We start from the raw sequence: 72,089 nt of genomic DNA, 5'->3' as shown, positions 1-72,089 counted from the left end.
TCCAGTTAACCAGACATCATTACATATCCTTAAATTTTATTTTTTACAGCTAGTGATGGAGCTCCCTCCATCATCCTGGGATAACCTTGGGAAAACTCCCCTGGTAAGACACCAATAAAATCTCACCAATACAAGAAGTGTGTTTGACCTGTGCACATCCTGCCACCACCAAGGACCCACTCTGGAAAGGACTGGACACATTCTGGACAGAATGTTTCTGCACACAAGGCCAGGGAGGAAGGAAAACATCAGACAAGCCACTAAGGATGCTCATGAACAGAGCAGCAATTCATGGCAAGTTTATCTACTGTCTCATAAAAACTTGGTACAGAGAAACCTGAATTTGTAAGTCTCCTGGAGGCTTTGCAAGCTCCCCAAGGAGTTGCAGGAAGTAGAAGAGCAGCACAGCAAGCTGCAAGGCACCTATGCACTGGGCACTGGTGGCTGCAGGGAGTGCTGCAAATCCCAACAGGCTGGCATACTGCAGAGCAGCACAGTGGGACCTTGGACAAGAGGGAACAAAGCCAAGGAGTCCAACAGCATCAGCAAAGAACATTTTCCTCCCTGCATTAGATCAGACTCAGAGGGAGAGGCTAGTGACACCAATAAGGACAGAACACGAGCAAGAGTCACTGCAACATGCAGAGGAAAACAAATCTGTCATGGAGATGAGACAGCAATAACAGCAAGCTCTCACTGTGCCTGGCAGGCACGGGCAGCTTCTGCACGTGCTCACGCACACACCCGCAGGCTCAGATGGCAGCCTCAGCTGAACAGACACCACCAGGGGCTCAGAACAAGCCACAGCATCAGAGCAGAACTTTTCACTCATCTGACACAGCAAACAAATATATCCAATAACCATCATGTCCTCTGGGGTGTGCAGCAGAACAAAAAAAAAAAAAAAAAAAAGAAAGAGGTTTAGAGAAGGAGATTGATAGAATGAGTCCAATCTTATTTTCCACAAGATGTGACACAGCAAGCTTCACTTGCTCTGATGCCTGTCAGAGGGTCTTTGTCACCAAGAGACAGTCTGTCCGTCTGCTAGGTGAAAGTGGGATTGACTTTAGTGGCTGCTTCTCTTAAGAGTCCTAAATGTAATCCTGCGTCTCCAGGCCACGCAGACACATTCCATCTTGTTCGACAAGGATAACATTTCATTGCCTCACTTCTTTCCCTCTCATCTTGTCCATCCTGCCTCTGGCTGTGGGATGCCACAGGAATAAAAGAGTGCTTGGTGTGTGCTGTGCAAGCCCTATGCTTGGCAGCAACTTTTTTCAATCCACCTGGTTACACCCCAGTCAGTCAGGGTACCATTACCATTTATATTGGTCTGTATGTGGCCAACCTTACCAGACTGAGAAACTTATTGGAAATTAAAAAAAAAAAAATTTTAAAAATTCTAATAAAACAGCTGAGAGCCCCAAAACTTAAGGTAACTCAATAATATCCTTCATCATAAAACATTAAAGGAAAGTGCCCCGAATTGTTGAGTGCACACTATTCAGCACTTCCCAGGCAGTTTGGTACTTAACTTTGGAAGTGCTGCATAGCCAGAAGCTGTGTACAGCTCTTCCCACAGCAGCAGGGCACAGGGATGCAAAAGAGGAGAATATTTACAGGGCAGGGAAATCTGGTGGGAGGGGTAAAACAGCATAAAAGCCTCCTGGCTCTAGGGTACTCACTGAATCTGCCACTGGGGGACTACATCTAAGCACCTTGGTGTTCCTTCAGCAGCTTGCACAAAATGGACTTGAAACCATGATCCAGTTCCCAGCACTGCCTTCCCAAAAAGCCATCCCTTGGAGCCCAGAGAACACTGCATCTGGAGTGCCCTCACCAGCTGTAACACCAGCACCAGACAAGAGACACAGCACAAGGAGGACTGAATGATGCTGTGGGCCAGCCAACACTGCCCCTAAGTCACAAACCTCTTGGAAATGCTTCGTGCTTCACTGCTTGGGTCCAAGGCAGACCCAAATGTATTTAAAGAGTCTGGAGAAAGAGAGATGAGAAAAACATATCTATCATTTCAAGAGCTGGTAGTACTCCTTTTGTGGGGAAATCTAGCAAGCAAACACAGTTTTTCTTATTGATTTCAAATGAAAGACAACAAAAAGTAGATTCAGGCTTTTCTTCTGGACATAAAAATGTTTTCAACCTGTACTCTGTACATTATTGTGAAGGCTCTTTCAGAAGCCATTTTGCTTTTTCCAAGTACTTCACTTCCACAAATAGCAGACCAACATAGCTTGTAGTTATTAGATATTAGCCTTAAATCCTCCCACTCCTCTCAACAACACCAATTCCAATTAGATTTTTGTATTTCTTTCATCTCTTTGTAGAGATGAAATGGTCTCTAACAACTTGGCATGGTGCCAAGATGAATATTTGCAACTGTAATACACCACATCCTAAATCCCACTCCTGCCTGAAGTTGTGGTGTTTTGCAGTGGAGGCAGGGAGGTGCTATAAAATGAAGTAAAACCTGGTTTGATTTTTCTTGTGGGTACAATTTTACAAAATAAAAGTGGGTCAGAATCAAAGGAGATTATTATTTAATATTATTGATCATATTTTAAATTTAATCAAATAAATTTTACTATTTATATTATTAGATAATAATTACTACTATTTAATTATTAGAGAGCACATTAATCTTCGGGTATGGAGAGAGCCTGATCTGTGACAGAAATGGTGTGAGAGAACTCCTGCTCCAGTGTGCTGAGAATGAGAATGGAGTCACATTTCTCTCTCACACGTCTGCATGGAACACCAAGGATCCATGGGAAACATTTGCTTTTTCTGGACACTATCAGCCTGAACAAAAGGAGAGATAAAGTGTTTCATAACCAATATTTTGGCCTCAACATTCCTTTTCTCAGCCGACAGCATTTCATAAAATCAGAAACAGTAAAAACAGATTTCTGGTCCCTTACAGCCTGCCAGGAAGCCAAAGGACATCAGAAGCTTATCAGGTTTCCAGCATCTCCAGCTCTCTTCAGTCATGCGTTCATCTTCCTTTCCTCACGACTTCTTTCAACACCGATAATCTGCAAAAGGCTTGCAGAAACAGGAAGGAGGGAGGGAGCAAAAGGTGTCCCCACATCTTTCACCATCAGCAGTTTTTCTGTTCTGGCAGTATGGAAACATAGCTAACAGCAAAGCATACATCACTCTCGATGAGCAGCCCTCATCAGGGACACCAGACACACACAGAGGGGACACTGGTGCAATTCAGGGCTGGGAAGCCACACACACTTGGGATGTCTGACAAGATTCTGCACTGGTGGTTCTACAAGGATGCTTGCAATGATTAATTCATGCTTTACTGCTGTATCACTACATCTGCAGCAAGTTAACCTCTCTGCCTCAGTTTGAACTTCTGCAAATTGCAGATTATAATTACAGGCTAGGGATTAAGTAATATTTTAAAGGGACCTAAGGCTTGAAAAGGCACAAAACTGTCACCAGGTATTGGGGGGGGAACATTTTCTATGATGCTCCTGAAAGTGTAATTCAATACTGTATGAAAAGAATGCACCCAGATTTGTCTATGAGCCATGCTGAAATAAAAGGAAAGAAGAAAATAGAAGTCTTTAAAGATAAATAGCAATTGTGAAAAAAAGTATATAGCTTGCTCCAAGCCCTATGCTATGGATTTATGAAACTAACAACAATAATATTATTGTAACTCCTGACCACCCTCAGATATGGCTTCACAAACAGTTTCCACCTGGGAGGTTATGTGTGAATTTGGGAGAAACATTTTGAAGATTGTGAACACATTTTCTACTCCACAGTAACTACCCACATGTATGCTTTTAGTGTCCAGTAAATACAAGACAGCTTATAACACATTCATGGTTCAGCTCATGTAACTTCAACTAGGTCTGAATCTCAGAACACTGTTATTAAAAACACATGTATCTGAGGTAATGACCACAGCAGGTCCTCTATGACACCAGCAAACAAAACCTGAAATGAAATTCAATACAGCATAAAGTAAGGCAATGCAAGAGGATGTGAAAATGGCCTTCCTGCAGATCTATGCACTGAACAGGCATTTAAATCTTATCATACCCGATCATATTGCACTATTTGGGCACATTTCTAGGTAGTATAAGGAAACATTATGCCTAGTACTGCTAATTCCCCACATGCAGCAGATGGTTTCACCACAGTGAAAATGTGTGTTTCAAAATCAGCCCCTGTGTAGGGAAGGTAATGATGGAAACCGTGGCAGCACATTCCAAAGATACAGAGCTCAGTTAAAAAATTTTTTAAAAAAGCCAAATGCTACATAGGCAGTAAATATGGCAATGATTTACTGAAACTTCTGCAACAAGTAGGAGAGCTAGAAGTGGGATGCTGATGCTTTCTTTACCTTTATCATGTAGAAGAGAGCAGCTGCACAGAGCACAGCTAAGACATGAGGTTCCAAACAACAAAGTTATTTTACATGCCTGGGGTATCAGAAAAGAAGAACTACCAGTTCCAGTGCTAAAGGAAAGCTCAGAAAGCACGACAAGCAGCAATGCCACATCCATAGCCTAGAGAAGGCAACAAATTCCTTTCTGAACACCTCACACAGCCCAGGCATATCAAGTTCTGGCTCCACTGGGACCAGTGCAGGAACACCTGGTGTTAGAGGAGACAAACCTGGAATTTGTAAGAAATTTCTCTATAGGGAAAGAATGTCAGCTATTTCTGTTAGGTATTAAAGAGGGCAAAAAAAATGTACTCAAGGCAAGTTAAACCATTTCTGTCACAAAGTCCCTGCAAGAACAAGAATGCTTTATTGGATGGAGACTTGCATTGAGGCTCACAAACATGCTTGTGAGTTTGTCCCACCCTCCCTTGAATGCAGCCCTTCCTTGGGACCTGACAGCAGCCAGCAGAGGCAGCTGCCTTTTACAGATCATGACCTGAAAAGCAAAGAAAGATGTTTTTGTGTCCCTTTATCCTATAAACCTTTAGGTAGACAAATGGGTTTGGCAAACTTTTCACCAGCTCCTGTGAATTTGTTCTTTGAGAGCAGCGTGAATGAGGAGAAGCAGATCCAGTATTTTATGTTTGATATCCAATGTTCAAAAGGAATTAAATGAGCCTGAGGTTTGGGCCAGGGGGGAGGAGGGAGGAGTTGGGGCATGGCTTTTCCCCCAGATACCTTCAAAGAGATTGTCAAAAGACTGAATTGTGTATTCCACCCCTGACTGCTGGCCCAGAGGAAGCCCTCTCATGCAGAATTATCCCTGCACCACCCTGGCAGGGAGCAGGTGTCCATGGAGGCTGGGTCTGGTTTCCAAAGCATGGCTGGGCTGAAGGAGGAGCCAGGACTGCCACATCAAGTCAGAGGCAGGTTCCAGGCGCCCCGCACTGCCCATGAGCTCTGTGTGCAGCACTCAGTGTCAGCTGTCCTACAAACAGAGCAGCAGTTCTAACAGGGGCTTTATTACAGAGAAGATTCACCTGAATCAACTCCAAAAGGAGCACATCCCATGTCAGCCCCTTCAGCTTTGCACACCCCAGTGCTGCAGTCTCTTTCTTCCTCAGATCAGAACCCATAATGAAAGCATGTCAAAGCTTCTCAGGGAAAAAGTTTTTCATTAAAAATTCCACATTCCCTAAGAAAATTCCAACAAATTGCCACTTTCTGACATTTGTTTTGTTGAAAAACTTCTGACCAGTTCTGTGAATATAACATTACATGTGCTGCACAAAAATAAACACTTCCAGAAAGCTAGATAATATAAATTTGGAAACCCGTTAATTAGAGCTAAACATATGAAACATATGTCAGTTACTGATATATATTAAAAATACAGTTAAATATAGCAGCTTGTTTTCCATCACTACAGCTATGTAACAGCTCACCAAAAATGAGAAGTGTGAGGGCAACATCTTGAGACAGGACATAGTGTTCATTTTGGTCACCTTACTGGTGTCCTGTGTTTATGTATTGAAGATAAAACATCACTGCTTTTCAGTGACCTTCAGCATGTGAAATGCAAGTACCAATACTGCCTTCTTTATCATGGGCAGCAAATTCCAAATCAGAGGGATTTTCTCAGAGCTACCAGTACTCAACCATGAGAAAGCCTGACACCCCTATGATAGCAACTTATGTCAGAATGTGATTACACATACAGCATCTATTACCTTGGAACACCTGTTTACTGTCCAGAGTCCAGTACTGGTACTTCACCAGAAGTTATAGACACTTTCCTTCGAAGTTAAGAGAGAACAGCATCAGTTTTAAGGGAAGGATGCAACACATCATGAACAGAAATGGGCCAATAACCTCTTCCTCTAAGTGGTGTTCTTTGCTGGGCAGTACCAAACTCCTCATGCAGCTAGAGGAAAGATGACAAACTGTCTGTGCTCTACTCTGGAGCCATTTCCCAAAAGCAGCCTGGCCACTGCACCAGTAGCTGTGCCACAGGCAGGGAGCAGGTCTCTGGGGTCAGCCACCACAAGACCCTGCAAGCACAGGTCTGGCTACCACATCACAAACTCCCCAGCCAGGCAAAGACATTTTAGCACTGGTGATCAAATGTGTGAGATCTGCTCATGAGAGCATGGCTGCCAGCAGGAACCAAACCCAGAACCCTGAGTTACAGCCATACAAGTTGCTACTTCCAGCCACAAAGCAAAAACTCACAAGCAATGACAAAAATCTACCAAAAAAAACACACCCACATAACAAAACAAAAAAATAAAGGGAAAAAAAAAACCCACAAAAAAAAAAGCCCCACTAACTCCAAAACCCTACACAGCTCCCAGATATGTCTCTCATCTAGTTTCCAACACAACAAAAACAACTACACTGAAAAATTACAGCAGAATAAAGACCCTTAAGCCACAGACATTCTGGTCACATTTGCTCACTAACCTGAGAATCTCATTGGTATCCTGCACGATGGAGTTTGCCCTTTCCCCATCAAAGCTTAGCTAAAAAGCAGACACAATCAATAATCCTTCCAAAACAGATTTCTACACATGCCAAGAGTTTATTAAATCATTTGTATACTACACTTGGATTTTCTCCTCCCTGTGCCCAGAGGCTAAGTCCTCATTACACCAAGAGGAATTAAGGAAAGCTGAAAGTGTTCATAACATGAGGTGGGCTGGTTCTGTCACAGGAATGACTTTCCTGAATTTATGTTTTACAAATCTAGAACATTTACATATATAAGAAAAGCAAATGCTATAAAGTGATCTTGACACTCCTAACCAGTAACTAATGAATTTCTTTGATAATACTAAAGAGAAAAGTTAAAAATAGTAATAGAAAACTATTTGTTCCTATAGAAAGAATTAATACTGCAGAAGAAAACATCTTTGAAGTTTCATCACATTTCTTCCTCGCTGAATCTTCGTGGCTTCAGCAGCTGCTACATGAAATGCAGCTGTCAGTACAGTGAATAAACATGTAAGCAGTACTGTAATGCAGCTGCCCCTGGTAACAGCATTAGTATAAAGCCTTCAGTGGTCACCTCAGACCAAACCAGAAATGCACTCTGACTTTATAAAGATGTGCTCTCATGTCACTGACCATGCTAGCCCATAGGCTATAAAGCTCATGTACTAGAGCTTATCACTAATTTTTCCTCCTTCTTCAGAACTCAGAAAAGGGAGAATCCTTGTTCACTGCTTATTCTGGCTTCCTCCCTGTAAGATATTTCTAATAAAAAACATGTTCAGTTCCTTTTCCCCTCTGGCCCACTCTTCCAGTACTAGAGTTGCTCTCATCTCTCCCCACAGCCAGCACTACCCTCAACCCCTCTTTCCCCCTTCTTGTGTTTTAACAAAACCCTCACACACTGCAAGCAAAACACAGACCCTGAAACAATGCCTGTGGGAAAAGGGACAAGGTAAGATCAACTCCCTCATCTATGCTGGTCTGCAGATTTCATCAGAATACTGATTTCAGGGAGAAAAATATCCTGTTCATTTTACTAGGAAGCTCCAAGAGCAACAGACCTACACAGATGGACAACAGTGTAATAAACAGAAAGTTGGCACGGTGAAAGGAACACCTGTTGCTGACAAACTATTTTTATTACAGTTTTAAGTCTGAATAGCTTGTACTTCTTTAATTTTTTTTATTCTCTCATAGGTCTCAGTTACATATGATCACAAGTCTTCAAGCCAACTGATTTCCTTAGTTGACAAGCTCTTTTCATAGACATGAAAAATAATTCTTTTATAAGGTCAGTCTTGGAGAGCCTGCCCAAATAGAGATGAAAACATTAACAAGGGCCTGCTTTGAATTCTAGAGAAAAATAATATTTGAAAAGAAGGAAAAAAAACTGACAAGCAAGGGCCAAGTGGGAAGTCAAGCTATCTACCCACTCAGCACTTCTGCAAACAAATCTATTTAGTCATCTGCAAGCTTGGCCATAAGCTCCCTGCAGGAATTACAGCTCATGCATTCACAAGCCCCAAACATTTTTGTTCGAAGTGTAATCACATGACAGAAAAATATCACCCACCACTACCTCAAGTTCTCTCATAACATCACGTTTTTGAAAAGGTGAAGGAACCACACAGCACTGACAAAGTGACAGAAATCATTTAAAATGTTCAATTCATCACTTATTCAGGATATTCTCACAAAGAAGGGGGAAAAAACCAAGGGCATTTATGAAGGAAGGTGTGCAAGTGTGCTGAAGCTTAAGCATTAAAGTGACAAGCACAACTGAAATATCAAATACTAAATTCGAATGAATCATTAGGATTTCCTCCTTCCCCTACTGCAAGAGTGTTGACAAAAAGATCTAGAATAAAAAGATAGCTGTGTTTTCTGAAAGGAACCATTTCATCTTGTTGGGGGTTTTTTGTTTCATTTTTGTGATATCGATGGTTACTGCCTCTCCCTCTCAACATCATGTCAGGTCTAGGTAAGAGTGCCACAAGTACATCTAGCACATCTTCTAAAGTACTTGATTTGTTTGTAACTTCATACCACTTCAGTTTCAGCCCTGCCCTTGCCTTACTTTGTAGCCTAGAAAGACTATGAGAAACCTAAAGAGGCACAGTCATCTACCTCAAAAGGATGTAGGGAAATAGCTGTTTTGTCTTAAAAAGCATCTTTTTCCTCTGCAATTGCCTTTCAATTTCACATATCCTTGGGGAGCCTTGCTCCTTTTTCTAAAGGAAAATAGCTCAAACTAGGCAAGTCAGCAAATAGTTTATTCACCACAGCTATTACCTAACAAGTTGGTCAAAACTTCCTCAGCCTGCAGGAGCCAGCTCTATCAGGGATGGTCCAACACCACTCAGTAATGCTCAGGCAGCCTTATGAGAGAATAAAGAAAAATACATGCAAATCCCACAGGTGAGGTGGGGAAGCAGTACTGAGGGAATAAAGGCAGGGAATCCCTGCTGAATGTAATTGTCCTCCTCAGCTGACAGATAATGCAGAGGGAAACTTCTTGCTGCATGTCACCTCAGGGCTTTGCAGTGGTCCAGGAGGTGCCAAGGCCAGCAAGGCTTTCCTGAGATATGCACTTACTGCCTGCCCACCAGTTATTTGGAGTGCAGGATCTCCAAAACATTTGCTTAAACAATTATGGGGGCTGTGTGACTACATACAATAAAACCGAATTCTTGACATATTGTTTAGAGACTTAAGGAGAAAAAACAATATACTAAACCCAAATGGAAAAATAAAAAAGAAAACCTAACACAAAAGATGGAAATAGAAAAAAAAAAAAAAAAAAGCCATTTTCTACATAGGCACACACTGGAAATGGCTGAATTACATTCAAACTTTTTTTGGAGAGAACAAAAGGAGTCCAGCTCAAGTCAGACAGCTTGTTGAAAAAATCATACTCAAGAGGTACAATCAGACAGCACTATAAGAAATAAGAGTCATGATATTAGCTCTAAGTTTGCCCTTAACACCTATGTAATGCCAGATGCATGTTTTCTATCCCTGTACAATATAGCTGCAATGGTAGACAACCACATCATAGAGGGATCTTGAGATGTGCCTCTGACCCACAGCTCTACAAGCATCCCCTCCTCTAGCTTTCAAGACCACAGCACTGCATTAAGGACAGAGAAAAGCCAGCATGTACCAGCCCACCAGCACTGAGCATCCTCCAGGAGAGCCTGACCTAGGTGAAAAATGCTGCATTTCCACCACATTTTCCTTCTTGCTCAGCTATTTCTTCCTCCCCAGTCTCCACTCCATTGGTTAGAGAGCAACAACCTTTGTCTTCTCCAAAACGGGTCTTAAATCAGAAAAAGCAAAGGGAAACCAAATCTTTATCACCTTATCCTACATGGTAAGCAGTGCACAGAAGCAGCCAGCCAGCTCTGTGTTAGCAGGCTGATGGAGGGAGATTTAAAGCTGCCAGTACCAAGGAAAAGCCACTCTCTTCGATCCATTTTTAGGCAAGCAGCCCAATTATCCAGAGCAGCTGAGCTAGCAGCTCCCACATTGGCAGTATTGTACTCAGTCCTTGTGCTTTGGTGTCCAGTTTTGTGCTGCAGTGTTTGAATGTTGTCCTGTAGAGCTGCTTCTTTGGCCTTTGACACTGCTCCTATCACCAGGTTTCAAGAAGTTCCAGACATGTATATTAACAGCACTGGCAGCTTTTCTAGAGCAAAACAAATATCATCTTTGATTGTGCTTGGCAACATCTAACTTTATTAAGTGTACATCCAAATTGCTGGGCATAAAGGCAGAGAGCCACCCTGGGCCCTAACTCTCCCTTCCCCCCACAGATAAGGGGGAAAAAAAAAAAGGAAAAAAGAAAATCAGAAGGCTTTGTGATTACTCTGTGGCACACTGAGCCTGTAAAACTAAACCCATTTTATTTCATCATATTCAAATCCCCACAGTTCCAGTGAAATTTAATTATACCTTCACTTTGCATAATTAAACAGCCATTTCATGGCTTTCTAAAGCATATAAAATGACTGATGAGTGCAGTGGTAAAACTTTCAAAAGTACTAAGAGATTTAGGAGACTACAGGTATGTCTAGACAGCAGCTAACTTGCATAAAAGCAGCAGTATTATTTTGTTTGCCCAGTGGGATTAAGCAGCTCTCCACATGTGCCACATTTTAGCAGCTCAACTATTTCTGATATTTTATCTACCCCATTTACAGCTAGTTCAAGTAATTGCATCATGTAGAACAGATAGATGTAAAATCCTGGTTATTTATCAGATGGAAAGGAATATTTTAGCCACAAAGGAACTTTCAGAAGGTTCATAGTTTGGTGAAGCAGCAGCTATGAACACTCAATTGAACCCTTAGCACTGTATCATGCCAGTACATTAATTAAGAAGCAACATTTTTTCCCTCCCTCCTCACTGAAAAAACACATATTATGTGACATTTTTCTCTCATTTTGTATATTCCCTGAAAAGCTTCTTAGATCAAATTCACCATATTTCTTCTTTCCTGGTTTCCTGTGCCACGTGCATCCTTGTGATATCCAAGTCAGCTGTGCATAACTCATTCCTCTTTGAGAAGAGGTGGTAATGAGCTGTGGCATCTCTAACAGCAGAGCACAAAAGCTTTTTCTAACTTTTTTTTGCTTTTGGAACACTGATATTTTGTAAACAGCTAGAATAGGATCTACACATACCAAGAAATATCTGGCTTTTTTCTCTCTCTCATTCCCTTGTCTTTTCAAAGAGACTGCCTTTGCTGGTAGAATGGTTTCTGAAGCTCAAGGACACATCTTAAAGAATCCTTTCTTTTCACAGCAGCACAGGTGATAGGGACTTTCAGCCAACACACCACACACAGAACATAATTAACAACAGTCTGCTTTAGAAAGTATTTGCTTCACATACTAGGTGAAAAGTAATGGTTTTTACCATTCTCAGAAACTCCACAAAAAGCCTTTACTATGCCCAGAATGTTACCACTTTATATGCAAAATTATTCAAATAAAGCAACCAAGGATAACACAAGTTGATTTGCCTATAGCAGACTTTTCTTTTTAATTCAGTCTTGTTTTAACAAGTCAGTAGGCCATAACTTCAGATAGCATTTCTATGCCCAATACATAATCTTGTATCTTGTAAGAAAACCAGAAAAAACATTAATTAGGACTCCTGTCTGAAAAATACATTGTGCTGTACTTCAAGTAGTGAAACAGGTGTTTTAACTTATTTTACACATTTCTATTCAAATACAATCCTAATGTAGAATGGTAAAGAGTAAAAGGGAAAAAACACAGATGGAGTAATATATACATAACGGAATGTGAAAGTATAAATAATGCAAGCATATGGCATACATGGGAAACTGCTGAGATGATCAGGCAAAAGTCAAATGAAAGCAGCATTCCCTGTTCTAATCCTCAGTCATTAGATGGACAATCTTCTTGCATTTTTTACAAAGGTTAGAACAGTCTTTTTTCTTGACAATTACAATGCTCCCTAGATGAAACACTTTTTACTCTAAAGTTTTTTTATTACTCAGTTTCTAAAAATGCACCTTAGCTTGGCCCAATCACTGGAAATTGTGCAGAGCACACAGACCTGATCACAGCAGTTTTGTGATTTAGCATTTCCAGAGATCCACATGTACCTGCTAGCTGTGCATGGAAAAGGTCACCTAAGTTTATAGCGTGCACACGGATAGAATAACAACACAGGAGAGAGCTCTAGTGAGGAAAAACAACCTTGAAAACACACCATATTGCATAAACTAAAAATGTTGCCAGAAGCCAACACAGACAGAAGTAGAAATTGCTGAAAAATAGTTCCCCAGCAAACAGCTGACACACACAAATACAAAACCGAATCTTAAAAAAATAAGCAACCGACTTTTCCTTGGACAATCCAGCTTGAGGAGCTGCTGCCCCATGCACAGCCTGTGACCTTTACAGACCCACGCAGCTGAAGGGCACCTAAAAAGCTCTTTTCACACCTGGAGCCAATTGGACCTTCAGGCAGTGGAATCCTGGATCAGCAGCTGGAGCTCCCAGGAGCCCCACCCCTCTGCCGTTCTGCAAGGGATGGAGGGAAGTTCACAACACCCCAGCTGCCCCACCACAGCCTCAGTGTTTTCATGGAAGGCTCCTTTGACATCAGTTTTAGTTACACTCCCTGGACTGGCTGAGGTACAAGTGATTCTCTCTTCTGTGCAGAGAAAAAACCACCAGGTACACACATTTCTTACACTGTGGCTGGGAAATTTGCCAGCACCAAAATGTCAGAAGTGTTACGTCCATGGCAAGAGAGCAAGTGTCTGAGGAGCACAGCCAAGCACCAGGTCCTGCTCATCCTCCTGCTGTGTGTCATGTCCTCTTCTGTGCCTGGGGAGCTGACTGCCAGCCATTCACTGGGACTTGTGTCCCACTTGCATTTGCTGACTTGCCTGTACCACAGGCAATAGTGTAAACTACAAAAGCATTTGCCCCCCAGCTTCCTTTTGCTCAAGATCGATGGCAGTTAGGAAATGGCATGTGGAAAAAGAAAACAGGGAGGAAATTCAGTTACCTGCTCCAGCAATTTAAGACTAACTCCTGGAAACAAAGCTGTAAGTGTCCCTGCAAGTGTCATCACTGCAAAGCCAGCAATGAACACAAAGGATTTAAAAAACAATCCTCAGTTACAAATGCACATTGATTTTCAATAAACCATTTGAACATTTTTTTTTCCTTGGACTGCAGGTTACTCTGTCACCAATGATTCTTTACAGACAAGACATCCCCAAATAATATTATTTCTATTATTATTTTTGTACATGTTAAGTATTTTTTTAAGCATTTCTACTTCCAACAATGGAGAAAATAATATGAAAGCAAAAAAAAAAAAAAAAGGGGGAAAAAAAGAATGCCATTTGATTTTCCTTTATTTCCTGTTGGAATTGTTTGGAAAGCTGAAAGAACACATAATCTCACCAGATAAAGAGTCATTTGTTTTGAAATAGCAACAGATTATATTGGGTTTCCACCAGCAATGTCCCTAACAGGCTGACCACAGGAAATTAAGAAGAGGCAGCTCTGAGAAAGCTCTTCATCATTCATATTCAAGGTGAGTGGCCAGGTTTTTCTTCCTTGTTCAGCATCTTTCCACTACAAAACATCCATATACTAGAAGGCTGTCATGCAAGAGGCAGAGGTCATGCAAAGAAATTAAAGTAATACAACTGGCTGATATAGGTCAACCCGGTGATTGCAGACCTTCCAGTTCAGGACTGCCTTAATTTGTTCAGCTATCAAGGAGGATAGCCCCTGAAAGAGCAATCACAGTAAAAATGTGCCAGTAGGAACATGGAAAGGATGCAAAGAGCACCACCTGTTTGGTGATGCTGGATGCTTCACACACACATCCTGGCAAATGCAAAAGGAGGAAACCTGAGAACAAAACTCTTGACTATTTTTCATCCACACACAGTACCTATGGGATCTGATTTCACTTTTCAAACAGATGCAACTACAGCTGCTTCACTTGCAAGGTGTCTCCTAACACCGTTGATGAATAGCCCTACATTTATCTCCCAGGGACATGGATCAGAAGGGAGTCTGCTTTGTGCTCCAGATTTCAGGGAAAGTGCCTAAAACCATGAAACACCACAGACAACCAAGGGCTCACCTGGGAGGGATGGTGCTGTTGTTATGATTCCTAAATAGCTTTCAGGCACTGTCTAAAGGAAAAGTGAGCATGCACTTGGAATGGCTAACACTGACAGAGAGGCTTACAGACTGCAGGTAGGTTTTAATTCTGAGTCTCCTTCAGGTGCTCAGGCCCTCAGCTCTTTGCCAGGACACCACAGTGAGGGCTGAGAGCCTGCCTGGCCTGATTTAGGGCCAGGATTCTGGTACAGTCATCAATTCAACATTTTACCCATTACTATCAGTACTTACTATTAAGTATTTAGTGTCAATATATGACAGGGGTAAATGAGATGATCATTGTAGACTTCTCAGCCCTACTTGAAACCAGAGGAAAAAAATGAAGCCTTTGATACAGAATGCAGCTTTTTAAAAAGTGATGAAAGGTGGTGTGATGTAAAACAATGTGGGTTTATGGAGAGGAATAGAACTTTTCAAGCAGTTGTTACCTTTCTTAAGAAAAATACAAGTTTCATTGAAAAGGGCAATATACTTAGCCTTCTGTAGGGTATTTGACTTGCTAGTCCTGATAGAGGAGACCAAATAAGATGGGGTCAACACAGTTAGCACTTAATGTGTTCAAAACAGGCAGTCAGGTTTCATCTCAGTAATTTGAAGTAACTAGTTACAGTTGAGAAGTCATCACAAAGTAGGGGCTTATGGGGAGGACCCCAAGGATCTGCCCCTTGGACATACAGTGCTGATACTTCTCCTCAGGACACGAGAGAAAACAGAGCCTCCCTGCTGAGAAAGGCAGGAGAGCTGAAGATTAGGAAGGTGGTGAGAAACAAAACCACGTCTTTGCTTGAGAGCATTCAAAGAGTCACAGGCATTTCAGGACAGGCAAATGTAGATGTCAAAAACCATAGACAGTCTGAAAACAAAGAGTGAAAGCCAAAGTAAAAAAAAAAAAATTAAACATACTTAAAAAACATTTCTCCAGGCATTGGCTCCCACAGTCACTCCTCCTTGTGGTGCAGCTAGTAATCATGCAGCATGGGGCTGGCTAGTTGTATATTCAGAGTTAGATTTCTGTTTGTAAATTTTGAAGGCTTTAAATAAAAACACCGAAGAAAAGATTCCAGACATTATGTGGTAATCCCAAGGCTCTAGCTAGCCAACACAAGGAGAAGGGAAACAAGAGAAACCTCCCAGGAGATGCAGAGAGGATAAAAGGGAATGTTACTCGTTCCAGAAAGTGCCCCACTGATGACCAGAGACTTCTCCCTGTTCCCCATGCTGTGGAGAAGTGGAAGATGCCATGGGCATCCCTGCATGTTGCCTTGTCATACTTGGCAAGTGAGATCAAGGTAAGAAATGACAGGTCACAGAGTGGACCCAGCAAGGATCCTTCCTCAGGACAGCACCTCAGAATGTGTTAAAGTGTACTGCTGCACTTGAAGTGCAGCTAAGAATGTGTTACCTGCCTCTGACTTCTGTGCTGAAGAGTGATGGCTTCGAGTACGTGCTTAAATCAGTGTCCTAATCCTTCACTTCCTGGCTGAGCAATTAGTGTCAAGTCAGGGAAGGGGAGCATATTTTTATTGTGAGAACATATGCCCAGAGAGAGGAGGACTGAGCCCAAAAATCATCAAATATGGTCCTGAATGTTGCCTGAGGGTAAATTTCAAGTTGTGTCAACTTGGCCCACATTCGAAGGAGTAACTTCAGGCAGACAGGCAGGAGTAACCTGGCAGCCCTGAGAGCCATCCATTACACCCTCCCTGACACAGAAGGAAGCAGGTTAATTTTGATTCAGACAGCCCAGCAAAATCCTACTTGTGCAAAGTGAGCCATTCTTCAAGGCTTGTTTTGAAAGGCTTTTTTTTATAATGGTTAAATAACTATTTGTTTTTGTGCTGTTATCAATCATCGTGGTGAACGGCCAGTGATAACTGAAAAAATTGGATGTGCTCAGAAAGGAAGAATACCTGGGGACCACGCTATAAACATCCTTCAAAAAGAAAGCATCCTCTGTGGAAAGCTGATTTTCATTCTTCCCAAACACATATCCTAGACACACTGGCACTTTGTGAATAAACAGTTTAACTGCTTTAATTAAGGCAATACAGGTAAGCTATCACATCCAGCCAAGCTAATGTGACTTCTGCTGAACACTAATGGTAGAAGTATTATTCTCTGAAACTTGGACGAGGGACAATTTTACAAACTCTTTTTTTTTCTAGTCTGTCCATCATCACTCTTGTGCGAGAACAAGTTTGTGGTCTCCTCTGTACTGAAAGCCATTGAGCTAGAAAATGTAAAGACTAGAAATATCTAGTCATCAATCCCTGTTAAAGCATCACTTCAGGAGATACCCAGTAAAAAATGTCATGGTTTTAAAAGCTGAAGTCTGATATCACCATTCTCCCCTCTCCCTCCTCTCCTTTTCAAGGCATGCAGTAAGTTTCAGCAGTTTCAGAAGGAACTGTGTCTATCACAATAGTTGAAACTCTGGCAAGGGTATGTAATTATGGAGAGGGAAATGGCAGTGCTCTAGGTTTCAGTGCTTGCAGGCAAAGAACAGTGCCTCCTCCATTAAAAATAACCAATGAAAGAATAATACCCTACATATTGCATAGGGAACTTCTAGTTACAGAATCTAAAAATATTTATTAACAGAAGGACAAAAGCAACAAGAGCATTAGGAGAATTTCTCAGCATAGGCAGAAACATCCCTAACAGGCATGAGCAGTGTGTCCTGGAGACTTCCAGCAAAATATTTGTTCCTTTAGTGAGAAACCAACCTGGAGAACCTCATATCCAGCACAGCAAAACTGAGGGGCCAAGACCAAGCTTAGAATATGGGCACTAAATAAAAAGATGACAAATTTTCAAGTGTAATGAAAACAGTTTCTCTGAGGATTTAAGAGTGCCTTCATGGCATGAGCCCCTGCCCTTGGGCTCCCTCAGCATGCAGTCCATGAGGCACAGCCCTCCACAGCTCTGGAGTGTTGGAGTGGACTCCAAAATCCATGCAGATACTCCAAAAAAGCTCTGCCTGCACACAGCATCTCCCTATTTTTGTGCAGATCCCTACTCTCAGGTTAGCTCAGACAAGTTTAAGTGAACTGTAGCTGTACCTTTGAACTTCAGTGTAAGTATAAGAAATTAGCTGAGGTGACATGCACAGCCAAGGCACCCCTTGGTGCTGCTGGTGACACTGCTGGGACACCTGTCCTCTGCAGCACATGCATCCCTAGAGAGATGCCTTTGTCCCCCTTCTTTCTGACCTGAATCTCTCATGTCACACCTCCTGGGGCACAACAAGGAACATGGCCAGATGTTCCAATTTCCTCATATTCACAGCTTTGATTACATTAGACTAGACAGGATTTCTCCACTGCCACTACCCGGGGGTAATGTGAAATGAGTTATGAACATTATCCACTCTGTGGTGTACATATCTGATGCCAAGGAAACCTTAATAGGGTCAAGTGGAATTTCATGCTTGAAGAAGCTCATATGCTTGGACATGACCCAACTTCAGAAAATGAGATGCTTTTATGTCAGTAAAAAGGCTTTGGAGATGTAGTTCCTAGTAGAAAGTGACTGCTGTGTGAGGAAGCCTGGTATAACCCATCCCAAAGGGGAGTCCTGCCTGTGGAGGCAGCTTTTTGTCCTCTACATCACAAACTGTTTGGTACATTAAATGGCTCTTATTCTTTCTGAAAGACTGACTACAGCAGCCTAGCATGTTTGGCTCATTAATTGAAATGGATAACCCGATCTACAAGAGAAAGAAAAATAATATGAAGTTTTGCTTTTGAGCAGGTGGTAACCATGGTTTTGACAGCATCCTCTGAGTAACAGCTGGAGTGAAGCCTCACTCCTGCACACAGCTCTTCCCAAGGTGAGTGCCTGCAGGTGGCCCTAGAGCCTGCTCTGGTGTAACACATCACTGCAGCACCAGGAAGGTTTCCAGATGCCCTGTTTAAACACGTGAGGACTTGATGCCTCTGAAATCTCCACCCTCAGTCAAACCAGGCTGACATTGTCTGAACCCAAGTTCAGAAGTGACAGGGACAGGGGAGAGGGAGAACAGTCAGATAGAAAGAGTGACCACATTTCTTATTTTGTTGAGAAACCAGACTAAAAATCATTAGCTAATTAAGATGATCGTTTTTGCAGTTGAAACACAATATGTTGGTATTGACTGCTATATGCATGATCAATATTAATATTTAACATTACTGTAGCACTTTTTGCATGCAGCATGCACTGATTTAATCACTGACCAAGCAGTGCAGAAGATGAAATTCTGATGTCTGCACAGCTTTTACATAATGACAAGGGAGACTTGCCTGATAAAGGCTGGACTAGAAGGAGTTAACGTGGAGTGCACTGTTATGATGAAGGAATGTGTAATTGTCTAAAAATAAAATATATTTATTTTCTTTAAAGCACAGTAGCTTGTCCAATATGCAGTCCATTACATCTGCGTGCCAAAGATTTGATCCAAGCCCGCTCTACCTTTATTAAGTTTGCTTTGTGTAAATTTGTGGATTTAATAACAGAGGAACTCTGAGAGCAGAGTGTCCAGCAATCCATTTACTGCTGGCAGAGGCCGGTTACCACATGCTTCAAAGGAAAGCACAAGAAACCCTTTGTAGACTGGTAGGGAACAGCCTGTTCAGAGAAAAAGCCCTAATTAGTTCAGAAGATGGCTTGTACCCTGAAGCACAGGAGGCATTCGACAGTAATTAAATATAAAGAAAATTAGCATGTAGTTCATGAACCACAGGAGCAAGACGACACAATGCCTAGTAGCACTGAAGTGAACTGTTGTGGACACCTAGAAATTAATACTTTTGTTATTAATGTGACCTTTTCCTCAGCCCCAATTTAAGTCTGAAAGAAAAGGAGAAGGATGAGAATTCAGGAGCAACTGCAAGAGAAGCTAAGACTTGCCAGTGACAAACGTGGTGTGAGGAAGAGGCAGAAGCAGCAACTTCTGCCCGACCTTGACCCGGCACCCAATGGCACAGGATGCAGGGAGCTTCCCTTGCCCCTCCTCTCACCCAAATCCTGTGGGAGACACTCCAAACAGAGCACCAGATGGTTCCTACTTTGAAGAAAAAGGTGGAAAGGATTCCAAACAGCAGCTGAAGTGGTTCAGGGAAAAAGAAAAAAATACATGAATGCATCACAAAGGAGGCCATCAGCTAGAAAACATGCCAGACAGGCTGGATGGGTGCAGGAAATGGCAAGGAGAGAAGTAGAGAAAAGCAGTTGAAATGTGAATTTCCTACTGTACTCCAGTAAGGTCCTACTAGAAGCCTGAACAAAGAGATATAGAAAGAGCCAGACATGCAGGACATGCAGGCAGGAGCCTGGCAAGCCAATTAAAAAAAACCACAGAAAGGATGAGAGGTAAAATCATCTTGTCAGTATAATATGAGAGGTAAAGTGTGAATGATACAGACCATGAGAATAACAATAGTATCTCAAGTGCAAATAAATACTCCTCCCCACCAACATACAAGGCATTAGAGAGAAGCATCAGTGGATATAAAAAGGATGTGCAGAGTAAATTCAACACTGTGTGAAAGACTGCAGTGCTTTCCAACAGTTTCTACCAGCAGGGCAGGTCAGGTTGCTGGTTTTTCCCAAGCCAGGCTACATTTTACAAGGATGGGATATTTGCCTGGAGGGAGTGAGGAGGCTTGTGTCTTTTCCACTTGCCTCAGCCCAGAAGAATCTTTCCTTTGGGGCTACAATGTCTCATCACAAACATCCCCACGAATGTTTTGCTCTTCTCCCTATCACTCCTGCACCAGAGGACCTCACACTTAATGCTGTGAAACTCATCCCACTTCTGTGTTTCAGTGTGCACTGTGACCTAGTTCTGCTCACGTCACAGTCTAATCCTTGTCTCCATTGAAAGTACCTCCTAGTTTTTAGCAGTTTATCTGCTCAAGAACATAGATTTTTTTTCAGCTTTGCTATTATTTTTCAAACTGTATATCAGTTCTCCTTTGGGAGTCCCTGTGAAATGCATCCTCCTACTCTCAGGTCTCCTGCTTTTCCTTTGCAATTAAACTTTTATGGTTTAGTTCCTTGGCATTGCTTACAGCCTGAGATGTGGTTTCAGACCCTTTTTCCATGTGAGCATTTCTCTGGCATTTGACAGGCGTGGCCCCAGTGTCCCAGAACAAGCCCCATAACCCTTGGGAGCAGCAGTCTCACTGAGTGACCATCCTTCCTGCTGCAGAGAAGAGGCCTGAAATTCTGCAAGAGGAACAGAGGTGAATTTCAAAATCTCAATATTATTCACAGGAACACAATTCCTATGTCATTTCAATTTTCATCATTTATAAACAGAGCAGCAAGACCCAGGAGCAGTGGGGAGGCAGAGTGGGGTGGCTGCCTTGCCAGACCTGGCAGACGGCTGTGCTCATGCTCCTGGTATCTGATACAACAAAGGCACACTCAGCTAATCCCTGCTGGCAGCTACCATTTCAGCTTCTGCTTCCAGTGGCAACACAAGGCAGCTAATATCCTTTAAATGCCTGGGAGATTCATGTGAAAGGAAATATGGGCACCTAACTGGGAAAAAAACACCACAGAGCCATAAATCCCAAGTCAAATTAGGAAAGACCTAGCACAGTATTACTGGCAAAAAAAAAAAAAGTGAATATTTGTATAAATGGTGACAATCTGCATGTTTACAGGCAATCATCTTTAAGCAAGATATCTTTTGTCTTTAATAAACACACGCAGCTTTTTATATATGCCAATACAGACAAACAAAGCAATCAATAATCCTGCTCAAACAGTAGATACCAAGCCTGAAAGTTTTTTTCAGGAGTTTATCAAACGATAAATGTGAAAGCCATAATGCTGTCTTAAAAAGCTATTCATAAATTAGGAATGACACAGACAAGGCATTACAAGTGTACAAAAAAGCAGAACCCACCTTCAGTATAAGGCCACCATAATTATTTGCCTGCTTTTCAGATTCTCTCTTATAGATGCTTATTTGCCTGCACTTGCAGGAGCCCAAGGTCTGGCAGCTGGGAGTCACAGCTTGTCTCAGCTCCTCCTCCCTGCAGGTTTGGATGCAGACCCCACAGTCAGTTCCTACATCTGGGGTAGGTGGCCCAAAGGCAGCCCAGCCTAAGCCTTGACAAGAGCTGCCCTCAGCTGCAGCTCACCTCATCCATCTCCCACCTTGGTACAGGTCTGGGTGTTTTCAATCACAAGCTGGAGTCCCCAGAGTAACAGGATTTTCAAAAAGCCTGTTTTATTTAGAGCCACAGACTGGTGAGAATGGAGTTCTGTCACGTGTAGAGCACGTGCTGACTCTCCTGTGCCTCCTCCTGCAGGTCCCAGGGCCAGCCTGCTGCTCTCCAGCCATGCCCAGGGCAGAGCAGCAGCTCTCCAGCCGGGCTCGGGCTGGGAGGCCGGGCAGGCTGGGGCAGAAGGGTGGCACAGAGCCTGGGGGCTGGCACACCCACCGCTCGCCGGGCAAGGCACAGCCCTGCTCCTGCTTCCCGCTCAACCCAAAACAACTGTTCCTATCAGTTTACATTTCCAAGGCTACCATGGCAAGGAAAAGTGCCAGAAAATTTCTTTTTTTGAAATGAAAGCCTACTTTTCATGTTTAGCTCCTCCAAATGAATGCAGCCTAGACCAGGTTTTGAGAGGCCCAAAGTCTAGCTCTGTGGAAGCGAGAGGAAAAACTCGGGGCCGAAATCTTCTCTAACTACATCTTGAGTGTCTGTGATCACCAATGGAAATGTGCCCTAACACACATCAATCTAATTTTGGAAGCAAAATGTCCAAGTGGATGGCAGATTGCTAGTTGCTTTCTCCTTGCTGTGATTCCCTGCAGACCCCTCCGTCCCTGCACGCCCTGCGGTGCGCGGAGCTCTCGGCTCTCTGGCAGGAGCCAGCCTTCCTGATCCATGCACTGCTGCCCGAGGAGCTCCTGACCACATTTACACTCTTGGGGCTTGCTGCTCTCTCCATCTCCCAAACACAGCTCTGCAAAATGTCCCAAGCCATTGCTGTCTGTTCCTGTCACTGCGCCATTAACCTAATTAGCAATAGGAAACAAGAAATCAAGAAGACAGTGTTTAGTACGCTGAATTTCCAGAATGATTTGCTGCAGCTTTTGTCTGTACACAAGAGGATGTGTTCACAAGAAGAGAAAAGCTGAAAGATTATCTAAATTAATCTCTTGGAATCAGAAATAAGAAACAAATAGAAACACTCAATAGAAAGCTTTACGAACTTCTGCATTAGCCTTGATTTTAATTTTTTGTGAGAAAAGAAGTATTAACAATGTGTTAAACATTCAATATTTAAAATTTCAGCATTATGCAAACCTGTAGTTACATAGCAGAGATATTGAAATATTAACACCTATTTTTTTTTTTTTTTCTCTTTGAGGAGCTGGCCATGACTCTTTTAGCATGTATTTGCCCAGTTTATCAAGTTTAACAACTGTAGTGTGTCTCTGGACTATAGGTCTAATGTAATTAAATCCTATTAACACATCAGGAATAAAATCCTTTAATAGGCACATGAGGCTTTGAGAGGCAGCTCATTCCTGAGCACATTTAATATCCTTAAATTAAGCAAGTGTGAATGGGAGGATGAATCTTATTAAAAACCTAAATCTGATTATATTTGAAAATTATTGGTTTCTTAATGTAATAAATTATCCAATACAGACTAGAACAAATAATATATCCTAGCTTCACATAACTCCACTCTATAACAAGTGACAAACGAAATTAAGAATGACTGTGGGGCAAAAAGGAAGGTCTTTTTATAAAAGTCATTTTGCATAATGAAATACTTAAATCATTTTAACAAACACTGGGGGAGGGGACGGAAGATATATATGCAGATGAGGGCATTAGAACAGGACTCATTTTTTCTCTTCAAAAAGGAAACTCAAAGACAGTCAGGCTGGGTTTTTTCCTCTAAAAATGCCATTCTGACGAATTTGTTGTAAATTTTGAAAAGAAAAGATGAAGCTTATGTTGGTGGGAGCTGATTCCTTTTCCAGAAGGCTAATGCAAATGTAAACCATCTGCCACACATTCTGCTGATAAAGCTGTACTTCCGAACAATGGACCAACAGCACTGGAATACTAAAACATTAAAGCAACATTAGGAAAAAGTTTTGAAAGAGATAATAACTTCCATAAAATAGAGGTGTTTTTACTGCCCCTTCATGCAAAGAGAAATGATTCATGATAGACAGATAGATAGATAGATAGATAGACAGATCTGTATATATACATGTTTTCTTATGTAACATGTATGGGGCATAAATCAGGAATACTGAGGAAGAAGTAAGGGAGTCAGTTAATGAGATCCTCTGCTAAGGTATAAATCACATTAAATCACTTCTATAAACAGAAATACCTCAAAGTTTATAAACAGCTTTGCTACTTGAAATGAAATCTGGAATTGCCATTAGTCCCTGAACACAACCTCTTCCTTTCAACATGGGGGCATTTCAAACCCTGAGCAAGAAACAGCCAAGCAAGTAGTTGGACGATCAGTAGTCTGAGGTCTTTACCCAGAACAGTGCACACCATCCAATCCCTAATAAATCCACTGGAAAGTCTCAGGAGATTTTTCATCTGGTCCCATGCGACACATTTCTGAATGGAAAAACTGGGTATCAGAAAGCTTCACTTTCAAATCAGAGTAACCAAAACGATTTACTGTGGATTCACACAAACAAAAATAATCAACCTAAAGAAAGCACCACAAAAATACCCTTATGGAGATAAAAAAACTACACAATTGGTTAAACAACGTGTCCCAAAATGGTTTCTTAAACTACTTTGGTGATGGTAGGCACCAATATAAGAATTTCTAGTGAAAGAATTTTTGATATTTCTATCATGTAATGCACTAGATTTAAAGTGTTGCCCTGTTTTAGCACAGTAAAATACTCTCAAGTGCATTTCAGGCTTAGCAGAGGGCATCATATATGTATTCACCAGAACAGATCTGGATATAAAGTAATTTGATCTTAAATTGCTAATGATTTAACCAGAAGACTTCAATATCCAGTAGTTCACTTAACTATGTTAATTATTCAGGCATCAAGCTGGGGGTGGAGGCCAAAACTGTATAATCACAAGTTAGAATTTCTTTAAACTGCAACACCAGTAATGCAAGAAAATAGCAGATACTTATGTGCTGAATAGACAAAGAAAAAACAAAGTCTATAAAATAAGGAACTCTCCTCCTCCACCACCTTTGATAGCCAGAACTCATTTCTCTTTAAATCTGAGGCAAAAAAATCCCAAGAGCTCTGGTTGTTTCTTAGATGGATGACAGATTTTGTTCTAATTAATCTAGAGCACTGTGTATAGAAACGACTGCAAAAGCAAACATGTCTATTAACAAAAAGCAGTGATTACTGCTTGGCACTTAGCCAGTAACTCTACATAAGCAATGAATTGATGCCTGCAACTGTCTCAGTGCCATATGGGTTCTGCTGTAGCAATGAATTGGATCCAACGCAAGGTTAAGATGTGTCAGATTTAACTGGGGTTTAATTGATACTGGTAAAGAGGCTCTAAATAAAGAAACAGTGTGTGTGCTATTAGAAACAGGATGCATGTCAGCCTACATCCCCCAGCTTGTTGGCAACAAAACTATGCTTTGAGATCCAAAGGAGTTTCCAAACTCCTCTTTTTTTGCCTTTTTCTCTTTTTCTTTCTTGATTAAAAAACAAACAAACAAAAGAGACAAAAAAACTTTAGGTTAACAGGTTTACTATCACTTAATTGGCATTGAAAGATGGAACACTAATCAGGTGGACAGTGTTACCAGTTCCTGTCTTTTACATGCTACAAATTCTTCACAGCACCACCAGTCACTTTGCCGGGCTGAAAATCCAAGCTAGTATTTCCATACAGTTATGAAGAAATATCCCTAAACTACACAAGTGGCAAGACTGCACAGCTTACTATGCAAGAGCTGAAATGGTAATGTTACCTCCAAGAAGGATGCTCTTCTCTGGAGCAGCAGCAGGACACTGTGTGACCCCTAACATGCCTCAGAAGTTATTCATTGTGTGTGATGGTTATTTTTGTTCCACTGACAGCTTTAGGGCAGTGAGCCTTTCAGAGTGACTCAGAGCATAAACACCCAAACTGCTCAGTGGGGAACACAGAACTGCCACAACACGGCTTCCTCCTCAGCTTTCTCCTTGGAACCAGCCTTAGCCAAAGGCTGCCTTCACTGCTCTGCCTAGGGTTAGGGTCTTGAAAACCAGAAAGCCCAGAGCCCCAGGCGCCCTGCAGCTGCAAAGGGCATGCCAAGGTTGCTCATTGCTTATTAATGCCCAGTTATATCATGTGCTGTATGTATTTCAAGCAAAATGCAAACCCTTGTCTCATGCAGCAAGGAACACAATGAGAAAAACATCATTTGCTACTGTATCTTTAATGCTTCACTGAGTGTCTTGCCTGAAAAGCAGGAGCTTGATTTTCTTCCCCTCTGTCCTTTCAAACGATGCCTGTGTCTGAGAGACAAGATTGCCATGTTAGTTCCAATTCTCTAATACACAGTCGTGTACACTGGAAATCAGTATGGAACACTGCACTCACATCTCCCCTAACTTTTTACAGCCTTTAAATTGCCAGTCTTCTGACTACATTTCTTCAAACAATATTGCCATCTGACTGATATCAATCAAACACATTGCCCTTTGATGTCAGAACTCACAGAGTCATCCCACTTGACTGAATTTTGATTACCTCTGTATTCAGTCAAGTAATGTGCTGTTCTTCAAAAAATAAAGAAGCATAGCCACTGTGCATTTTTAATAAAAGGACTCTTGGCTCCTGTATGAGGAAAATAATGCCAAAACCATTAGCTTTGATATTCTGAGTTTGCATGTATGTTTTGTTTCCTGAGTAGAGATGGATGTTTTATGGTTTAGTATGAAATGAAGGAGAAACGTTAAGGGATTAAACTTCTAATATCAGGATTTCATCTGTTGTGGCTCACAAATTTCCCACATCTCAAAAGTCCTACAGTACCAGTACAGAGGGGATGTGCACCCATCTTTTTTTCTTTTTCTTTTAATTTTAACCTGTTCTACATTAAAGCAGGGATCAAAAGCAGAAGGTTTGCTCAATAGGGAAGGGAAAAAACCCACCAGAAATTAGATTCCCTATTGTTTTAGTCAGGTGCAAAAAACTGCACTAGCAGGCACAAAGGACAGAAGTCCAGCCAAAACCCTGAAAACCACTGACCATGATAACTGCTGCATTTGGTATTTTTTTATTTGATAGTTAAGTTTTCCTGGGCTTTTTTCTAACCCCTGCAGTATTCTATTTCTCTGTGCTCTACTCTTTGCTTCAATGAATGCATACCTTTGCATTCTGCTACACCCACCTCCATCCCTCCACACTGCCAGAAGGAAGGCAAGAATAGCAGACTTATGTCTGTAGGTCAGAAGAAGAAATCTCAGCAGAACTTCCTCTGCAAGCAGATATTTTTAAAGCTGTCCAAACAGAGAGAGCCACTGGCCATCTTCCAATCTGACACTGAATGTAAGTATATGGTGTTTGACCCCTGAACAGGAAAAACAGACCCATTCCAGGACATGAGATCAAACACAGTCTAAGCATATCAAAGATAACTGTCTGCAGAGCAAGTAGGGATCGGTGCAAGTCACTTTCTCCTCATATGTTAAAAGTGCTGAGAAGATGGGCAAGATTTACAACCTTAAGAAGGAGGCAGCACAAGCTATCATCATGTGGAAATAGTTCTCAAACTTGTGGATAACAGAACTAAAAAGATTACTTTCAAAAGACCCTTTCTAAGAAATAGGACCTCAGGCTGCTAAAATTCTTTTTTTTTTCCTAGCAGAAAACATCTTTTGGTAGAAAATCAGTAATTACAAAAAATCCCCCGTCAAAAGGAATACAAATTAAAAACAAAACAAACTAAGAAACATCCTTCCCAAAAAACAACAACAAAAAAACCCTCTTTATCTTCCTAAGCTACCTAAAGCTTCCTTTGTGGTCATTTATGTACCTGAGTGGGCTGTAACTGTTCTTGATTTGGTTATTGGTACACCTGCAGTACAGTACCTACTAAACATGCTGCTTAGACTCACTAAATTAGCACAGTTTCTTGGTCTGTGTTTCAGACAGCTCTGTCTTTTGCTTATGTACCTCATGAAAATTCAGGTCTTTCACAATGCTTAGCTTTTGCTGCACTCTCACTCCATCACTGTTGCCAATACATAAAGTTCCTTGGCACATCAGGGCAGACAAACTGTTTCTCTGGATGGCTCATTTTTCCAGAAATGACATGTGTCACAAAGCAGCTCAGACTCCTTAAACCCTGCATTCATCCCCAGCCAGTCAATATATTCTCATGCCCTTGTATACAACCTTCAGTCCTTGAAAGGAAGAAGAATTAACTTTCATAAAATCAATTCTCAGTATTCCCAGCATAACTGACTGTACTGTCACACCTGAAGCCTCTGCTTCTCCAAACATCCTCCTCATCCTTCAGGGGGAAGAAAGGGATAACACCAACTTCAGGAACTCACCCCCTCAGAATAAGCTCAAGTATTTATGGAGGAAGGAAAGAGCCATGCCTTCGTGGCATGGAGAGAATGATGCCCTCCTTTTCCTGGAGATAGACTCTCTGAACACTCGCAGCATCATTTTTCCATTTCTGGGCCAGGAAAACTGCCCCAGCCATTCTTTGCAGAGTCTGATCTAGCAATGAGACTTGCTTGAGGCTATACATAATTCTTAAGATTGTACTTTGAAGAATGATTTTAACAAAAAAGGGATTTTTTTCTGCTCCTTTCAATCTAAATGGCTTATAGTGACACTTATTTTTATTGGTCAGCAACATGAAAAGATTAGGTCTGCCAGACACTACAGTATGTGGGTAGTGCTGATCAGAAAAGAGAAACAAAACCAAAAACAAGATTTACAACTGTGGGTAGTTTAAAAGTCTGCTAATCTTCCCTCTTAGTCTGTCTTTTCTAAGGCCATCAAAAGCTTCTTTGGAGTCGTACTTATGACATGACTTCAACATGCAAAGGGATGTATCAGCATGAGTTTACTTTGCTTCTTCAAAGTGCTGTTCTTGCAGACACCCAAGGAAACACTTCATGTTTTCAGTATCCACCACAAATGCTCCACTCACTGTCCCAGTTTTATTGCCTGGCTGAGCATGTTTGAGCAGAAACAGCAGGGAACAGTGCAGGTGCTGAGGTAAGAGCCTGGGAGGGGAGGAGAGAGGGCTGCCCCTGGCTGCTGGCCAGGGCTGATGTGGCACAGCCACCCCTGCCACCCACTGGCCATCACAGCCTGCCCTGGGACGTGACCCTTGCCCACAGCAAATTGCTGCTCACCCAAACCAGGACAGCACCATGCTTGTTGCATTAGGAATTGCATTTCCATTTGGAAGCTAAAAAATATGTAGTACTATAGTATCCTTCTATCTCCTGTTTCCAGAGCTGCTCACTGGCCCAGGCTTTCTCCTTTCATATTCCTTTTTTAAATCTAGGAATGCATTTGCCTTGGACCATTAAAAAAAAAAAAAACCAAAAAAAAAAAAAAACCAAGAAGAAGAATATGTAGAGAACTTAAACCCAAAAATCCTTCAATCTCTAACCACAGGTATGGAATGCTCAACAACTAGCACAGAAGAGCTCCTGAATGATGGTAGGAAAAGCATAAATGTGGCTGAAATGGCATTTACAAAATTAAGTCTCAAATCTTTGACCCTTTCTAAAAGCATTTTTGAAAGAAAGTTGTGTTAGTGGTGCACTAGCATGGGGAATAACTTTCTTCCAAGCCTCTGAAAAAATAGCTCACTGAATGATGACTGGTAGACTTTGCATCATTTAGAAATAAGAAATAAAAATCAAGTTTGAGTAGCTGAGCATAGTATATATTAACATTGAATGGTTATTATGTTCTGGTCGACCATTAGAAAGCTGTTAGAAGATGACATCTGCTTTTCAGAAGAGAACCATACTTAAATGGGACTTTTAACTCTTACACAAAAGTGATTCATTTTTTTAGTCATGCTCGGTCACAATTTTTTTAGACATATTTCTTCTTTCCCCTTCTGATAATCTAAGCATAAATCTGTTGCAAATCTGATGGATACCACTCCATCCTCTGTCAGAGCCATGGTCTACTTACAGGTAAGAAGACACTTTTACTACAAGGTCCAAATCATTGCTTGGTTTTTCACACTCCTAAAACACCAGTGTCCTACTTCCTTCTGCAGCCCAATCCCAACCTCTTAAATAATTGAGTCCAAGTTTTCACATTATGTGCAAATATAGTCATTTCTATTTGAAAGAAGGCAGGAAAATTAAACACAATATGTCATTCTAGAACAGGGGCACTACTAAGATATTAATGACAATTAGCACACAGAGAGATATGCAGGCTATGGACTGGTTTAATGGGAGAAAATCCATAAACTCCCCCAGAAGATGCTCTAGCCAGTGCAGAAAAAAATAAATAAAATCCAAAAATTAAAAAATTGGCTAAATGCTGCTTAACCACTCAGAGACTGGGGGTGAGTTGCCACAGCCAGTTTTTTCCTAAAGCCTGCTGAGTACAGAGAAATACAGAGATAATATGAAAGTCTCTCCTGGTGTTCTTTAGGGAAATAATGGAAAAGATAGGGAAGAATTAAATAATATTTTCATTGGCTGGGATGTCCATTTCAGCAATTCAGAGGACAAAAGATAAACTTGAGAAGCTAAGAGGAGTTCAAACTTGCAAGGAGTTTCAAAAGTCAAGTGCAAAAGAGGTTAGCACCAGAGGATACAATAAAAAAGTAGTTTAGTCTATGATCCAAGGTAAAAGCATTGTTCTTTAAAAGCTTACACAATGTTGCAAAACTGTATGGTGTGCTGCCAGCAAACAGCTTCAATAATATGCTTTGGGAATGGCAGCTTTTTCTTCTGGTGGTCATTTAAAAGTTGTTCTTGTTTCTTTTGTACCATGGCTCGTCGTGTGTTGCTGTTCTGGACCAATTCTTTCCTTTTTGATTTGACGTTTCTTGGATCCTCAGTCCTTTAGCAACTTACCTTCTAATTGTCACACTAAGCACAATGCAGCAGTACTACTTCTTGGCATTGTCCTTAGGCATTATTTCTGAGGCCCTGTCAGAGGGATTGACCTTCCACTCTCTCGCTTTGAGTCAACAGGTAGCCACCAAAGACCAGGCTGAGCTCTTTCTCTTGAAACACTTTTCCATCCCTGAGCTTTATGCCCAAAGGCTGGTAACTTCCCAGAAGTCAAGAGAGCAGCACCTTTCCCTGTTGGTGCTAGAGGCCCTCATAGCCAGGTAGACAAAGCCCAATTACACTCCAATGCAAACAAAAGGTGTTCCATTGCAGCGAGGGGCTTTACAAACCGCGCCGGTTTCAATTCTTAACTGCTGTGACAAGTTATTCCCAGGAAAACTAAGCATAAAGGCTCAATTTTACCCTTCACCAGTTCAGAACCAATTGTTTTATGAACCCCATTAGGAAATATTTGTTTATAGACATGTTCCTCTGGACCAGAACCTTTGTATTTCTCTACTCTTGGTTAGGATTTCTCTCCTGCTATGCCCATCTCTGGACAGACAACAGCACAGGCCAGGAACTGTGATTTATTTCAGTTACACAGCACAATAATTTTGAGTCTATTATTCCCATTCTGCAAGGGAAAATAGCTTTTAAAACCATAATATACACAACCACTCAAAGTCCTGAAAAGATACATATTGGCTGCTTTAATTGGGAAATTCAGAAAAGCTTTAGGTGTATAAAGTATTTTAATCTGGAAAAAAAGTAAAGTAGAAAGAACAAACCATTGAATAGCTGCATTTATGTCAGTTCTGCACTGCCTTTGCAGTGGAAGCATCTCTGTTCATGAAAATAGTCATGGACAAGTTCAAAACAGGCACTTGCTGATATGCTGCCCTGAAGGTAGCCAATATTTGGGGCCATATTTAGAAACTGATAGCCTACTGAAGGCTTGGATAATCTGTACTTTTGCCACTTGGTTTTCAAATGCTGAATACAAGCTCAGTAGCCCTTACAAAACATTGCAGCTGTGGAGTGATGAGGGCAAATTCTGGTGGAAGAACTTCACCTACTTCTGGTTCCAGCTGTGCAATGTCCTCACATCTCAAACACACAAAGGAGGTGACTCTCCCATTTCATTCCTTATGACAATCCTGACTTCAATTCCTTCTAGATGTTTCACTGGGAACATGCACTTTCAAACAAAGCTCACTCCAAGCTGTGCCTTTGGCAGCACATGGATCACTGCAGCAGTTCTTGGAAACCTGCATTCCTTGCAGAAGGCTCAGTCTACTCCAGCCCTCCTACTCAGCTACCTGAGAGCTTGCAGGACAGGAGGATGCATGGCACTGCCCACTGCTGTGCACAGAGGAGCACCTGCACCCGTGCAGCCACGTGCAGTCGTGCTGCAATTGCCCAAGGTCTGTTCTGATTGAAATTTGACTGCCTTCTCCCATCAGCAGAATTATAGAGATCTCCACAAAGGGGAGCAAGAGATGGTCACAGATCCCCCTGCCCTACTGTACTGTACAGTGTTTAGGTTCCTTCCTGATGGCTGGTTGCTTCCTTCAGCACTGCCATGCCTTGACCACTGTGACAGAAAACGATGAGGCAGGAGGAAGAGGCCTGCAATCATGAAGCAACCCAGCTAATAACATAAAATAAAACACATTGTGCTTCCTGCTCCTGAGGGAGAAATGATGAAGCACAAAGCCAGCCCTCATCATTCAGGAGTCTGGCTTAAGTAAAAAAAAGAAACACCACATGATGGCTGAAGAAAAGGATTTTGGATTGTGCAGCAAAAATAGCTCCTTTTTCTGTATTCCCTAACTGGAATTTTAGGTCTTCTTTCATACCCACACCTGTGAAGTTGTCAGGCCTGGTAAAAGTGAAGGGGTCCTACAGTATCCAACAACAAGCCACACTCCCAGCAAGCTCTCACAGCCATCCTGTGTCTGACAGCACGTGGATGCTGTTCTGCCTGTGGGTTATTCCCTCCAGTAAGTCACAGGGCAGCTCCTTGTTGCACTGTCTACATTCCAAGAAAAACCCTGGTGGCTGTAATGAGGGAAGGCAGTTGCCTTCTCCTGTTTACTTATTACCTGTAAGACTGCTCAAAAGAGTGACAATTTTATTGTGTTTAGTCTTTTCCCCAAAAGCTAAATGGTTAGAAATGTAATCAAATAAAATGTCTTTGCAGTCCATTTCATACTCTTTCAGCTAAGATTTTACTTTTTAGTAGACTTTTACCAGTTCTTTTCCAAAAGAGTATTTATAACCTGTCACAGGAGAGGAAAAAAAAAAAAGGAAAAAAAAAGCTCTGACTCACCAATTTATTGCTCCTTGTCATCACCTCTGACCATGGCTGGATCGTGTCATTTAAACTTTTATTTCATTTATTCTTTGAGTAGTCTGACTTCTTGAGGAAACACAAGAGCAGTCAAAACCAGGCTGAGAAGAATCCTAAATACATAACATTATATTCAATTTGCCTTTAAAAAAAATTTTCTATTTCTACTATCTCTGACTTACTGAGCATACAGAGACTACATATTCTTTGCTATTTTATAAAGGAGCTCTTTGAAAATAAGCAAAAGCATAAATAAATTTTTGAAATGCAGAAGTGTTATTAGTACCTGAAATTTTAGTTTCCCACTGTAAGGCCACATTTGTTTGCAGCAGTTTCATTTTTATCAGGGTTTCAGCAGAGTACAATGATAAACAGCTGTTGCATACCCCCAGGCTCACAAGCAGTTGAGTAAAAATCTGCAATTTCAGGAATGTACAATTGCTAGATTTTTAATAAATACACTGTCATGCAGCTGTATATAGCAGACATAGATAACATATTAGTATTAGAGGCACATGCATATTATATAACTTCATTCTTATAATCCATTTATACCCTGATTTATATGAGCTTAATCATAAATAGAGAAAATTAAGAAGTGCATAATAATTTTCAGCACAGAGACCAGCACCTACTGTTCTGCACAGGGATTAATATCTTACTTTAAAATCACTGTGTAATTTGGAAGGAAATTTGGAAGGATTTACTCTCTCCTATTTTTTGTGTATTTTGATAAAGGACATTGCACCCATCCATCAGGACTGGTCCTAATCTTTGTGACTAACCCAGTTCCTGAAGTCCTCAGGCTTCATGCAAACCATGTATACAACCACGTTACCAATTGCTCCAGACACACAGCAGCTCCTTGCAGCCATGGTACTCTTTTATTTAGCCTCAGTATTTATTTAGCCTCTTATAGGAAGAAATATAATCAAGAAAGGGCACCAGAGCTCATCGTGCAAAGAGATATCCATTGCATGGCTTATGGCAGCAGCCTTATTTCCTGCCACTTGCCAATCCACTGGATCACAAGTTGCTTTCTCTCAGAATCAGTTCAGCTGACTTTTTTCTCAGAAGGTTTTCTGGCACAGCCAAGACCAAGAAGAGCAGAGTGCCCTGCCCAGGGCTGCTCAGCAGAATGCTCTGCCAGGGAGGGCTGCAAGGGGCAGCAGTGGAGGCACAGGGCTTGCCCTGCCACCATCAGCAGCCAGCAGGTACCCCCTCCCCGAGGCACAAGCACCACCAGCAGGGATCCTGCCCAGCCTGGCTACAGCACCCTGCCTTCCTACAAACACAAAGCACTCCCTTCCCTGTCCTGGAGGCCCACTGTGCAGGAACCAAACCCCAAACCTCCATGGTCCCCTTGGTCTTCAGCCCTTTCTCCCTCCCCCTCCCAGCTGTCTCTGCCTCAGGCCATCTCAGCACACAGCAGATTCAGATTTTGTCTCCACACCCAGCTGCAGGAGAAGAGCCACACTGAAGGAAGCTCCCACCTGCAAACCAGAAACCACAGCCAGACCTTACAAGCCACATTTAACAAGAATGCTGTCACCTGTTTGGCTATGACATCTGCCTAAATCTAAGTTAAAGATCAGAAAATACCCAGTTTTAATGCTAACTTGAATATTTTTACTAACACTTGTTGAAACGAGATGACAACTTGCCAGGAGCACAAATGCTCCAGGAGACACTGCATCCCAGTCTGACTAACAGCATTTACTCCCTGCAGCTTATGGCTCAGAATGGGATAAACACTGGAAAATCTTTCAACTCACAGCACACAGGAGCCACAGTAGAAAGCACTGTTTGTTTTAGAAATAAGATTATAACATATACAGTGATTCATAAATATTTGCATTTTATAATTCTTTCTGCAAACGAGTTGGTAAGTCAATCCACATAGGAACGAGATTCTTCCCCTACAAAGGGAATGAGCCACAGAATTCTAACTGCCTGTGAGGTCTGGTCACTTTCTCCCTCTCAGAGCTCTTTCCTCATTTCAAGCAAGTGCAAAGTTACCAGCTTTTCTTTTGCACATCTTCTTACTTGGAGCTGTGTGGGAAAGGCAGCCACTCCCAAAAAGCAACACAAATGGCAGGAATAAAGCAATGGTCAGTTCCAAAACAGAGCTGATGATTCAGTCACCCTCCTGCAGACCCTTCCCTTTATTGTACAAAGAGTGTGAATAGTTGGCTGCCACAAAGTTAACACGCTCCAGCTACAGGCTCTAAAGAGCACAACCAGACTTTTTACAGTGATATTAAGGAAATCCCTGGCAATACTGGGGGAAGCAAAGGGCTAATTAGCTCTCAACAGGGATGCTGAATAATGCACATCCTCAAGGGTGCTTTTCCTGAAGTCCAGGCATACAAAATCCCAGTGCCACATTGTCTTCATCCTGCCTGACCTAAGCGTATGTGGAGGCTGGAGATCCCTCTCCAGGCTGATGAATGGCAAATCAAGAGTACATAGAATTGGACTGAGTCACCTCTCTCTCCTTCCTCAAACACCACAGAAAAAAAGGGAGGGAACACAACAGCTTAAAGGAAAACAATCCAAGTCACAAACCAATCATCACACAGCAGCCCAAACACAACGTGGTCACCCACCCGTGCACAAAGCAGACAGCGTTACTGGGGACAAAAAAACCCCTGAGGCAGCAGCTCACAGCCAAAACAGCACGATAGAGCATGATACAGCACGACACAGCACGACAGAGCCTTCAGCTGTGCCTTCTGGGCTTCCTACTCAGCACTGATGTTGCTCTCCCAGGCCTCCAGCGCAAGGGTTGCCTCTCCTAGGAGAAAGAGAAGATGGCAGGTGCAGGACTTCACTTAGGAATAAACACTCTTAAGCCCTCCTTTCCCCCAGTCCTCTCCAGACACTCCCCTCCATCCAGACAGACAGACAGACAGGTGTGCTCACTGGGCAGTTTTGCTCTTTTTCCACACTGGGTCAGACCCTTGAACAGGCAAGAAAGCCTAAGGGAGAGGAGGCTGCTGCAACATCAGCTGCCGTGTCCTCCTGCTCTGCCCAAGGGAAAGTGCTGCCCTTGAGACAAGCTTGCTCAGTGAGCAAACCAGGCTGAGGAGAGAAAGGATGAGCATACCTAAAAATGAAGGAAAATAAACACACTAACAAACATAACAAACCACTGAAACAACAGGGGCACATGAGGAGGTGCAAATGTGCTTAACCAAGGCCACCAGAAGTGTGTTGGAAACCACACTGAGCCAAGTGCACATGCTTAATCTGATGGCAGTAGTGGTTCCCTTCTGCATTTGTATGTTGATTCTTTTATTTCCTTATCCCATGCACCTGGCAAGCTCTGTGAGATATCTCCCAAATTCCAGCAAATACACCAATTTCTGACCATTTGAATGAGGCTGTTGCTAAGCAACACCTTTTTCCTTTCTCTTTTGGTTTGTTTTTTTGGGGTCGGTTTGGTTTGTTTAGGAGGTTTTTTTTTTGTTTTGGTTTTCTTTTTTCTGTTCAATTGCACTCACAAGAAAAACAACATAAAATTAACAATCTCATTTTCTTTATGAAAACAGCACCTCAAAAAGCAGCTCACTATTGTGGAGACTAACTGTATTTCCTATATTCTTCAAATAAAGTCTTTAAATGAAAAACAAGTTTCTTAATAATATGATCTTAATAATATGATGTAACTGATTCTTACCTACAGGCCATTTTATACTTTTTTTTTTTTTTTGGGGGGGGGGGTCCAGTGGTAATCATCTTCCTTACATCTATTTTTTTCCTTCCCACCCATACATCTGCTCCTCTGTGTGAAAGATGGAGGGGGACCTTTTTCCCTGAATTATGGTAAATACATGAGGGGAAAAAAAAAAAAACACATAAGAGATGACCCAAAGCATGCAATACTAGTGGGAGATTTTCTTCTAATTTCAACAGATTTTGGATCTGAAAGGAGTCAGACCATTTATAAATTTCCTTGCAAACAGTGCACATAAAATCATGAAGCTGTTTCTGGAAGAGGCTCATTAATTTAAAAGGGTGGCTGATCCCTGAAGGGAAGACCCACTCCAACAGGAAGGTTCTGATGTCACGCCGGGATTTCATTAGTGTACTGGCGAGGAAAAATGCTGAAATAAAATGTAAATAACTAACTAATTATGCATGCAGTACAAAATGGAGCGCCTCCAAAGTAATTAGAAATGTCCATACATGGCAGTCGGAACTGCAAGCTGAGCACAGAGGGTTCGTGCTCTCCAGCGATGACAGCAGAGCCATCACGGGGAGTTTCCAGGCTGTGGTGGGGCAAAAAGAGCTGGCATTTCCTGAGAGTGCAGCCTGTGACTACTCTAAATTAACAAAATTGCAGGGGATTGAGCCATTGCCAAACCAAGACATTCTGGGCTCCTTGTCAGTCGTGTTAAGGAAGGCTGAAATCTTACACTAGCAGAGAGATAGAACTGGATTGTTTTTAACAGAGCTGAACCTCAGTAAAGACAAATATACTCCTGCATATTGTGAGTGAAAATGGTGGGAGCTACAAGACAGGATGAACATAGTGACGAGTCAGGAACAGGATGTTTCCCCTTCCCTTCACCAATTAAAATTTTCTTTTATTTTCATGTCATTATTCTACCTGTAAAACCAAAGGATTCAATGTAAATGCTTTTTCTTTTTTAGAACTCCTTGTTAGATCTTTTTAATCCTTGGCACAAAGAGATGTAATTTTGAAATTATTTTCCTTCTAATGAAAGTACCATCTTTGCTAGGAGATGTAGGAAACTTTCTTTGTAGAGAATACAATTATGCAGAATGGCACAAATTTTGCTGTCATTTGTAATCCTAAAACTCCTGTGGAGCTATTGAAGCTACATGGGCATTTCAGAGAAGAATCTATTTTAACTCTTAGACACTCTCTGCTTTTTTACAGCAAGAGCTGTCACTTCCCACTCAATTCTTCTGCCAAGACATCACTTCTCCTCTGCTGCAATCTGAACTGAGCCCTGTTCTGTCACAGTGATGTGATGCTCACTACCTGGGCCAGAGGTTTCACTCTGTACACCAGGTCACACCTTTAGAAGCATTATCAGCAGCCAGAAGAAACACCGTGCAAGGTTACTGCTTCAGAAGGGTTTCTCCCTTCTAAAGTCCCCCCTCCATTTTGATTTAGAAAGTGGTAAACTAAGGAAGAGTCTCTCATGTCTCTTGTTCTTGGCTGGGTGTGGTGGGTGCTGCTGCCTGTCCCTTCTTTTCAGTTGTCATACCATAGTAAAACACCCAGCAGTTTTAAGGCTCCTTATGGTTCACACTATTGTCACCCAAGCCTCTACATTTTCTCCTATAGATCAGCTTTCTGTGCTTCATGCAAAAGTCTGTCTTGTCATTGCCTTTGTCACATCTATTCATAACATCTACTTCTCCTCCAAAAATGCTTCTGTCTAGGAAAGCCAGATTCCTCCCCTATCATCTTCAGAGATATATAAAGTATTACATGTTACAAGAGGCTTTCCAGCTCAACTAGCAGCAATTTTACATATGATTGAGTAATTCCTTGTATGCCACAGGTCTGTCACGTTTAACCCATGCTGGATTAGAAAGCCATGACCCCCATCACCCCAAGGATGCCTTGTGTTTTACCTCTTTTGCACCTCTAGGTGAAAGCAGAGCTTGGCTACCTCCCAAACCAAAGTCCTGCTCTGAAATGGCATCAGATCTAGTTACTAGGACCTCCTGCAAAATGAGAGTTCCTCATCACACTCGGCACAGTAACCTACATTTTGGAACAGATAAAGTGCAAACTGCTCTTACTGCCTAGCTCCAGTGCCTTGCTCAGGTCAGGTTTCTGATGTGTGCTCCTGGAGCAAGCACTGCTCTTCCCCTGCTCTCACCTCAGGTCAGCAAAGGCTGCTTTATTAATAACTGAATTTAAAAGCCAAATAAATTTAAGGCAAAACTCCTTCCCAAACAAAGAGCGAGCTGATTATCTGATACCTTACCAGTGCCTTCTGGGAAGATCCCAGCATGATCCTGAGCTTGACTGTGATTCCTGTGCAGTATTTTTTTTAAAGCATGATGCTTGTTTACCTTGGGTGTTTGGGGTTTCTAAGCCAGGGCTGATGTTCCCAAGTGTTAAGGGAAGGAAGAGCAGTGTGGAGCCAGGCAGGGATGGAGGTGCACACCAGGCTGCCCGTGCAGCAGGCGCAGAGCCCACGGAGCAGGGCCAAGGAGGGCTCACCTCACAGGGAGCCCCAGCCTCACCTGTGCAGGATGTCACACCCACAGCGTGGGGGAGTTGCCATGGGAACCCTGTTTTCCCAGGCAAAGCACACAGACACATGCAACCCAGCAGCCTGCTCACTGTAAATGACTGTTTTCTCAAGAGCTCAGTGACTTATGGAGGTGCTCCTTCAGAGGGTGCTTCAAGTGTTGTGAAATAAACTCCTTTTGGGGCACTGTAGTGACACCTGTGCCACAAAAGGCAGGTGTTGGCCCGAGAGAGAAGGGCAGGGGGATGGAGGTGCTGGGGGGGCCAAGGCCACCTGCCACCCCTGCCTTTAGAGCTGCTGCACAGCCATGGAAACACAGGAGAGCAGTTAAAGGGGGAAAGTCCTATGTAGAAAAATGTGTCATGGAAATGAAATTTCATCTTAAATACATTGTGAATATTGTGAATTGATTGATCAATTATAGCAGACTTCAATGAAATCTCTACTGTAAGCTCCTAAAACCCACAGGAGTTTTTTTAATAGCCTACAATTTTAAAACCACCTGCAAGTTAAAAAACATACCTAGGTTGAAGCTTAGAATTGAGAACGGGGCATGAACAGGGTGAGTTGATTGAGGTATGATTATTAAATAAAAATAAATTATCTTTTCAAAGTTTCAGAAGTGAAAAATAAACAATTGAATAATGCAGCTGCATGCTGCATACCCTTTCAGAATGACCAACAAAAAAGGTTAGAAATCCCTTGCACATAGAATTTAGTTACCAAAAGAGACTGAAATAAATAAATAAACCAAAATCTCTGCATTCGCAGTCAATTACTTCTCTGCCTTAATAAACTCTTCAGAAATAAACATACATTTCTTAAACTAGAAATACTCTATTCTGTGGAAGCCAAAGGATGAACACTGGATTCTGAAAAGACAATGGATCCAAAGGGCAAGACACTCAAATTTCTCTGGGAAATATTTGCCGTGGGAGCAGAGCATTTCCAACTCTCTATGTGCAGTCTTTGGTATTTTCTTTTTTTTTTTTCTTTCTTTTTTTAGAAGATTAAGAAGGGGGGAAGGGGAGAGTGCTGCTTCTGGTTTACAGGCTACAAGATGAGATTTGCAACATGCCATATTTTGTGTGGTCTAGCAAGCTACTACTGGTTCAGGGAGCAGAGTATTTGCAACTGTTTTCCTGGATAATAACACCCCCTGCAAGCGTTTTCTAACTGAATCATATAGAAGGTTTGTGATCCACATCTATAAATACTCGAATAACTTTGTGTTAAAGCAGGTAAAAAATGCCAGAGGGAAAACAAGCAAGAAGAAATCACGTTTGAGGAAGAAAACCAACCAAGCAAAAAAAAAAGCAAGGAGAGTGGCGGAAGGTGCTACTGCTATTTTTCTCATGTGGTGAGGTGTTTTGTGAGGAGGTTTACATCCCTGCAAGATAATGTTAAATTATAACCTCATTTTAGCCATTCAAATCATTAACAAGTCGATTTAAACTATCTCCTACTCAGGACTTGAGCTGGGGGTAGAATACACAAGAAAGAGGAAGGAGCTTCAGTGCTTGCTGTATTCTGGAAGTATTACTTAAATTATATTCAAGCCATCAGATAATTATGAACTTTCTTTTCCTTTATATTTATATGGAATATTTATTGAATTGCACAGTGTGCTTTTACAATAAAGTGCTTTTTTACGTTGGTTTCTTTGTTCATCCAAAATAAAACTGACAGTTATCCTTTTATAACCTATTCTGAGAACATTTTCCCTTCTTTGAAACTGATTGATGCACTACTTTAAATGTTCCTGCAAATATCGTTTCAATTCAAGTTTCTGCATAATGTAATAAGAAGATAAAAGAATTCTATACTTCAACAAGAGACATTACAAAGCAACTAAAGACATTATCAAGGGCATTAACAAGCTCCTAATAGCAATAAAACCTTTTAACTGTCTGATGTAGAACATGCTCCCACCAAACCACCACATATTATGGTAATTGGCTCCAATTTCTGAATCTTTCATTGTAAAGTTACAAAGAGTTAGGTAGAACTGAAAAATGAACCTGGAATTCAGAGTTCAGTTGCTTATCTTCTTTTTGTTATTGTTATGATGGTGTTTTCTCTACAATACACGGAATCAGCATGAGTTCCAGCTGCAGCATCATCATTTTATATTCTGCTCTGAGGTTCCTGAGTCTCCTTTTATTCTTGTTTCTCAATATTTAAAGGTATATGGTTTTAGTCCTTCCAACAACTTATCATGTAAAGACTATTACAATGTGTGAATTAGTCATATTTTGGCAACCTCCTTTGCTCATTCACTACAAGACTGAAACTTCAGAAAATGAAAAAGAACTTGACTTCAATGTTCTAATTTACCTTAGGAAACAACCTGGGGTAAGTTGCTTACTTTTCTTTTTTGGATTCTCCTCTCAAAAACATAGAAATTCAGGCTGCATCCAGGGTCCCATGAAAATAAATATAAAATTCAGTGCACAATAAAAATGAAACCAGAACCTGCAGCAGAAGAGACATGAGGCTGTCTGGTGGTTACCCTGTGGTGTAAATCCACATGTCCTGCTGACATGTCTGTAGCACCCCACCTTCCTCTCAGGCTGGTAACCTGTTCACTGGAGAGGGGTAATCCAACTGCTATCTAGAATCATGGTCCAAAAAATAAGTTATTTCATGTCTCTGGAACTACCCCGGCTTAAAGGACAAGACACCAAGAAACAATATAACGCAAAAGAAATGCCACAGAGGGGGGGAAAAAAAAAAATCAACCAACCAACAAAATCTTACAATGTTTCCAGCCCAAAGCTTGGTGTTCAGATACCACAAAACTTGCCAGGCTCCACTAAAATGACAGGCTTTGGGGGCAAGTTTAGAGAAGAACGCACACTGGAAAGACCCAACAGCATAACTGGACTACACATGCCTCTCTCTCAGAAGAGGGAGGAACCACCTCATTTCTGAAGTTCTGGCTGATGGCTGGAAAGACAATCACTGGGACTTGACTGAGATCATAAAAGCACAGCATGCAATTTCTACCTAGCCTGGAAAAGCAGTTCCACTATTTCCTCTAACATTTAATGGTGCAATCCTTTCATTACAGTGTAAATTAAAGCAATCTTTTATTATTTCCATTATCAAAGGCTGCTTTAATTAGACTCACTTAAAGGTTTGTTAAGGTTTTTGACAACAGAGCACACAACTATTACAGTTACAAACAGGCTTGCAGCATGATTACTGACAAACTCCTGAAACCTACTCAACAGTAAAACAAAACCAGGATGAACAAAATCCTTTTCTCCCAAAACGCTGTGACTGCGGTCCCTCTACTGCAGCTGTTGTAAAAGTTTGGGAGATTAAAACAAAACAAAATTAAACCAAAAAACAAACAAACAAACTCAACACTTGAGAAGCAACAGACCAAGAACACCAATTATGAAGGTGAAACATTTCATCAAAGCATTTTAATTACCGTGACTTCACTTTCAGAAAACACAAAATGGACTTTTTGCTTGACACCAGATTTTCTCCATAAATTGCAATGAAATCTGTAAAGCCTTGCCTTTCCTTATTTCAGTGTATTGTATCTCTGGTGTAAACTCATTAACTATTACAAGTGAGATATCAGCCTTGGGAAAACGAAAAAATACATTACTCAATGCCATATTACCTTCCATATTTCTGCATTGAAGGAAAGCCTAATGTGGTGGTCTCCATCCCAGAGCAACCTTTTGAATGGTAGTATTGCTAGAAACGTTTTTAGGGCATTTTAGATTAATTCCAATGTTGAAACAATACACTTTCAAATCATTCTTTTACAGAAACCAAGCAGAAAGAACTCGAGAGCACGGGAAGAGGAATAAGCAGGCACCACGACACTGTCTTTGGCATGCAGCCAAGATGAAAATCGCGCCGATACCGCCGCACGGAAGGGAGACGCGTGAGTTATCCCCTGCGAACACGTTCCTCTGTGGTTATCGCCGGGGCTCAGCGGCACCCGGCCCTTCCCAGCGCACCGGGACCCAGAGTTTAAATCACCGCGCTCATGCCTGGGGGCGGAGGGGGGGAAATCACAAAAAATTAAAAATAATTTAAAAAAAAAGGAAAAGAAAAAGGAAAAATATCCCATGCGGTTCGGAGAATTAATTAATTAATTAATTGCAGCGCGCATGTAGGGGCTGGCGGGGGGCGGCAGGGGAAGCCCCGCACGCCGCAGGGAGTGGGATGAGGGGAGTGGGCTGGGGGGAGCGGAGCGGGGCGGGGGGCGGGAGAGTGGAGAGGTGCGGAGCGGGAGGCGCTCGGTGCGGAGCGGGGCCGGTGGGGGAGCGCTCGGGGCGGGGGAGCGGAGCAGGAGGCGCTCGGTGCGGAGCGGGGCCGGTGGGGGAGCGCTCGGTGCGGGGGAGCGGAGCAGGAGGCGCTCGATGCGGAGCGGGGCCAGTGGGGGAGCGCTCGGTGCGGGGGAGCGGAGCAGGAGGCGCTCGGTGCGGAGCGGGGCCGGTGGGGGAGCGCTCGGGGCGCTCGGTGCGGAGCGGGAGGCGCTCGGTGCGGAGCGGGAGGCGCTTGGTGCGGAGCGGAGCGGGGCCGGTGGGGGAGCGCTCGGGGTGCTCGGTACGGAGCTGTGCCCGGGCCCGCCGCCGCCGCCGCGGTGCTCGAGCAGCCCCTGGCGGAGCCGGGAAGGCGCTGCCGCCGCTCCGCCCGCCGAAGGGACAGCCCCGGCCGCGACACCGCCCGCAGCGGCCCGCCGGGTCCTGCTCCCCGAGACACGTACCGCTCCCTTCGCCGGGTGCTTCCTCACCGTCTGGCTCCTTCTGGCACTCGGAGAGCGGAAAAACCGGTGGGAAATGTTCAGCAATGTCTATTCGTCTCGTTGAAATGCCGTTATCTTCAGACAGGTGATTTACCAGACGAGCTGGCACTTCTACAAAAATTTCCTCTCAAAAACTTATTCCGATCGCGGCCCTTGCTGGGTTTAAAAGGGCATGTATGATATTAGGCTTGGCATATGGACCCCGATTTTAGGCAAGGAGCCCTCGTTTAACGAAGAGCCCGGAGGAGCCCCGGGGTCACCCCCGCCCCGCGGCTGCCAGGAGCCCCGGCTCCGCACTCCTGTCCCGCAGCAGGACATGCGGAAAGCTCAGGCTGCTCCACAGCCCCGGCCCAAACTTGGTTCTAACAAAGGCTGCTGAGCTCTGCAAGACTGAACTGTTCCTTCAGTACACAGGAAAATAAAAGGGGTAAGATCAGACAGTTTCTGGATACAAAAATCAGTTTGGTTATGAGTTAAAAAGATCAATGAAATCAAATAAATCACTGAAAGGGAGATAAAAAGCTCCACTGTAAGTTTCTACTAAATGTCACTTTATTTGAACAAGAAAGGGAGGAATGAATGTGAGGAAAGCAAACAGTGTGAATAATCTCAGCCCTAAGGATTGGTAATTGCTACTTACCTGATACCCGAAGGGCCCGAGAGCTCTGGGGACAGGGCTCCGCAGGCTCTCTGCTGTGCAAAGACTCCAGGGGTTCATGTGAAACCCCAAGCACGGGGGCGTCAGGCTCCTGCACGTGGGCTCTCTACACAATCTCTTCTACATCCCTGTAATCCACTAACACAGCGCTCTGGACACACTGGGGGTCCCACAGGAGCCACTGCTCAGAGCTGGGTGCCTGCTCAGGAGCTCAGGCCACTTCACCGTGACACCTGGACCAACATATCTCTCAATGACCTCTTCATGAGGACAAACCAAACCACTGCCACCATTTCTTCTCCTCATCCTGCCTTTTTTTTGTTGTTACAGGCAGAGCTGTGCAGGCACAGACCCACCTGTGGGTTGGGACAGCACCAGCAGCTCGTGTGCTGCCACTGAGCTGGGGGAGCTGAGTGCAGGACCTGCCGTACCCTACTGCTGGGAGTGAGAGATGAAGCACATCTGCCTAAATCACAAACTCTAGCACAATGCATGACTCATTCTTGCACCTAGAAAAGGAATTGCTTTAGCTCAGGCAGCACCAGCAGCTGAATTTTACATCCAGTTTTCCAGCTTTGTTTGCTTCCTCCCATGTGAAAAAGTGAGGCCCTACGTTTTTCAGACTATTCTTGAAAGTTGTCTATTTCACTGTGCCTGCATGGTACTTAAAACACACCCCATCACAGAATACCAATTTTTCAAAAATAAGTGGGCAAAATCAATCTCTACAATAAAAAAAAAAATCACAAAATCTCAAAGAAGGAAAAAATAAAAAAGGGGGGGGGGGGGGGGGAAAGACCTTTAAGGGCCCCATCTGAAGTTACAAATATGTCCAGGGTCATTCAAGCACATAAAAGGTGAATTAGCCCACAGCATTATTTTCAAGTAATATCCAACCAGAACAAATGCAAATTGTTAAATTTAATCTAAACAGACTGCACTGGGCAAACAGATTCTGGACTAAGGAATCCACAGAAACCTAAGTGTTTAAGAGTCACAACATTAGGGTGTCTAGCACTGAATTTTTGAGCAGTCTATTTTGATCAGTTCTTCTTTTCCTCCCCCTTTTTATATTCAATTGTCTGAATTTTCTGCTTGGAAGGGAGCATGGGAGTCCATTCTCTCCAGCCTGTGCTCAGGACAGGGTCAGCCAGGAGACCAGACCAGGTGACTCTGGGCATTGTCAGGCTCCTGAAAACCTCCCAGAGTGGAGGCTGCACAGCCTCCCTGCTGCACTGCTGGAGCTCCCACCCACAATGGGGAAAGGCCCCTCCAACAGGGAAAGTGCCCCAGCAGGCTGCTGGAAGGTGACCAAATCCATCCTCCATGCCCTCCCCTGGCTGAGCAAGTCCCTCCCCTTCCCTCAGCTCTCCCCCCAGGGCTCCAGCCCCAGCCCAAGCTGTGGGCCCTTCACTGAAATCCACGTTAAGGATGTCATCACTGTGTTGGAGGTACAAACTTGATGGATATCTAGACAAGATCTAGCAAGTCCTGAGAAGGAGAAAATCACTTTCCTCAGCTTCCTGGCTGTGCTCCTGCTAAGAGCCCAGGATGCTATCAACCTTCATTTCTGCTGCACTCTTCCGCAGAGCTGTCCCCAGACAGCCCATCCCAGGGGAACCTCAGGGGTTTCTCTTTCCCCAGGGCACAACTTTGCATGTTTTGCCATTGAATTTCATGAGATCCCTGGCAGCTCCCTTCTCCAGCCTGGCTAATTCTCCCTGTAGATCAGCCCAGGCCTGGAGTATTGATTGGTATCCCTCCCCCAGCTGCAGCTGGTGACACCTGTGCACTTGATGAGAGTGCACTCCATCCCCTCCCCAGGTCACTGACAGGGATATCAAACAGAACAGATCCCAGGACAGACCCTGGTACCACTCTTGTGACATGCAGAGCAAGACCCATCTCCCATAACCCTCTGAGACCTACCCTGGGTTTATATCCTCACAGCTTTCCACCCATCCAGGTCTTAGCATCCTATTTTAAAGTGTTTTGTCTTGTATGGACGTAACACAAAAAGAAATGTCTCTGTACAAACCTTCTCCACAGTCAGAATAAGCAACTCAATCACTGGAAAAGACCATTACTCCTAACAAAGAGTGGAGAAGTAAGAAAACCACGGGAATGTCCTACACTTGACTTTAGAGACAAGCTCTTTTATGCAGCATTGCCTTATGCCATAAGTGCCTGAGCAATTCAAGGAGTCATTACACAGTGTAACAGATGTTTCAATACTTTACAGATCTAACTAGCAAGTAAAAGCTACTCCATGCTGCTGTCACCTGCTTCTGTGCAAGCAGGAAAATATTTGAACCCCCAACACCATTTATTTTAAATCATTAACTTCTTTCTTGACCACTTGCCTCTCCTCTGAGTGCCCATTGCCTGTGCCTTTCCACCTCCCTGGGCCAAGGCCCCATCTCCTCACTGTCCCCAGAGTCCCTATCTCAATTGCCTCTCTCCCTTCTGCTTTCACTCCTGAGGGACACAAGCAGCCAAAGCCAGACAGGCCAAAACAGACATTTTCCATGGTCAGAGACACAGGTGGGGCTCTCCTGACTCTCACCTGTCTCCTGCTGGGGCTTTGCTGCACGTTGCCTCCAACACTTCATGACAAACATTTTCCATTACATTTTCCATTTCCGACTCTCAACAATTCTATCATCCCATTTCAGGTTAAAACAGCAGGAATTTGGTACGGCTTATCTAGTACAATGAGATCTTTCTGTCAGCTGCTGAAAAGAGATTGTAGATGTTAAAGCCAAAAGCCAAAATCCAGCTGTGATTCATCTCCAGCCTCACCCTAGAAACTTAACCTCATCTCAAATACCAGAGTTTTTCTAACTGAAACCAAAGGCTTACACCCATGAACCATCCTCTGTAACCTTAACAGTCACAACACACTTTCAGCCACCATAAACAGATTTTCCTCAGCTGTGTATGTTTTGTACTGATTAACATAGTACAACAGCTAAAAGAGAAAATACTATGTAGCTTCAGCTACTGGAGCTGTATTTAACAGCTGCTCACTGCCCTGTGGGACTGCCAGCACTGCTTTTGCTCCAGGCAGATAAAGGAAGAGTGTGAGAAGAGCCACGTTGGCTTAGACCACCAGTGCATCCAGGCAAGGGCTCTCGACCCAGCCAGCAGGGAAAAGGAGGAGAACACACACACCTCCAGGGATATTCCCTCTGGCCATCTGTGGCCTTAGAGAGAATGCCTCTCTAGTAACAAGAAAACATACAAGGAAGAACAACGCCTCGCTGCTGTTTCCCACTGCATTCCTAAAAAAGGGGGAGAAAGCTTCTGACAAGAACAGTCTTTCCTCAAACTGACAGCTTGCAGTGCTCCTGTTTAGAACAGCTCTTCCAGGAGACCCAGAGCGAGCTCGTGCCCTACACCTAACACATAACAGCTCTACAATGGCACATGATTTATATGAATTTGACTGGATTAGGAAAGAGACAAATTATATTTCTGCCATTTTAAAACTACTCCCATATTTAGACTTTTTATATCATTTCACAGAAGGCTCCATACCCTTGTGTTAGCTATCTCATCTGTAGCCTGTAGCAGGTTTTTCCATATTTTTCATCTTCCTCACGTCAGAGGAGCGGTTCCTGAACTGCAGCCCACCAAAGCAACTGATCCCCAGGAAAAGGCACACAGGGGTTTGCCTTGCCTTTGCAATGCTCAATAAAGTTTAATGAGGAGGACACTCATTGCTCATTGGCCACCCCTTGCAACTTCTTAGTTGCTTGTGCTGGAAAGGCAGAAGAGCTTGGGAGTCACTTTCTGCTTTCTGTTCCAAAGAATAACGGCTTTATAAAATGAAATTTTCCAATGAAAAAATTCATCTGACCATATAACCAATTAGGATGACTAAGAAATTCACAAAAGTATGTCTCTGCAGCAAAAGACAAAGATTGCAGAATTTGGCAAATCCCAGACACTAACTGGCTTGATCTTCTAATTTACACTGACACCACATAACAATGACCTGCCTACATCTGACATTAAGCATAATTTAATGCTTGTTAATCAACAATGAGGGGAAATGTAAGCCCTGTGTTCCTTGCCTAATGCTTTCCCTTTCCTCTGCTGAGAGAGTTAGAGGATTTGCCTTGTTCTGTCTATCATCTTCTTTGGTAAATACCAATCACTGCAGTAAATCTGGTAAGCAGGCTGACTTCTGACCTCTTTGTTCACATTTGTGCCATATATAAATATGTTGCTGGCAATATTTTCTGGTGGTTTTTTAACACATTAAACAGAAATGCATTATAGAATAGAACAGAAGGGAATTTCAAAGTATTATAAATATAGGATTAGGAAACTTGCCAGCAATATCTATTGCTGACAGCTGACTTTATTAAAGTTCATCAGCATTAATTGCCTCATTGTTGAATGACTTTTGCATGTAATTATCACCAGTCTAAACACAGATTGCCTCAGGTACAGTATCTAATGTGATCGTGCATTCTGAATCCTATTAAAATAGCCAAGATGTAGCAGAAATTATTCTCTCCCTACCAGTAAGGAAGTGAAAGAAGCAACACAAACAGGGGGAATTTATTTTGTTCAGTCTAAACAGTGTTATTTCTCTGTCTCCTTCCAATGTTTCCAGCAATACTTTGGTGCCATGGATGCTGAAGCAAGACTTAAGAGATGCCAATTCTATACCAGTGTCATTTATCTCAAGGACAAGTGAAAATTCCTCTGCCCCACTAGAAAGACAATGCCTGAGGCATGATTGCTAAAATGGGCTTTAAACGTCATGCTATATTTTAATAGACAGAAAGATGGATACATCAATGTCTAAAATAATAATTCTTAGATTATATTTATCAGAACAAGGCAAGGCTTGAATTGTAATTTGAAGAAGTCTAAGTTCCAGTACTGTGAGCTAATATCCAAGGAGAGAGGACACATAGCTCCTTCTTTGAACTTCTATGCTGTTTTAAGATGTCTTCAAGATCTAAAGGCTCAGCATCAAAGACAAAATTTCATACTTTTTTTTACACCTCCTTAAAATCTTCACACCATATTACTATCCCATTCCCAAACCCTACTTTCTCAATAAAAAATAAATAAATTCAATTACTATTCCCTTTTCTCAATATACCAGCTCTTTTGAGACTGAACAGAATATACTCTACTCTTTGGAATCATTACATGCAATAGACACATGAAGGATTTTTTAAAAAATGAAATGGAATAAAATTTTGCAATTTAGCTTGCAGATTTATTTAAAGTCTTCAAAAGGATAGTCTTAAAAGCTTCAATATATTCTTAGAAATGAGTTGCTCGTCATAGCAAATTCTGTCAATGTCAAATACCCACCATTCTCATGCATATGCCTCCTTATATGCACACCTACCTATTACCAGCCAGGCTTCTGGAGTGACTTTTCAAAAAAATTCATATTCAAGATTGTGTTTCAGCCAAGGATTTAACAGCAACGGGTTTCAAAACTATTACACAGTATTTAGAAAAACAGCATGAAAACCTATGTCGAATATGGACTTTCAGCCCAGAAAAAAAGATTTTACTCTGGAACACAAACAGCTTCAGAAATTCTACAGTCTTTTCAAATACTACTAAGCTGTTCTCCATTTGATGTTGTCTGTTGTCAAGGCTTTTGCAGTTCTCTTTAAGAAAAGTAGCTGCAGAAATAAATGCTTGAATAAAGACAAAACTTGCCACATACTACCTTCTCTTACCCCTCCTCACATTGCTTTCTCTCTCGAGTTTATTAACATTAATAACTGGAAGCACTGATGTAGCCTTTTAGGGTATTAGACCAAACCTGTAAATTAATGCATTGGTTCATCACAATTCATTAATCAAGCCTGTGCTGGATTTAACAGACAGCAGATTATTAAAGACACCAAATTACACAGACGAAAAAGCCCAGTTCCCAGAGGGTCAGCTGTAATGTGAATGGTTTTGCATAAAACCATAAACCTGCTATTAAATTAAAAACAGGCAAAAATTATGTCCACTGCTTATCTAAAGTAATTTTTTTTTAAAGGGATGCTACGCTAATTTACTTCTTAACTGGTCCTGGTTACACAGCAAAGGACTAAAGGTTAACAGCAATGGCTCCTCTGATGCTTGGTTAAGCAACTTACACCAACATATCCTGACTGAGGTGAAGAAATCAATGAAATTACCACTGTAATTCATTACTAATGGAAAATTGTCAATGCTTTCAGCCAGCAGTTCACACAAATTTTCTGCAGGCACGAAGACCTAGTACAGTGACTCATGCTCTCAGACTTGCTACTCTTATTTCAAGTCCTGGCACCATTCATCACGGCCGAACTTTATGCCATGCTATCCAGCAAAGTTGAGCAACCTTTGATCTCAATAGCTGAGGTCTTTCTACTTCTGTGACACAGCTTTATGAAGGAGGAAAAAATAACATGTAATTTTCAGCATCAATCTAGGGAATGCTAAAATAGAGGAGAGAGGCAGAATCACTGCAACCAGAATCCAAAGTATAAAAGAAAAATAGAAAAGGTTATAATTTTCTAACTACTGATGCCAAAAACAAACAGTGTAAATTAGTGTAAAGTTTATATATCAATTACCAGTTTAAAGGACAATATCTGTAACAAACAGTGAGAATTAGCAGTTAGTGAAGAACCTAAACAAGCTTGTCCTGTCGTACTAAGTAGTCTTGGCTTCTCTTTATATTCCTCACTAACCACAAAACAGAACACCAGATCAAGGACAGCAAAATTATCCATCCCAAAAGAGAGAGATATTCATTTGTGACTGCTCTAGTAGTTGTCATCTACAGAGAGCAAGAATATGTAACATTCGGTGACTTTGACAAAAATAAATTATTCAATATTACTTGACTGCATATAACAGGAAACTCTTAACAGGAATATTTTTTTACATTAATTTATAGAACAATGTTAATTTATAGAACATTGTTTTATGGAGTTATGGAGGGAGGAAGCTAATAAAGATAATCATTATGATCTTCTCATTGATTTGCTTTTCATTTGTGAGCAAGAAAAATACTGTTTCTGATGGCCATAAATGCCCAAGAGATGAGAATTGTGCAGCATGCTTCCCAAAGGTTACATTTATGCAAACAAAAATGAAAGTTTGACTATCAGTATGGTTTTCTCCCATGAGGAAGAGCAGAATTAAAAGAGTAAGGAAATCCCTATCCCTGTAGGAACTCAACAAAGCACATCCAAAACTGCTTTGACTCTTCTATGCATCCCGTGTGAAATGGAAAGATCTGGCACAACAGTAGTAATGTCAGCATTGGGGAGGTTTTAATGGAAGAAGATGGCAGATTTGCTGTCACATTCTCCCCTTCCTTGGGGAGTGGGGCTCTGTGGGTAACATGGCCAGAAAGTCACTGTCCATCACCTATTTCAAGTGACAGATGTCTCCTCAGGAGAGGCCACTGCAAGCAAAAAGACCTAAACAACGTGGACCAGGGAGAAGCCTTTCTGCAGATAGTGCCCACACTTATCCTTGCTCTACAAGCATCCCATCAGCTGCTTACAGGGAGCAAGTGCTGAGACAGACAGGACCTCAGCACACTCCATTTCTCAGGCTAAGCTGAGTTCAAAAATTAGCATTTCTCCTAACTCAGAGCACGGTATTACAAAAGCTCTCAGCCAAACCCCAGCTAACCCTGGCATGGCAGCGCGCACCGAGAGCAAAGCGCTGAGTGAGAGCGCGTCCGCCCGCGCGGCCTTGCGCTGTTACTGCTACGGATTGATACAGAGCACAGGTCAGAAATGCAGCCTGGAAATCACAGCAACACTAATGTCTTCATGGAAAAAAGATGCTCAGAATGTATGCAGTGTAAAAGCCTCCAGTTATGTTATTTAATACATAAAAAATTGCCTAGACTTCTAAGCTAATTCTCACTGAAATCAGACACATCTATAATGGGAGAATACAATGTGCTGCATCAAGTACAGTCCTTTTGCCAGTACCACAGGCCAAATCTTCAAACACTGCAACTTACAGTGCAAATCAGTAACCCTTCTGTCAATTTTTAAAGCATTTTAAAGCATTATTTTATTTCTATTCTATATTAATATATTATTTATATTCTTATTTTAATTTTAACGCATTATTTTGTGAACCCCACTCTAGCATTCAGTGGGATAGTACACATAGTCCCATCCTTTATGCAAAGTGTCCCAAATACCTGGGGGATTAGGGAGACATTTTGCACATATATATAACACTGCTGCAATAGCTGGACTTCTCTATATTACAATCAGGTGAAAACAACAACTAGCAACAACAAAGCACACGTTCTTAGCACTATAGAAATTACACAGCATTAATGAATGTGTTGAATGCATTCCTTAATTATATAAAACTCTGAAAAGAATAACATGATTTAAATTTATTATTCAAAAGCTTTTAATTTATAACAGATTGCTACTTCAAATACAAGTATTAAATCTCTATTAGATTCGTTGAGGTAATGCACTAATATGCATAACTGAGATCTTAAATTCCTAAGCAGCAATAGTGTTGGCTAGATGCAATAAGGATTACCTTAATTAAAACACTATCCTCAGCATCTCAGAAGATTTAATCCAAATCTTTATATAGGGCACATTCATTATCTATCTCCAGTTAATAAAAATATGACCTACTTTGGTTACATTTTAGAATTTAATCTTGATTACCATTTTGTTAATAGAAATAAGATACTAAAGACTTTAAAGACAAGCCAAAAGCAATTTTGCCAGCCTAATTAAAATACTATTTAATGGCCTCAGAAGGAGCTTTATATTTATTCATTACTGTGGATGTGGACTTTTTAGAAATGTTTTTAAAATATCAAATTAGACAACAGACTCCTAAAAATATACTTTAGAATAAGAAGTGAGATTTATAACCAACGGGCTTAAAGCAGAGCCTGAAGAGATTCAGAGAAGAACTCCTAAACCCCACAGGGACACTTTGGAGCACGCGAGCTGTTCTGACAAGCTCAACAAGACTCTGCACTTCTGTAGGAGGAGGCCCATTCCATGTGTCTTTGCAGAAGCGAGGCTTAAATTAATCATAACACTCCAAATGTAGCGTCAAGTTACCGCTAAGTAGTAGTTTCCAAGGAGACATGATGCTTATCAAAATACTCTGATGCACTGCAGGCTGCCAGATCTAAGACAGCATCTGAATGGTTTAGTGAACTTCTTAGCAAAATGCAGCTTATTCTGCTTTAAACCACAGACACAGCAGGCTCAGCAAGAAGGCAGAGTTTTGTGAGAGCAGGGGGAGCACGCTTCCACACCACAGACCTTCTCCTGTACATCCTACTGACATATTAAACAGGATCAAATGAGTAGAGAGATCACAGCCAGCCAAAGCATGTGGTCAGAGCCCCCACAGGGACACCACTTCCCCAGAGCCACCCATTCGCCTCCTTGGATATCTCAAGCTGAAATTGTCCTTCCACAGCAATGCTCAGCAAAATGTGGCCTCCCTGTACATTTTGTCTTTTCCCCACAGAAAGGCTGGACAAAAACATGCATCCTACAGAGAGAGAATATCCCTCAAATGCCCACAAAGGTGTCACCTACAATAGCCTAAAACAAAATATTACTTTTGAAGGTACAAATGTCAAGTGATGGCTGAATTCAAAGCCTTGTCCATCTATCACCCAACAAAAAATTCTGGCATAGAGAGTTCTGCTTGAGAAAATTAATTCAGATTGGATAGCTCTAGCTATTACTGGGTTTCATTTGTTGAAAGGGCTTGAGAGATGAAAGAATCTTGTTGCTTTCAAGAGACACAATGCTTATGGCTTTCTACTGTAAGTGATTATCAATTCATACATTGAAAATGAGAAAGCATTCTGGGTGAACAATGCCACAAACCTCTCACCAGGGTTCTCACCACAAGAGGCAATTCCCAGTTTAATTAAAGTCAGTACACACAGTTTTCTCTTGATCTCCATCATGTAGAAGCCACCTGCTCCAACAAGGGAACCAAGTCAGTGCCCACACTTGGGAGTTTACAGAGGCTGGGAGACGAAGTGACATGAGTGACACTGCTCACAGGAGGCTGCAAGGAGACACACAGAAGCCTTGCTGCAGCCTGTGGTCTCCACACACACTTTCTGCTCTGTCTGGCACTCTCTGCTCTCTTCCCTCACACTGGTTTTGGCATCATTTTCTAGTCCAATATCTTTTTCCTCCTCCTTCATTTAGTATTTAGTATAGACTCTATTTCTTCCCTATTATGTAATTCTTTGCTGGGCTCTTACCAATAAAAAGTGTCTTCCCAACTCCCAAATACAGTTTCAGGGAAAAACAGGGATAATGATGTACTTTCATAGAACCATAGTATATCCTGAGTTGGAAGGGACCCACAGGATCGAGTCCAACTCCTGTCCCTGCACAGCACCATCCTCACAAGTTCCACCCAGTGCCTGAGAGCATTGTCCAAACACTTCTTGAATTCTGCCAGGCTGGTGCTGTGACCACTTCCCTGAGGAGCCTGTTCCAGTGTCTGACTATCTTCTGGGTGAAGAACCTTTTCCTGATATCCAACCTAAATCTTCTCTGACACAACTTTGGGTCCTGTCACTGTCACCATGGCAAAGAGATCAGTGTCTGCCCCTTGTCTTCCCCTCGTGGGGAAGCTGTAACTGCAATAAGGTCTCACCTCAGTCTCCTCCAGGCTGAACATCCATTTTGCCACACTCAGGCTAACAGCAGCAGCTGTTGCCCAGAACCATTTTGACTGCCACGTGCCCATGGCCAGCAGCATCCTGTCCTGTGTCTCTGAGTGTCCCCAGCCCCACAGCCACCCAGTGCAGCCCCTGCCACACACAGCCGTGGGCTGTTCTCCACACCTCCCAAAGGCTGATGGCCGAACAGCAGGAGTTAATTTTATGAGAGACAATTTTGTAAGCCTAAAAAAACTGATGACATTAGAAAGCTCATTGTAAATTTTACATAAAGAGGTCTTGTCTCTTTATCATGTACATAAATGTCACCCACTGGAAGACTGTTGTCACAAATGTCTCCCATGAGTGCCAGATCTGTCTGTACATGGCATATAAGATGCTTGTTCTTCTAGTATCTGCACTTTTCAGCAATTATTAATTCCTTAAACATTTAAAGCAGACCTTTTCAATTGTGCTTTCACCTCTTGAGGTCAATGCAGCAATCTCAGCTTCTGTGGCTCATAGTCCCCCTTTTAACATTCATTTTCAAAGACATATAAAACACCCAGACAAACCAAGAGTCAAAAGCAGACTCCTGAGGCTAAGATCTGTTTTTCCCCAAAAACTCTTCCATATGTTAATATGGAACCCTTTTGCCAATCTTCATGCATGAGACAAGGGATTCTAAAATATTTCTTATCTCAGGGAAAGCACAATAGTCAGGATTTTTCCCCTTTCAACTCTCAGCTATTCCTCTCCATGAGACCATAGGCTGCAAAGATGATAAGGAGAATATTCTAGCAGATCTATCCCTCTCTCTTCCTCTATTATTAAGAAAGTGAAAAAATAAAAACCCCATTACCTCCAAAATGGAGGCAGGCACTTTGTGAGATAAGCCACTCCTCCACATCATGTATTCCACCAAAGGGATTCATACTGGGCTCAGTATCTTCTAATGGTTTCATCAGTTAACATTAAATTGGTTTCAGATAGGAAAAAGGAATTTTCTTTGCACTGCACTAAATAATATGCCTTTATAGAGACTGCATAAACTACATTTCTGAAGAGGAACAACAATTATTGTTCCATTTCTATAAGTGACAGATTGACAGTTACATCCCATGCTGTCAGTATTTTGCTGTCTAGTTGACTTTCACCATTTGGTTATTTTCTTACTGCGTACAAATGGAAAGACATTTCATGGTAAAAAGATAAAAGGATGGTGTTTTGTATCACAAAGCTCTGGAATTAAGGTCTTCCCATCCTCATGACAGCAAGACAGTCCCTTGTGTCAGGGCTAGAAATGCCCATATACACAAAACCACCCCTGTAACTTGGACAGTTGATGGGACAATGTGGCACATCATGTATGTGGGGTGACAGTCAGGTGTCCCCACAGGCACCTGTGCAGACAATCTCTCAAATACATGTGCACAACCCAAAAGCTATCACTACAGATTGCCACAAGCTGTATTTTACTATGAAAGTAATCTTTTCCCAGACTGTTCTGGGGTTCAGTGGTGTTTGGTTTTGAAACTTATGAATGAGACCTACAGATTTGTCAAAATCGCTGCCACCCCTTCATGATAGTCCAGAAGTATATCCCTTTTCCTTCTGCTGTTGGAAAGTAGGCATAAATGGAAACTCCTGCTGCTGGCTAAGGGAAAAAAAAAATCAAATTCTTATTACTATTCAGAAAATTCTGAACCCCCCTTGCTGCTAATCCCAAGGGTCCCTGCAAAATACTGAATAACAGCAGTTCTATTCGCAACTTTCTGCTGTAGTTTATTCCACAGCAGTTGAAATTTTCTAATGCTTATGTCAGTTCTTTAATGATTTGCTGTTAATAAGACATTTTTAGGGAGCTGTAACTCATTCCTACTTCAGATCCATGAGAAACCTAACAGTTCTCTTAGAACTCTCACATTCTACCTAAAGTAGGAAAAACTTTTGCTGTGTTTATTATCCACAACTCATTTGTTTCAACTCAGCAATGAAGTTTTAGGAAAAAAAATCCAACATAAGCAAGAATCAGGTGAGGTTTTCCCTTTTTCACAGCCTATTGCTAAGAATCATGTAAAAAAAAAAATCCCATGGATTAGCTTTTTATTGTCCCACTGCTGAAAACTACCCAGCTTTCCAAAACCAGTGTTCTCCAGCACTGAACAGCTTCAGCCTCTACAGTCACCACCTCTCTTTGGGAATGATGACATGATTTCAATTTTGTTACCTTTTCTAATAGGCTTGATCTGTTAAATAAGAGCCAGTACCAGAGCTCCTGTGGATATTACTGACAGTGTTGCACAGTGAGTAGCCCAGCTTTCATGACTGTTCAAAAACTGAGACCCTAAAAATTGCCAGCATGCTGCCTGTGCTTCCAACCTTTTCCTTTAGCTGTCCCCAGTCTTCCAGCACAAAAAGCTCTTTAGTGCCAGCATCAGGCACTACTGAGTAGAAATACCTGTTCTCCTCTGCTAAGCACTAACATCAGCTTCTGCCAGAGCTCAGAGAGATGGCAACTCTGGATCAGTGAGGGGACATATTTATTCCCACTTTGCTTTATGACTCTTCTGCTTGTGATACATCTTTTTTTTCACAGCTCCAATATGTGAATTAAACAGCTGCTCCTGATATTTTATCTCTGTTCCTTTATTTGTTTTAAAAAGCATTCCCCTGCTTCTTCAAAATTAGTCTGAATGAAACCTGTAGCATCTTTTAGTATCATAAGAACAGAATTCATAGCAAGCTCCCTTCCTGCAGCTGCCTTCAAACAAATAAAAAAATTTAAAGGGTGAAAAAAAAAAAAAGAAATCTGTTGCAATGCTGGCAGAGAAGACACAAATACTGTGCCAGCCCATAAATTCTGACTGACACCCTCACACCCAGCTGAGCATTTGGCTCTTTGTCAATGCAAGGGTAACCCTGAAGTTTTCCTTTGCCACACCAATACCTCAGAAACATGACTTTCTGGATTTCCTGTAGCTATTCCAGTGGAATGTTTTCTTCTCCTCCTGTTTTTGCTCTTTTTAGATGTGCCTTGTCTAATTAATACTTAAAAGTTGTTTCTTAATTCCAGAGCAAATCCTTGATCTAGAATAGGTTTGCAGTACTTATAACCTTTTCATGCCACTGACCACCAATATCTCCCAAAAATCTCCTTAATTGACGTGGAACTGAAATACATCAGGTTCCCAAGACATTAGACACTATTTGAGCAAGGACCATCTAAAATCTCCATACCACACATCTATAGTATCAATGCAGAAAAAGTCCTGAAAAATTAAACACTTACCTGTATTCTCTGATTCCACAAGTGAGCAGAATCTTTTTTCTCCAAAAGTGATTTGTCAACCCCTTAGCCCTTGCTTTCCAGAATGCCCAAATGTTGTAGAAAATCTGCTCCTGGGAGCTGCTGGGCACCTCTTCCATCAATCCTCCCAACCGCTCAGAGACACAACAGCCTGGTTTTCAAACCATGAGACTTTCAGAGTCTGTTGCCTCTACAAATTCTCTGTGATTTCTGAGTCATTTGAGGACAATTTCTAAGAACTGTGCTAATTCCTACATGGACAGCTCTTGAGTGAGGTTTGTCATTACCATACTTGTGAAAACTTCCACTACTTTTTCTCAGTTCTACACAGTTCTGCTAAAAAGAGAAAATGACAATGAAGCTGCATATTTATTTCAGACATTTCTACTTGAAGCTTGGATACAGCAGCAACTTCTTTGCTCATACTCCAAAACTTCTTTCCAGAGAAATCAATGCAAAAACCCCTTCCTTTTGGCTTCTCTGAGAGCCACATCACCAGTGTTTTTATTGCCGTCTGTTCTTTCTAACACCTCCGCTTCCACCAAATAAAAATCAGCCTCTGGCACAGCTTAATCCATACAGCTCAGCTTCTGTTCAGCATCTCACGTGGACAGTGCTCTCACATGCAATTCAGCTATTTTACTTCAAAAAAGAACTGTTTTTATTGCACCGTGGCTGAAAGGTACTCATAGCACCATCTCCCATAAAAATGCACCTTGTCTCTGTATACCCCTACAGATGAGCGACTGATCAGAGACCAACAAAACCATTTTCCATTGGTCTTTTTTCTAAGTACAACTAAAAAATGGTCAAAGTACATTGAGTTTACCATCTTCAGTCTTAAAATCCTGGCACTGATTTTGCTGTGCAGCGTTCCCTGGGATTAGCACATGTGTAAACTTAGCTCATTACCCTCTGTGGCACTAACATAAAAGGAGTATCAGAGAGCTTTTCTGATGTAAAGAAAAAAGATAAAGCAGCAGCCAACCACTCACCTTCTGCATTGGTAGAATTCACTCCATCAATTCTCCACACAAAGTTCAGGAAATATCCAGCTAATCCCTTCAGTGGCAGTTGGATGTTACCAAAAGTGGTCCCACAAAGGCCTGGAGAGCAGTCTGCCTCCACCCAGCTGGCACTGAGACCTAGTGTAACACACTGGGTTGGCCTGTTAAGCTCAGCTCCAGAAATGGGAAATAATAATAATATTGACCCAAATTCCATGATCAGCTATGTTGTAACACAGGATACAAACTGATTACTTGTATCACATTAAGAAACACAATGAAAATTCAAAAGTGCAGCAGTTGCAACCTTATTAGCATAAAATTAAAGCATTTGAGTGCATAATTAACTCAAAAAATTAAGGGATTCATCTTTAGAGTCCAAAGAGTTCCTTAAGTTAATGTCTTTTAGGCAAATTTTTCTGTCACCCCAAAGAGTTCTCTTCACTGCAAGTTAATACTTTAGACAACACAAACTAATATAAAAGCCAATACATGAACACAGCATAGAACAATAACTGCAAAATGCTATCAATATATTTACATTCCAAGTTCCGTTTATGTCTGTAATTAAGAATATAAACAATCATAACTCTTGCATAAGATAAAAAATTAAGTATACACACAAAATATAACACCATAGCAGAGTGCTGCCAGTGTTGCATGTGTTATATACAAAAAGACAGGAAGATAATGCTTAGCACTACTAGAAGATATATTAAAGTTGATTCCAGCAGTTGCACTATTTCATAATATAAGCAATTTCAGTCTCAAACTCTGACAGAAATATAGTGAGTGCAACATTTCATCATCTTATTTCAAATGTACTATAGCATGGTTATGTTTGTATTTTCACAGATAGAACTGAACAAATCAAGGGACACTAGGCTTTAAATCATCCATATGTAGGGTTTATTAAACTATTTTTAAAAGAAACAACGTAAACAAAATATTTTTTCCACTATGAAGTTTCTTAAGGCTCATTACAGTTCCTCTGTATACAATTTATACTCATCTCAGGGGGTTTTGTGGGTCATTCATACCAGAAGAGACAAATGCTCTTATTATAGGAAAATGAGATGTAACTACAAAACCACAATAATCAGCCTTATTCAAAAAACAATGAAATCTACTTTCATTTATTTTAAATTGATTGTGTCAAGGATTTTCATATATGAGTTCTTACAGTGTCCTGTCCTCTCTGTAACATTAAATAACAAATTCAGGGGTGGTGGGGGAAAGAATTACTAAGACTAAGTATGAAAACCAGGTGAATTCCCAATACTGATGATGTCCTCCATTTATTTCCCTCCTCTGGATCATTCTTGTTTCCTCAACCTATATTTTGTATTCTTCATACTTAATAAGCCAAGGTATTAAAAAAGACCAATAAAACTTCAGTTTTGTCCTAAAAAACTTGATTCTTCAAGTTGTCATTCCTATTGCAACATCTTTAATTTTAGCCTGATTTTCAAAGGAAACTATGATCATACATCTGTGCTGTCCATACAGAAGCAAGCATATTTATACTACAAAGTTTTCCTAAAACTTCTGAATTTAAGTAATTTCAATTAAAATGAGAGGTTAACAACCTGAAAGAAACCAAGTACCTACGACTTTGATGAAGAAGGTAAGAGGTGAAAAAATGCCATTCATACTTGAAAGATTTAAGCAAGAAATAATCAATTTATGCACAATCAATATCAGGCACAGGGGAACCCACCTGGAGAACACCATCAGGAATGTATCTCCTGCAGGGAAGGCTTCACATGTGCTATAGCTTGGAAACTAGCAAGGCCACAGGAAACAAGGCTTTACTGACCATGCTGTTTGAAAAACTGTTTATAACACCACACCCACAAGAAAGTTAGCTTCTAATTAGTTAAATCACCTTAAATTTGTGGATTTCTTCTTTCTTGCAACTGAATTGTCAGATTCTGATAGGTACATCCACTTCACTAACTTTTTACACAGTGATGCATTTTTTTCCTTGCTTCTGGTTCTTCTGTATCTGTGCATTTTGCTCTTCTGTGTCTGCCTCAGCTCCCTTGGAAGGCAGAACATGCACCACAGGACCCATTCTGATGACTTTTGTGCCCCAGAGGCTCACAGGCTAGCTCATTCTTTTTACAATGAATGCAAACAAACCATCAGTTAACAGACAGCTGCAACATCCTTCCAGAAGAACAGCCTTTAAAAATATTGCTTACTTGTCTGAACAGAAGATATCCTCCTACCCTTCAAAATAAGTGACTGATTGATAGGTAGGCAAAAGCATTTGCTTTAACAGAATCAGACTGACATCAGTTCTCATGTTCTCTGCTGTCTGAACTGTATCAAGCTGATGAGATTTGTAATTCTCCTGAAGTACATCAAACCAAGCTAGAAACTGTAGTCCTTTCCTACAGTGAACTTGTGGATTTGTCCAGTGTGAGCTAGTAAATAACAAATTCAACTATGGTAAGAATCCATTGTAAAAAGTGCATTTTTCATCACCTGAAATGCAGAAATCATCCAGCTTCTTACAACTTCATTTGGCAGGAAGATGAGCACACATCAGGAGAGAGCTGCAACTTACCCAATTGTAACTTTTTCTTTCCTTTTCTTTTTAATTGGCTGTTGCAGAACGCCAGCTCTGGCCAAGCAGCTGACCAAGAAGGCATCAGGCAGTAAAACTCAAAAATTACATGGGTTTATATTCAAGTGCAACTGGCAGCCACTGACACCACAAATGGCTTTTCTAGTAGAGAGGAAAACTTTAGTTAAGTCTGCATCTAATCTTGCAAGAAAGATGATCACAACAACTTATGGCTCCATTATTTTTGAAGTCACGTGCATTTTGAGATCACATGAGTAGGTAATGCCATTCAACCTGATTCCTAAAATCAGAGATTTACAATGCATCTGGCAAAATCTTAACAACATTTTGTTTTGCAGAGAGATACTGATTGTTTTCTTATGCTGTACATGCACAGGCCTTTTCTTGAGCTTGATATTTGTCAGATCTGTCACACAGTATAAGGAAAAACCCTCTGCAGCTTTCCAAACTTTATACTGCACTGACATACAATTTTTCAACACCTGAGAATAGCTTGATTCTGGAAACTGTAATTTAAAATACATGTTATTTTAATATTTTGAGGATACTTTTACAAAGAAGAATAAAACAGAAGTAAGGATTCATCTTCACATGCCCTTAAAATGATAGAAAATTGGATTTGCTGTCCCTCAGGAAGCAATTTCAAAATAATACAGAACAGATTCGTAAAACCTGTTCAACCCAGTCTCTTTTCTACTGAGCCTGAAGTACTGTATGTAATAAACATGAAATACTCACTAAGAACTTTGCTAGTATCTCAGTAAATTTGCATCAGTGCATAAAATGACATGCAACATACATATCTGAGACACTACATATTAGGAAAATCACCAAACTCCCGAAAAACTTCAGAGACTTTCAAACAATATAGAACCCTTTATGCATCTGATATCTCAGAGTAAAATATAAAAATCTTCTTAGTCTGCTTCAGTTGCTTTTCTAGAATATATAAAGGAAGAGGTATGATCTCATGGTCTGAGCATGAAACAGGAAATCAGATCTTACACAATGATTTACCAAGCCCCACTCTGGGAACTAACCAAATAGTACAGGTCTTCCCCCAGAACAATGGAAATAAATTACTTTATACTGAATTGATCAAATCTGTTTAATTACAGAACACATGAGACATTTGGCTTCTGAGACAATTATAGAGAGCAGTAAAGCACATGTTTAGCTCCATGCTAAAACCAATTGAAATGGCAAATGGCAGTGCTAGCTACTAAGAAAATCAGGACTGCAAAACTTTTTTTTTACTGGATAATTTATCTAGTCTTGTTAGAGAATGGTTTCAGGTAAAATAGAAACCAAAGAACACACATTAATAATCATAATAAATAAGTATCCAATCGTCCCTGGGTAAACAGAACTTGCACAATTCATGAACTCATGCATATAATTTGTAACATTAAACAGATGTAAAACACAAACTACTGATAAAAAAAAATTACCGGTTGGCCAAGGCCAGTGACCAATCCAAAAAACCCAAACAAACAAGCAAAAACAACTTGGCAGAAGCCTTGAAAGATGGAAGACTGAAGTCTGTATATATACTGCTCCAATAGTTTAATTGAATCAAGATATCTGAAGCTGCACAGACAGTAAAACCAGATAAAGTGCAAAGAGACATCTGTAAACTATCAAAGAAAATATTACAATTGGCTCTACCTCAGCTTTTTATCAATTTAAATCCTCCACATGGGTGTTTTTACAAATTTCAGAATAAAAACTAATATTCAAAAAGACACGTCTAAGTTTTTTTTCAGCCCTCAAGTGAGGGTTGATTTTCTTCAAAAGAACCATCTAGTATTTGTAGTCAATTAAGGGGAGAATGAAAAACTGGCATATGAATTCCTAAGGGACATTAAGTATATGCTGTCCTCACATATTTAAATGTGTGTTTGCTATGTTTTTTATGGAAATACCTTCATACAGTCTTCCAAAGCAAAATTAGTCATGTGTTCTAACAGGCCATTATTGACACATTCTACCACGAGAGAGAAGAAACAGAGCATTGAAAAGCAGGGACTATAAAACAGAGTCTGACTAGAAGACTATTTTTTAAACATTATTTCTTCCCAGTCTCTCATGCTTGCCATGCAATTATAACAATCAACATCACATTGTTTTTTGACATAAATATCAAAAAATTATCAGTTCTTAATGTATTAATTCCCTCCTTCTTGCAAAAGGATGACTGCTACTGGTATTTACTGGTATTTTTTGCAGAAAAGCTTCAAGATTGTTTTGCCACATTAGTCCTTGTATCTTCCATCAGCATCTGCAGTCAACTACTGCTTTGGTCAGAGGTCCAGTGGATTCTTTCAATTTTATTTTAAGAGAGGAGGAATAAACTCAGTGAAAAGAGCTGTAAGTCCTGCAGTCTCAAATTCCTTTTGTAGCTCCTCCGGTGCTGAATATTCTTTGACTTCAAACATCTGAAATCTACATTGTAAAAGGGAAACTCATGAATATGCCTGGATTTGTCAGAATGCAATTATCAATTCTGTTACTTTTCTATCCACAACAGTACTAAATTATACCTTTTATGCTGGGACTGTAGTTCTGTCTCACACAGTACTCTCATCATTTTCTCTTTGCATTTCTTTCCACTTGAGTCCACATCTACCTTAGAAGTTTTCTGAAGAATCAAGTATTCCTAAATGACAAAAAAAATCCCAAAATACTAAATGTCAACTAGTACTTCCAAAGTTTAGTAAAATGCAAAATATAGTCACTCAAAATGTAGTCTTTTTTTTTAAAACACAGCAATCAAACTTTGAAAGTGCCCATGCCAGAAAGTGCACAACTGCATCGGTTTTGAGTTAAGCATGCCTAACTGATTAAGAAAACACAAGTTAGAAAAGCCAAAACATTCTCCAACATCACCACAAAAACCCACCTAAGGCAGTGGGAGCTTGTACATTCAGACAAGAATTTCAAAGCCCCGGCATGCACTAGGAGCACCATGTGGTTTTAAGTCAAGGAAAGAGTTAGAATTGTCATTTCTAACAATGAGTTAGAAATTTGTCTGTTATTAATTCCTCACCAAAAACTTTTGCACTTTCTGGGGCATTTGGGAAATATGGGAAACAATCGAGGCATATTAAGGTCAGGAAACAAAGGGATATGGGGGTGTAGTTCTAATGGGAATTAAAGCAATACAGGTATCACTGCAGAGAGGAAGGGGAAGGGGAAGGGGAAGGGGAAGGGGAAGGGGAAGGGGAAGGGGAAGGGGAAGGGGAAGGGGAAGGGGAAGGGGAAGGGGAAGGGGAAGGGGAAGGGGAAGGGGAAGGGGAAGGGGAAGGGGAAGGGGAAGGGGAAGGGGAAGGGGAAGGGGAAGGGGAAGGGGAAGGGGAAGGGGAAGGGGAAGGGGAAGACCTTTTTCTTAAACAGAGAATAAAGCTGCTGCATCTTCCTACTCTCATAATGATCAATTTGCTTCCCAAATTGTTACTCTTAGAAAAACACACACAAAATATTCAGACACAGAGGTTTCAGTGGTAAATCGATAGAACTAGTCAGCATTCATTGTTCCTGCACCTTAATGCTGCTCCTGTCACCCTGAAGAAGAATCAATATTATCTTGCCCATGAACATCAGTCTTCCAGTCAGCCTTAGATTTGAAGCCCATTTTTCCACAGTTTTCACATATTTTGCCTTTGCTCTCATGTGATCTAAATGCAAAAGGAGCATCCAGATACCATCTTCAGTTCCTTTTGACAAAGTAGTTTTTCCCTCGCCAACTGTCGCTGATTGCTTAATGACATCTTTAAGATGCTGCTGTACCCAAAGAATCAGATCATGTACCATGGGCTCAGAAAGATGCTTCTTTGCTTGTTCAAGTAATTTCTCTCTCACATCCATACACTGGGCCCTTGTAAGCTGGTCTGAGTTAACAGAAATGTCCGGTACAGTTGATGGGTAATTGACTGGTAAATGAAATAACAGCTTTAAAAGTACATCTGTATCCAGCACTTCTTTCACACTGATTTGAATTCTAAATGAGATTCCATGAGTCTCTGGAAAATAGAAAAAAAAAAAAAAAAAACAACATTAACAGTTTGCTTGAAGTTGAAATACATATATATCATTAAATCATGTTATTTTCTTTAACAATTCAACTCAAATAGACAGTTCCTATAAAATAAGAGGGGGTGGGTTTTTTTCCTTGCAGGGTGGGGGCGTGCAATCAATGGCTCAAGCTATACCTGCAGGGAATCCTGAAATGAAACACTTCTATAACATAGTAGAAGAAAAGTTATTAACACATTCTAAAAAGCATTCACACCTTTTGGCTCTTTCAAAGTCTAGACAAGACAGTAATAAAGAATTGTCTCTCTCAAACACATAACTCAGCTTCCACAGCTCAACAGCAAAAGCAAGGAAAAGCAAGGACAACTGAAAATAGAGACTTTTCTGGATGGACTCAGCACTGCCCTAAGTTTACTCCTAAAGAAATCTGTCAGACTTCTAACATCAATACTAATGCAAATACTAAGGCAAACAGGCTTGCACCAGGTATTTTTTAAGGCAATCATTCAAAAGCAGTTCCACACTAAGCAGAGACTTGGAAAGAAAGAAGTCAGATTCTTTGTCCCCTACAACTTGCAGAGAAAATACACTTAAATCTTTTCTGCCAACTCCTCTACAACAGTTGAGCTGACATAAGGAAACCATCTCTGTTGGACACCTGACCCTAGATACTACATATATAAATATGCATGTACTCATATTAATGTATGTTTATATATCTTCATAGCTGCTCAAAGTCTGTTGTAGGTCTACTTAAGAATGGAATTATTTTCAGAGTGGAAAGGATACACTCAGTATGCAGCAGAGAAGGCTGAAAATCACATCATCCTGATAAATCATACAATCAAAGATGCTTAATATGAAAGTTATGTACAGTATTTCATTTCATGAAATAAAATTTTCTTATCTAGAAGTTTCACAGAAAAACAATACAAAACTTGACAAAGTAAAAAGCATGGACAAAGACCTTTTTTCCACTCCTCTGCCATGAAGTAGAGGGTATCAACCAGACAAAGACAATCTTCTTCAGATGTTCTCTGCTTCACCCCTTTGATGCATCCTAAACACTTCACTCCTTTTCTTTCAAAAATTGCTAAATGTCAGGTTGATTCACTCTATGAGGGCATGAGAAGCCAGATTTGAAAGGCAGATTAGAAGAGAGCTGGGTTTCAGAGCAGGTCTTTTGAAGTGACTTGCACTCTTCCCCCTCTACCTTACCTTACCTTCCTTTACATGACAGTCAGATGAATTATGTTTGATTAGTTTTACTGATGCCACTAACCAACTTCTCACATAAAATGTATGATTTTATATTTGAAACCTACTAAAAAAGTGAAAGAACCTAAAAGTGACTTGGATAGGCAGAAGTACTTTAGAGAGCTTATCCAAGGGCTTGTTTTCAAACCTCCTTCCTGGGTCATACAAAGACCTGTCAAGGTTAGAGAAGTCACAAAATAAAACAAGCAAACCCTCCAAACCCAGTAATCAAATTCTAGCGGCACTATAAAGAGGTCCCCACGTCAAATCCAGTGGTGAAAGCAGTAGATGCAATTCCAGTGAATTCAATGAAATCACACCAAACCATGCCCATATTTACAGCCACCACATAGCAAAAGAGTCATTTCCTGCCAACACGAGTTTGCCTTCTATCCTCCAAGTCCCTATCAAAGCTTCCAGACTACTTTTAAGACAGATGTATTCCTCAGAAGAACACCAGCCTTGGAAGAAGACCCTTGCACGTGGTCAGTAGTTACCGAGGAGGACCTCAAGCCTTCCCACTCCTCATTTCTGTTTTCTGCTGCCCTGACAAATGTTTCTTCCTGGCACCAGCAGCAGTAGCTCCCCTGCCATTACGCAGAGCTCAGCACACACAATCACAGACACAAGGCAGCAAGCCTGCCCTGCGTGTCTTGGGGCCCCCAGAACCCTCCTGGCCCCCACAGAGCTGTCTGCACACACAGCCACTGCTGCTGCCCCATGCCCCTCAGCTGCCCCCACTCAGGGCAGCCCCACCGGGCACAGCCAGCTGGCATCTGCCTGAATGGGGTGAGCACTACTCAACTCCTGCCTGAGAATCACTTTGTTTTAAACTATGTTGCCATGAGATTTTAAAATGAACAGCCTATATAAGTTGAAAAATACTACTCTATCACCAGCTTAATTGCAGTGACAGAAAAACATGTTACTTTTCTGATAATCCTTCTAGGATTTTTCCACTAGCCTGTCACAACAGATCTCACCAACTCAGAAGCAACAGAGGGACAGACAGGCCAACCCTGTCCCTCCGACAAGGGCCTCCTGCTGCAGTGATCTTATTCTTAAACCCGCAAAAATCTCACACCTTTCCTTGTGATGAACTAATCTGAAGGAGGCAGAACAGCCTCTCATCCCAAGGTGTATCACCCTGAGCCATCACGAAAAGCCCAGCCGCACTCATTTACATCTGCTTCAGACTTTTTTAAAAAGAAGAATCAGTTCAAAACCTTCACAGGGCTAGCTACAGCATCTAAGTTTATTTAAACCTTGCAGCGTCCATTTTCTGCACCAGCGCTGCAGACACTGGCAGAACAAAGAGCAAACCACGGGCGCCCTGCACAACCTGGCTCCAAAGAAATATTTCTTTTGTTTGCACTTGCTATGAGGGCTGAGTTGTCTTCACAGCCACATCGTGATTATTTCTGAAATAAAAGGTTGGGTATGACTGTTCTGCAGGCATTTAATGTGCTAATCAGACTAAACTCAATACATTTTAACTCATTCCCCCCCCCCCATAGCTGCATGCTTATCAGTATATTTAGCTCTAGCATACTTCAGATTTTTTCTTATGTTCCATGTCAACCAGACAGATATCCCCCTCCTCTCCTGCCCAAAGGCATTTTATGCAACACATGCAGTCTATTTTTAAATTCAGAAAATGGCACCTACTAACGTACAAGCTTAGAATATCTAAATATATTTTTATAGCAAGCTTGGTGAACAGTCCAAAGAGAGAGAACACATTAACAATTAAATTATGGATTTCTATCTGTAACACTAATCTTTGCAAATAGATATGTAAGGTAAAAAAGATACACTGTAATTAGTTTATTTAAATTCATCCACACATTGTGTTTTTATCAAAACCATTTTACATTCTGAATACTTCATTATTAAATTGCAAAAAGCCAAAGTTTTTACCATACCAAGAGACCTGTAAAAGCATTCTCTTACATTCCTCAAAACCACAAATCCCCAATGGTCTCCTTTTTGATCCCATGGATCTACACACAAATTACTCTTAATGTCTTAGAGATTGCATAACATAACAGTCTTCCTGGAAGTTATGTCTGTGCACCCTTTGTCAATGACAATTTACATAGTTTGAAGAGCTAAAGCAAATGTAATCTAATGAGTGGAGCAAAAGTTAATTGTATGCTGACTAGAGATTCTGCAGCTCCAACAAGTAAATTCCAAGAGTAAGAAAAATACCAATAATCATTGTTGTAAAATAATATTTTCATTTCCAGCAGAAAACTATGTAAACAAATCAAATATACCTGATCCCACCATATCACAAACACAGCCTGGTTAAAGGCCCTCCAAGATCACATAACAATTTAAATAAAATAGCCTACTCCCATTGTGTATTTGTGGTACCTTACTTTAGGTACCACAAGGGTACCTAAAGTAGGTTTACCTAAAGAAGGGTTTAAAACCTTTTAGATTCTAGTAACTTTTAAATACAAAATCATTTTTCCATTTATGAAGCACAGAGAAGAACATGCCTATATTTCTCAACAGATTTGGAGGAAAATATGTGTATATGCAATGTTCAGATATGCTCAAGTTTTAAAAAATTAACATCTGATAAGCCTTGATGCTGCTTTTTCAAACTATGCCCAAAATAACATTCTTGGAATTTTTCACTTAAAAATAAAGCTCAGTTGAAACATTTCATCAATCATATTTTTAAAATACAAGCCTAACTACCAATTGGAAAAAGTTAAACGGCAGAATTATATGCCTGCACAGGAGCAGGAGGTGTGTGGTGTATCTAGATACAAAATTGGTGGTTTTAGATTACTGTAGTTAATTGTGCTCCCTGCAGACACTAATGCCTTCATCCAACCTCTCCCCTCAAGCACAGTCACCTACAACAGGACAGGACAACCGCCCAGGACAATATCCAGATATTCGGAATATCTCCAAGCTCTCCTGGCAGCCTCCAGCACTCACCCTCACAGTAAAAAAAAAAAAAAAAAAAAAAAAAAAAAAAAAAAAAAAAAAAAAAAATCTCCTTAGCAATCCCAGTTCTTTAGGGCTGAATACATACATGTGTAGACAAAATCTGACCACTACATCCAGGCCACTACATCCATCTTCAGCAGCATTCCCCAGGACTTCACTGCAAGGAGCTGCTCCCTGTCCATCACTGTGCTGGGGAGCTGGGCAGAACTCTGCAAGCACTCCCAGACACCGGGGACCTGTGGTACACAATACAGGCATACTCTGTGCAGATATGTGCATGTGTATCTCTCTCCAATAAATATCTAAGAGTTGTCACATCTGTGGGAGGCACCAAGCAAAACTACTAGTGGCCTGGATCTAGACACCAACACTCGCATATCCTGCCTGACAGAGCTGCTATTGTACACTGGAACTACTGAGATTTATCCTCCCTTGCTGAAGGGGCATCTTCACAGCACCAAACAGCACAGACTGAAAAATGCCATCTCTTAATACTATGTTCTGATCAGTGGCCACCATGGCTTGTGCAGAAACCACGAAGGCATCTACTGCACCCCTTGTCTACAGCATCCAGCAGCTGATGGGAGCAAGTACTACAAACCTGATCATTCCACCCACGGCAGACACATCAGCCTCAGTACCCTGTGAAACCTACAGCCGTACACATCTTGCTGAAGCAGCAGTAACATCTGGCACCTCACGGTGCCCAGGTAGTCAGCTTACCCCAGAAAACTACCGAGATAACCTAATGCTGCTCACGCACTGCAACAGCTGTACCCTACTCAGTATTACCAGACAAATACCTGCTCTTGTTAACGTATACAAGATTCACCTGCTTGTTTGCCTAGAGAGCAGCCAGCCCGTTCCCAGCTCTGCTCCTCGCTGCCCCGCAGGGCACCGAGCAGGTCCCTGACTGTAACCGAGCAGGGCCCGCCGGGCTCCGCGCCCCAAGCGAGGCCGCCAGCACCGACACCCGGCGGCGCAGGGACACGCGACAAGCGACAGCAGCGAGCGACTGCGCCCGTGCTGCCCCGGGGCTGAGCCCCGCCGTGAGCGGCCCCGGAACGCTTCCTCCCGGGGCCCGGTCGGGCCGGGAGAGCCCGGGCTGGGGGCAGAGCGCGGCCGCATCACCTGAGGCCGCCAGCACCTCGCAGGCGCCCGGCTCGCAGTAGATGGCGGCGAGCGCCGACAGCTCCTCCTGCGCCAGCTCCGACATGGCCGCCGGCGCGCGCCGCCGCGCCCCCTGCCGGCCGCGCGGTCTGCACCATGGCCGCCAGGGGGCGCCGCCGGCCCGGAGCGCGCCGCAGGGAGGAGAACAAAATGGCCGCGCTGTGCGGCCCTCAGCCCGCGGCAAGTCCCTGCGTCCGGCCCTGTCCCGAGCAGCCCGCGCCGTGTCCCTCGGTCCGGCCCTGTCCCTCGTCCCTCCTTCCTTCCGCCCGGCAGTGTCCCGAGGAGCCCGAACCCTGTCCCTCCGGCCCTGTCCCGAGGTGTGGAGCACTGTGCGACCATCTGACCCACACGAGGAAGAGGCGGCTCGGCCTCGGGCTGTGCAGGGA

General features: G+C 41.8%; 1 protein-coding gene across 1 annotated transcript; it reads right to left on the bottom strand.

Moving 5' to 3' along the window:
- Window positions 1-63,365: 63,365 nt before the first annotated feature.
- RWDD3 (RWD domain containing 3) lies at window positions 63,366-71,775 on the bottom strand. The gene is made up of 4 exons (XM_059854297.1): window positions 71,665-71,775; window positions 65,815-66,293; window positions 64,815-64,930; window positions 63,366-64,716 (listed from the first exon to the last, which is right to left on the bottom strand). Exons 1-4 carry the CDS (start codon window positions 71,747-71,749, stop codon window positions 64,602-64,604), a joined length of 795 nt encoding a protein of 264 aa, XP_059710280.1. The 5' UTR covers window positions 71,750-71,775; the 3' UTR covers window positions 63,366-64,601.
- Window positions 71,776-72,089: the final 314 nt, after the last annotated feature.

The sequence above is a fragment of the Haemorhous mexicanus genome, chromosome 9 (assembly GCF_027477595.1).
Source record: "Haemorhous mexicanus isolate bHaeMex1 chromosome 9, bHaeMex1.pri, whole genome shotgun sequence".
NCBI classification, from domain to species: domain Eukaryota; kingdom Metazoa; phylum Chordata; class Aves; order Passeriformes; family Fringillidae; genus Haemorhous; species Haemorhous mexicanus.
Note: the sequence above shows the minus strand (reverse complement) of the source record. Positions and strands in the feature narration are given on the sequence as shown.

Excerpts from the sequence above, each read along its gene's own strand:
- RWDD3 (XM_059854297.1), bottom strand. The coding sequence starts at position 71,749 with ATGTCGGAGCTGGCGCAGGAGGAGCTGTCGGCGCTCGCCGCCATCTAC. Across the intron at positions 66,294-71,664 it reads CGAGGTGCTGGCGGCCTCAG|AGACTCATGGAATCTCATTT; the intron begins GTGATGCGGCCG and ends TCTATTTTCCAG. Across the intron at positions 64,717-64,814 it reads CTACAGTCCCAGCATAAAAG|ATTTCAGATGTTTGAAGTCA; the intron begins GTATAATTTAGT and ends TTTACAATGTAG.